The sequence below is a fragment of the Triticum urartu genome, chromosome 7A (genome assembly GCF_056163025.1).
Source record: "Triticum urartu cultivar PI428250 chromosome 7A, HENAU_Tu73, whole genome shotgun sequence".
Taxonomy (NCBI): Eukaryota; Viridiplantae; Streptophyta; class Magnoliopsida; order Poales; family Poaceae; genus Triticum; species Triticum urartu.
Window position 1 is genome coordinate 718,043,533 of NC_141879.1, and position 65,048 is coordinate 718,108,580.

Below are 65,048 nucleotides of genomic sequence, written 5' to 3' on the forward strand. Positions count from 1 at the left end.
TGGAAGGCACTAAGTAAACCACACCTACATATGCAAACTAAGAGTTATTTTGAGCTCAAGTTGCATATAAATCAAATAAACTACCACATATAATTCCTCCCAAATTACTAAAACCCACAAATTAATGACTATATAAAGCATTGCAAGAGCTAATCTAGCAATGAGAGATGAAAGGACAAAGTTGCTTACCTTTGTGATCACTTGAATGGATGGGGGCCTTCAAATCTTGACAAAATTTGGGCAAAATGTGTGATGAGCTTGAGGGTAGAGGGGAAGAACAGAGAGGAGAGGAGAAAGGGAAAAAACAGAGCGAGCTCGGGTGGACGAAGGGTTTATATAGGACGACCTTCAGTACCGGTTCGTGGCACGAACCGGTACTAAAGGTGCTGGAGGGGCCCCAATCTGACAACATCCTGCCACCACTCTCTTTAGTACCGGTTCGTGGCACGGACCGGGTACTAATGAGAGCGGCCCGCCTAGCCGTTGGAACCGGCACTAATGGTCACATTAGTGCCGGCATGGTCACATTAGTGCCGGCTCAAATACAAACCGAGACTAATGAGCTGAACATTTGACCTTTTTTTACTAGTGTACATCAACCGCGTTGTGAAACGCTTCCGCTTACGGTCTACGAGGGTACGTAGACACGTTCTCTCCCTCGTTGCTATGCATCTCCATGGATAGATCATTGCGTGAGCGTAGAATTTTTTTGTTTTCGTTGCTATGTCTCCCAACAGCTCGGGCGTTGGTGGTGCGGCTGCTCCGGTGCCCCCTAGGTGACAAAATTTTGTCAAGAAGATGCGCGTGGACAAGAGAAAGCGATTGACAATGAAAAAGGGCGCCGTGGTGGCTTACGGGCGTCGGAAAGCTCCGACGAGGTTGGCTCGGCCGGTGAGATCCAAGCGGCAATGGCGGGCGGTAGGAGCGGCGAGAGGTCGAGTGGAGAGGTGGAATCGGTAGAGGGCTCTCGGGGCTTTATATAGGCGCGGCGAGGGAGTGCGGGTGCCGCGGATAAGCTCTATCGGTGTGAGCTTCGGACGACAGGTTCGGGAGCGCATGCGCGTGCTTATCCCGAGCGGTGCGAGAGGTTAGGGACGGCCTGGGGAGGGGGCCCCACCTGGCAGCGGCAGCGGGAGAGAAAGGCGAAGGAGGAGAAGCGGGCGGTCGACCGGTGTCGAGGGATTTCAGGCGCGGGGCCGTGGTGTGGGCCAAAACTGGTTGTGGGCCAGTGGATCGCCTGGGCCTGCTGGTGTGTGCGTGTGTGTGTGATTTTTTTTAACAGAAACACTTAGTGGCCCAAAATAAATTCAAATGAATTTATAAAAATACCACACAAATTCCTAAATTCATTTATGAATATCTATAGCACAGTGAACATTAATTTAAGCATAGGAAATTTTGAAGATATTTTCCTAATGCAATTATTGCACTGTTGGCAAATAAATAAATACCAAATAAACTCCAAAATCCCTAAATAATACTCCCTTCATTCCTTTATATAAGGTGTATTTGTTTTTTGATAAAATTCCACAATGTAAGGTGCATTTGTTCTAATTCCTTGTAATCCCGATCTTGGCCCTCCAGAAAAAGTAACGTATCTCTCCCCTGATTGCATGTATCTCAAAGAAAAATAAACTATCTCTCTCCTGATTGCGTGTATCTTTTTCTTTCCTTGCCTAAATGATTCACTTGCCGCTAATCTATGAATTAGACAAGGGTATTTTCGTTCTAAATAGTCCATGATTATGTGCCTTGGTCACCGTGCTGAAAATAATACACCTTAGATAAAAGAATGGAGGGAGTATTCTAATGAATTTTCCAACTCTTTTACAATTGAGGAAGTCATTTTATCTCCTCTCCTTTATTTTTCTTGAGTGGAAAATTAATATTTGAATATTTCAAAAACTCTAAAATGCAATAAAATATAATATGCATTGATGATTATATTAACATCCAAATTTAGAAAAATTGGGATGTTACATCCTCTCGCCTCCTCCTCTCTCCTCTCTCCTTCCTCCTCCCTCCACCCTCATCCCGCTACCCTCCTCCTCTCTCCTCCTTCCTCCCTCCTCCTTTCTCCTACCTAATTCATGAGCATATTTACTGCATAAACAGAAAAGACTTGCAATACAATAGAAAATTTTCAGTAAAAAAAATTAGTAATAGAATATAAATTTTCAGTAAAAATAGTAATAGAATAGAAAAAATTAGGTATCGAATAGGTTTTTTGAATATAATAATGTTTTAAGTATCGAATAGGTTTTTTGAATATAATAAGGTTTTAGGTATCGAATAAAATATAAAAATGTTGTTGCCTACAAATTATTTTTTATATCATTATCACTTTGTCATCAAAGAATGCTATATGAGATTTGATTATCTAAATTTTTCACTCGGTGGAATATGTGGGCTTTCTGGTGTCGCGTCTCCCTGGAGTGATCGTCGTCGGAGTTGTTGGTCCCTGGTCATCACTCCACTGTTTGACTACTTCTCTACAGCTGAGTTGGTGGGCTAAAAGTCCACCTCCTCCTCCGCTCTTTGTTTCAGGTCACTAAAAAATTCTGCCGAGAGTGGTAGGGTTTGCTCTGCAGCCAAATATATCTGGGAAGTAATTTGTAAAAGGGGTTGGGGCACATTTATCCACCAGAAGTAGAAATGTGCAGATAGTAGGAATTGCTACTATGTGTTGGGCTATGTGGAAACTCAGAAACAGAGCTTGTATCGATGGCAAACCTGAAAAATGCCATGCTGAATTTATTTATTATGCCTGTTCCTTTCTACGTTACTGGGCAGGTCTACAAAAAGAGGTTGATAAGGAGATGTTGGAGCAAGATGCGGAGCTGTTAAAAAGAACTGCCCTGGAGGCTCATGATGGCAGTCCAAGACATGATGGCAAGGGGGGCTCTCAGGCTGGAGAATGATGAGGATCGTCGAGAAGAAGAGGTAGCCAAGGAGGATGCGATGGATGAAGATGCCGATGATTAGACCTGTGTAGAAGAGAAGATGGTGCTGAATCTGCATCGTATGTGCTGGGGAGGGAGGAACTTTTGTATGCATTGTAGCGTGCATTATCTTTGGATGATGTTTCATCTTTGTTAGCTTCTGCTCTAGTCCTCTGCTAGCCGTGCATGTGGTAGTTTGGCCTTTGTACGAGAGAACCAGTGATGTTTGGGTGGTTTTGCTACTCGTTTTTTGCGCTATGGACGTGATGGTCCATGTTTGTTCTGTTATCTGCGTGATGATAGTGGAACCCGATCCAGTTTGATTCGTATGAAAAAAAAGATCTTATCATTGCTTGGTCATGGATGCATCCACGCAATGAACAGTCGTAGAGAGTCACATAGACGACTAAATGTACACCCTGCCTGTTTAGCTGTGTATGTGAAGCGGCAAGTAGTTGCAGATAGCAGCAGTCTAAAGCGACATAGTACTTGCCCATAGAGCTAGCTGCTGTTGAGCTGGCTTACTGCTGTGGTGATTGGAACAGATGCACAATGTGTGTGCCACGACAGAAAACTACAAGGGCAATGCGTGTGCCACGACAGAGAACTTCAAGGGCAATGCATGTGCCACGGCAGAGAGGTGAATCATGGTCAATCGCGCGAAGCGTTTTTCATCTGAATGAGTTGGGAGCGATTGGTTTTTCCAGTGAGAAGTCGGTTGATAGGGAAGGTATTTTTTTCCAACTTAAAACACAAACACCCCCACGCATGCACTGGCCGACTGCCAGGAACTCAGTAGACACTCTCTAAACTTGGCCGCTTGCATCCTTTTTCCGAGAGACGTGAACTTCTTCTTTCATGGCCGCATTCGGGCTGGCACATTTCCCTTTCTTGAACAGACCCCAGAAACTGTTGAGTCCCTTGAAATATCTTGTGGGAGATTTGCCTCTGCGAGATCCCCTGCCGTCGACAGAAAAGCATCCTAAATGTTTCTTCTTTGCCAGCCCCAGCCCTTCGCCGTTGTTCTCGGTGTTGACGGCCATGCTGCCTTCAGCAGGTTCAACAGGTTGACCGCCAACACCAGATGCTTGGTCACCGACATGGGAGGCAGGAACTTCCACTATGTCATTGCCTACATAGGCAGGAGCTTGCACTTGTGGAGCAGCCTGGTTCAAATTGAACTGGACCAATATCACTGACACGTTGAGTTTTGATCCCTTGCTAAGGCATGAATCCAGAAGCTCTTCACAGATGGCTTTAAGGTCTTTTCCCTGCATTGATGAAAAATCCCAAAGCAATTGAATTTTCTTCATCAAGTAAGTAGTTTATCTTAAACATAATATTACTGTTATTGACAAGCAGAATATTTTTTGAACAAACAAGACTCACGGATTGCAAGCCTCCGCGTACTTTTTCAACCACCATCTTACTGGTCATGACAGACCTGGAGAAGAAGAAAAAAACAATAGATGTAATCTTGTTACGACAATGTATAAAGGATTTTTTTCTGGGATAATATATAGAGGAAATTATAGCTATGAAACATGACATCAAATTGTGTCCCTATGTGTATGGCTGGATCTATCGACTGGTGACCAGTAACGCCATCTCTTATTAGTTTTAGCATTCTTGCAGTGAACAGAAAACTTTTGACACAACTCCTATTGTTGTTATTACGGAAAACAAACAAACATACTGAACTGCCATTTCCATATAGCAAATCAACATGATATGGAACCATCAAATTTGATTATTTATCAACACAATACAAGGCACTAGCTAACCTAAATACTGACACATATTGCTCTTTTCAGCAACTTGAACTCAGAAAATAGTTTACTGTCCTCCGGTTTGAGAAAACAGAAACTGAATTGCACATGTGGATGAAGTAGCTCAAACTCAGACCCTTGTAGTGCATGCTGGGTCAAATTTAACTTGAACCAAAATGTGCAAACTTCAGGTTCCAAATATCACTGTCCTAGGATGGAACAAGCATGAAAGATAAATAATAATTTAGAGTAACTTTACTGGCTTGGATCAACAGTTATTTTTTCTTCATACTTACCAGATGCCAGAACTTGCTACCACAATAAATTCCATGGTATCAGAAATCACCTCCTAGAAAAATAGACAGTCGTTTCCATCAGACCGCACGCATCAAGAAACTTACACTGAGCCCATGCAACATAGTGACAAACTTACTTCATATATGTCCGGAACACATATCACCATTTGTTCTTCACGAGGCAAATGTTTATTCTGCTTGAATTGGTAATCACCTGAGATGTAAATAGTCAAAATGCCCATCAACAATGAATAGATTGCGTCCAATAAAAATATAGAAAAGCAGATAAGGACTAACCGAAAGATCTGGAGGTGGGTAATGTTCCCTCGGCGCCATGGATGCCCAACTTTGACCCACCATCATCATCCTCACTTACCTTCCCTCCTGCCTTTAAAATCCTTTGTTTTTCATGTTTGGCATCAGGTTTGTGTTGGGTGGATAGATCAAGAGCCTTGCCATAAAAATAGATACAAGAAAAAAATGTTATGCACCACTTCAACGCATGCAAACAAAATAGGATGCCCCAAACAGAAATTTGATTTGAAATTGTCATTATACCTGAACATTCCTTGGTGGTTCACAATTCCATGAGAGTACACAACGGGAATCACCAATGTTTGCTACAGTGATCCGGTTGCCTCTGATGAGAGCAATGCATGTGGTGCATCCTTCCTGTAGTGGCCCAAGATAAGGTTCCTGCAAAATAAATTCCAAACTGAGGTATAATGCAGAAAAAAATGAAAATCATATGGAAAAATAGGTTATTAAAGAATAAATTTGCTGATGTGCCCTTCATTAAGAGAAGCAAACAATGACACCCACTGATCAACTCAACCTCAATTCAGTAAACCAAGCACTCGATGGAACACAAGTTGGGATTATGAGTTAAATATATCAGTGGCAACTCCAAAGCACATCTCAGAAAAATACTGTAGATACCTCTTATCACACCCACTGATCCTTCCAATTCCCTTTTACACATAATAATATGCAGAATTAATCAAGAGATAAAATAATGACTAATTCTTCGACAACTAAATGTTTAAAGAATATTCTGTATCACCTTCAACAACCACCGCTTAACAGTACAACCACCAATCCTGAGACGCCTTATCAGATTTCTAATCCCGGGAGGATTACTTATCATCCTCCAATCATCTGACTGTTCCAACTTTGCATCAATACTGCAACAATTAATTAAGCATAAAACAATTAGATATTGCATATCTATGTGTTGGCCTTTTCACCTTTCAATATTAAAATGAAAATGCATAAATATGAGTGCAGATTATGTGAACATGTATAGAGGCACATAATGCTTGTCTTTTGTGTGGGCCACAGTTACTCATATTGTTTAATGAAATTTGACGGATTTGCATATCATAGCTAAAACTTCACAATTTTTGGAAACTATTCTGAGGCAGGCGGTAGTGGTGTCCATGTTTTTTATGGATATCAATCCCAGAGGAGTTATACTGGAATATTTGTGGTCCGAATAGCCCAGCAAAGAGAGCAGTGAGGGAGTTTATTGACTCGTTGCATGTTAATTTGGTGTGTTTGCAAGAAACTAAACTCGCTGTAATCGATCAATACATTGTAATGCACCACTTGGCGGCTTTGCTTACCTGCTGTGGAGACGTGAGGGGCATACTGTTGGCTTGGGATTCGGCCTTATTACAGGTGGACCAGATCACTCTTGACACTAATTTTCCCATGGGCCTGGTGCATCTAAAAGACACCAATTCTTCGTGGATGACTATTGTGTATGGGCCTCAGGGAGACGAACTCAAAACACAATTTCTACCTGATCTGGTGGCTCGGCGTTTACTTTGTCCTAGGCCTAGAGCATCAGAGAAGAGCAACTATAATCTGAATTGCAATATAATGTCCACGTTCAGGTGCTATGTGGAGGACCATGAATTGAGATAAGTATATATGCACGGACATCGTTTTACATGGAGTAACGAGAGAGAAATCCCCACTCCTACCAAAATTGATAGAGCTCTGGTTTCTAGGGATTGGGAGCTTAACAACCCAAACAGTCTGCTGCAGCCTGCAGGCCCTTTCTCTTCTTTTTTTTGATAAAGGGGGTTTCCTCTCCGATTCCCATCTACTAGGACCGAAGGTAAAGAAAGCAACCAACAATGCATGATCTAAAGAAGCAGACTAGGAGCACTACCTATCCGTAACACAAAGACAACATGGGGGGAGTGTGCACCAGGAAGCACACCCCCATCTTGCCAGAAGGCAGACTCCGGACACCCTCCCCTGGGAATTCTACAAGCCAAACCTCCAGGGTAGGGAATGAATAACGCTGATAGACTAGTGAATAGTGATCAACCATCCACATAACCAGACATAAAGAAAGTCTGCACTAGGGGAGAATAGAACCCAAAAGTAAACAACAGCAAGAGGGTCTTCAAGCAGCAACCAGGTAATGTAGGAATGGAGATCTTCAAAAGACTATCAACGCTGCATTCAATCAGAAGAAACGACTCAGATTTGATCTGTTTTGGACTAAACTGGAGGGCTTTGAATATGCAATCAAGGAGGCATGGGTTTCTGATGATTCGATTCTGGATATGCTTTATTTCAGAACACAGTGTCTTATCTTCAGACTTGGGGGCAGAGAATAGTGGGCAATGTCAAGCTCAATATTACAATTGCTAGCTTGGTGTTTTTCAGATTGAAGGTGGCTCAGGAGTCCCGATTGGTATCTCACGATGCGCTTTAGCTTTCCTACATATTGAAATTGGCTGTTCTCAGGCTGTCCTCTCTCAAACGAATAATTTCAAGGCAACATTTCAAGAATTAGATGGTTCCGGAGGGGGGTGCCAATCCAAGCTGTTGCAAATGCCCATAGAGCAAAAGAAAATCATCCCTTTGATCAAAGTCCAGGGGAAGCTCCTCACTGACGAGGAGGCTAAAGAGGAGGCTTTCTCGGTGCATTTGAAAGCTTGCTGGGATACCATGGCTGCTCTCCTGAAATTATTAGTCATTGATGGTCGCGGATTTGCGTTACTTAACAAGGCTCTTGTCTGCCTAATTCCCAAAAAAACTGACACAGAGGACACTACTCACTATTGCCCCATCAGCTTAGTGCATAGTTTTCAGAAAAAAATTGCGAAAATGTAGAGTACATGATTTAGTCATATGGAAAATACCCGGAGAACACATTAGTCATTGCCTTCTGCAGATTGCTCTCATAGTCGTCATCCTTAACCGGCTGGAGGATTCACAGTCCTCAAGTGTAATAAGTCTTCAGATCACACAGACAAGAAGACTTCAGTGATGCCTAACACTCTTTGGCTTTGGATGTTTAGGGCTTTGTCCTCGCAAGGAATTCTCTCTCAAAGGCTTCGAGGTGGGTTGCTCTCAAACGACACAAGCCGTATATTAACTCTGAGCAGCCAACCGTTTATGGTTGTAGGGGGTGGGCTATTTATAGCCACTAGGAAACCCAACCTGATTTGTCCTAAATGACCCTGGGTCATTGAGGAACTGACACGTGTCCCAACGGTCAGATTTCAAACACACACGACAACTTTACTTGAGCTACAAGCAAAGCTGACTTATCCAGCTCTGGATAAGATTTGCTCTCATTGTCTTCGCTCGAAGACATAGGATTTTGGTTAAGCATCACTTTAGTCATTCTGACTGGTTCTCTTGGACCCCACTTAACAGTACGGTGGTTCCTATGACTCAACAAAGAAGAAAAAGAACGACGAAACAACTAAGTCTTCGCGCTCCATAGTCTTCACGCGATGTCTTTTCTTGTTATAGTCTTCAATGTGAATGTCTTCACGTACCACCTTTGACTTCAATGTCTTCATACATTTTTAGGGGTCATCTCTGGTAGGAAAACCGAATCAATGAGGGACTTCTACCTGTGTTATCCTGCAATTCTCACAAACACATTAGTCCCTCAACCAGGTTTGTCGTCAATACTCTAAAACCAACTAGGGGTGGCACTAGATGCACTTACAGAGCACAATAGATCAGGAGTTCCGCCGCCAGAAGCCTCCGTAGCCACCGAAAACCAATCTAGACCCGTTCCGGCACCCTGCCGGAGGGGGAATCCCTCTCCGGTGGCCATCTTCATCATTCCGGCACTCTCCATGACGAGGAGGGAGTAGTTCTCCCTCGGGGATGAGGGTATGTACCAGTAGCTATGTGTTTGATCTCTCTCTCTCTCATGTTCTTGAGGTGATACGATCTTGATGTATCGCGAGCTTTCCTATTATAGTTGGATCCTATGATGTTTCTCCCCCTCTACTCTCTTGTAATGGATTGAGTTTTTCCTTTTAAGTTATCTTATAGGATTGAGTCTTTAATGATTTGAGAACACTTGATGTATGTCTTGCCGTGCATATCTGTGGTGACAATGGGATATCACGTGACTCACTTGATGTATGTTTTGGTGATCAACTTGCGGGTTCCGCCCATGAACCTATGCATAGGGGTTGGCACATGTTTTTGTCTTGACTCTCCGGTAAAAACTTTGGGGCACTCTTTGAGGTTCTATGTGTTGGTTGAATAGATGAATCTGAGATTGTGTGATGCATATCGTATAATCATACCCACGGATACTTGAGGTGACATTGGAGTATCTTTGTGACATTAGGTTTTTGGTTGATTTGTGTCTTAAGGTGTTATTCTAGTACGAACTCTAGTGTTGTTTGTGACACCTATAGGAATGGCCCAACAGATTGATTGGAAAAAATAACTTTGAGGTGGTTTCGTACCCTACCATAATCTCTTCGTTTATTCTCTGCTATTAGTGATTTTGGAGTGACTCTTTGTTGCATGTTGAGGGATAGTTATGTGATCCAATTATGTTATTATTGTTGAGAGGACTTGCACTAGTGAAAGTATGAACCCTATGCCTTGTTTCCTAGCATTGCAATACCGTTTATGCTCATTTTTATCATTAGTTACCTTACTGTTTTTATAATTTCACATTACAAAAACCTTTATCTACTATCCATATTGCACTTGTATCACCATCTCTTCGCCGAACTAGTGCACCTATACAATTTACCATTGTATTGTGTGTGTTGGGGACACAAGAGACTCTTTGTTATTTGGTTGCAGGGTTGCTTGAGAGAGACCATCTTCATCCTACGCCTCCCACGAATTGATAAATCTTAGGTCATTCACTTGAGGGAAATTTGCTACTGTCCTACAAACCTCTGCACTTGGAGGCCCAACAACGTCCACAAGAAGAATGTTGTGCAGTAGACATCAGAGTCCTATATGGAAGAACTTGCAAGCCAGAGTAATTGTTCTTTTAAAGAAAGCAATATGTAATATAAAAGTATACTAGATGGATTTCACCTGATACGTCAAGTCAGTAATTATCCACCATGGAGTTGATGATCACCTTTGGTGAAGCTGGAATCAATCACGGCCGAGTCGGCCACGGGAGCAGGCAGATGAGCCGGCCGCGGCGTTGTAAGCCGGTGCGGATGGGGAGAGTCGTCAGCGGCGTTGTAAGCCGGTGCGGGCGAGAGAGTCGGCCGCGACATTGGAAATGACACGGACATGGGTAAATCGGCCGTAGGTACGGACGACGACTCGATTGCATATGTTGATGTAGACGTAGAAGTCAGCCGCAATGTTTGAAGACGGCGCGGTCGCGAGAGACGGCCGCGGCGTCGTAAGCCGGTGCGGTCGCGAGAGACGGCCGCAACGTTTTAAACCGGTGTGAGCCTCATGTCCATGGCATGACGTCACCTTTGTAGTGGATTTTGTCCTGCGTAAAATATATTAAAAAACAGAGTAATTGTTCTCGAAAATATTAATATGTGCTAAAAAATACTGAGAACAGATAGCACCTGATTTATTTTCCGGATGAGCGCGGATACTAATACTGGATAAGGTTGGATGTATTCTGGTGCAGCCTTTTAGTATGTAAACAGGACCAACAGACAGCCTCCGTATCAGCATGCTGATGATTTCCTGTTCTGATGTGACTAGACCACTTGAAGAAGCTTTACGTGAGATGAATTCTTTTGTCATCATCGACCTAGAAGCTTCACGTGATATTAAAAAACTGTTTGATCTTTCTTCATGCATCCGACCGCTAGCTGAAGTCTTCGGTCTTCTCGCGTGAGGCCTAAATAACATAGCATTAGATGTTGGCTTCGATCTTCTTATGGAAATAAATCACAGGCGAAGGAGCAGTAACAGCCAGGCGGTCAGGCACCCGCATGACACTGCGTACACCCACAGCCACTGCAGGAAAAAAGGACAGGCCAGCTTGGAAAAAACCCGTGACGAGGCGGAGCAATGCGAGAGGCGGGCGGCGGCTCACAGCGGACGGCGGCTCGGAGTGACTCGGAGTGCGGTGGCGACTTGCAAAGACAGAGACCGCCGGAGGCAGCCTAGCAGTCGAGGCGCGGTTGGCGAGGCTCCGGTTCGGGTGAGGCGGCTTGGAACGAGGTCAAAGCAGAGTGGTGACATTAGCAACCGGGGATTGGGCGGCTCGAACGCGGCTAGTGCGGCGGCAGAGCCGGATCATGGCCAGATCGAGGCCAGCTTGGAGTAGAGGGCCATGGCGGCTGGGACGCAGGGGGCGACGTCGACTTTCCATGCAGACGAGGCAGCGGTTTTGTACAGGCAGATCCGGCCGGGCGGCTCGCGACTGTGGTGGCGACTCAAGGTGGCTTTGTGAGCTCGTGGTACGGCAATAGCAGGTGACCCGCCGGTCAGGTCACGGCCGTATCCGTTCCTGAGTCGTCGTCGTCGTCTCCACGTATCCATCAAATCTCTGTGAGCATGTATGTACTAATATTCTGGTCGGCCTTGAGTAGATCTCACGATGTGGCGTCGCCGGCGGCGCACAGAACATTAAATTTAATTATTTTCATCTCAATCGGATAAACTTGCACTTGATGCAGATCCTTCCAAACCGACTTATCTTCATCCAGTAAATTGCAAACTTCTTGATCCCTAAAAAAAATCCCTCTAAAAACTCAACACCACCGTGCGCAGGCCGCACGATGAGCGCCAACTGTCGTGGAATTATCACAGTAGATGTCCTAGTGTGAGGATTTAGTCGTGAGCCCAACGCATCTTTGTAGTAGCTTGAGAGGGGTTGAGCGAAATCGAGAGACGCAACACAAGACAAGGATTTAGACAGCTTCGGGCCCCGGGAAACATCGTCCGGAAATAGCCCTATATGTTGTTTGTGGCTAGATCTCATTATGCTCATGAAAGAGTGGCCGCATAAGCCGGCTCCCCTTTGTGTCTAGCCCTAGAGATTGTTTCTTGTTGCTTGTCCCCCTTTAGGGAGTCTTGCCCCTCCTTATATAAGTTGAAGGGGCGGGTTACATGACTAGTCCTGGTAGGATTAGGATTACTCTATTATAAGTGGAGTCCTAGTCTTACTTCCTTTGTAGGAGAATATTCCTTATGTCTTTCCTCGTAAGCCGGCCCACGAACCGGCATACTGGGCCTTGGGCCTTGTCGTCCGTCTGAAGCACCCGCCGGGTCATCAATGAGTCTTCAGACTCGTGAGTCGTCACACCAATGAGCCGTCAGACACATGAGTCCCCAATCCTCTGACGCTTAACAATGAAACATCAAGTTCGGTCGGGTCATATATCTGGCCAGGTTATACCGCGGGATATACCCCCAACAGTTTGGAAATGTCACGAGCAGAGGCAGGGGAAGCCCTCGCAATGCTGGCAATTGATTGCACTGACAACTATTTTGCTATGCTGGACAAAGGGAATAACGAGTATGTCACATGCCAAATTCAGTGCGGTCACTATCTATACCCAACGGCAAGTCTATTTCAAAGTCTCTGCAAAAATTCTAGCCAATTAGTGTTGAGCTATCAAGGTTCAAACGATTGCCTGTCGTCTAGCTTGACAATGGTGAGTGATTTTTGTGTACATGTCTTGCCTCTTAGTTTTGTTAAGTTTTTTCATTTTGGCATGTCATTCCGAATTTCTTATGATCATCATTTCTTACAAATAAGGAGTTCCAATTTAATAGCCAGTAAGCCTCTGGATGGTTAGACGAGAGTGATGGGCCGCTAGTTAAGCAAACTGTTCTTACCATTTTTGCAATTTAATTTTCTCGTCTTACCATTTTCCCAAAACTGGCCGTCCCGATTAGGTTTTTTCTGTTTTTTTTCTTATTCTTTTTATTTTCTATTTGTTTTTCCTTTTGTCCCTTCGGAGATTATCTTTACTTTTCCATTTTCTTCATAAGTTCAAATTTCTAAAAAAATGTTCAGAATTTTAATTTTGTTAATTTTTTGGAAGATGTTCAGAATTCCAAATTGTGTTCTCATTAAAAAAAATTGAACATTAAAGTTTTGTTCTCATTCCAAAAGCAATTCAGAATTCAAAAAATGTTCCACTTTTCAAAAAATATTTTTGATTTTCAAAAAATGCATTTTAAAAAATATTCCAGATTCGAAATAAATTCATGTTTTAGTGAAATATTCATAAATTCAAAATAGTGTTCGCATTTCAACAAAAACACATTTTCTAAAATTGTTCTGGTTCAAAACATGTTCCCGTTTTCAATAATTGTTCAAAAATTCAAAAACAATCGTGCTTTTATAAAAGGTTCATGTTTTCAAAAAAAATGTTGTTTTAAATTTTGTTCTTGTTTTACCAAAAAATGTACAGAATTTTTAAAAACTATTTCATAATTTAAAAAATTGTTCACGTTTGCAAGAATATTTGGCAATTCATAATCATAATAATTATTTGACAAGTTCAAAAAAATGATTCGAATCTGACATTGTACTATGTTCTTAATTATTCGCGCGAGTTGCTAGGGACACTCGAACATGAAAAAGCAAAAGTAATTGCTTTGTCGCCCAGGTTGTAGTAGGCATCAGCCGCACTCCCTTACCGGGCCTGCCCTGCATCCAACCCATCAATCCTCACCATCACCTCAAAAAAAAAAAAACAATCCTCACCAAGGGAGGCAAAAATAGTTTGTGGCTGTGTAAGGAATCAACTTTGCCACGTCTCATCCATTTCCTCACGAGGATGCCAACTGATCTTGATCGGCTTTATTACATAAAAACGGCTTGTTCTCCTATTAAATATACGTAAAGATTTTGTTTCGTTAGTTTTGCATGTAGTTTTCGGAAAAAAAATCATTTGTCCCCCGGCTGGGCCGAACTTGGCCTACCACATATTTCTTTTTCTGTCGGACGGACGGGAAGCAAAAATATATCCCTAGGTTTCTTGGAAATAAGGCTGTTGTTTGGAAATAAGGAAGTTATCTCGAGAATCATGAGCAGAATGAGGGACTCCATAAATTTTTGCTGGTGGTAGCTTGCACGTACCAATAAAAGAGAATGTGGTGGTTGGCTATAATTGAAAGAAATTGTTAACACATGCCAATAAAAGAAAATATGCTGGTTTGGCTCTAACTAAGAAAAACTATGGGCACGTGAGCTCTAAAATAAAGAACATAAATCAGATGAAGAAGGGACATTCATGTCTGGTTACGCGCTGATTATGCTAATGAAATAGGATTTATCCACCGCAAATTGTAATCCGCCCGATTACGCCGTCGTAGGAGGGAGTGGTCGAAACAATCATGCCCCGAAGGTTGTCGCGCAGCCACCAAATGCGGAGGCAGCTACAACCCAAAGACGGAGGTAGGCCCGGAGGAAAAAAGGGCACGAGTTGGGTAGTCGCTGCCACATTGACCAATCCCACCACTCTCAAAATCTCACGGGCCAAACATGACCCTTGAGAAGACCGCAGCTCTTCGCTATGTCGCCTACCACTATGGAGGCTATTTTTGGTGGACACATAAATTATCTCTCTTGTTGCTTCTCATAAAAATATATGTCCCATTGCAACGCACGGACATATGTGCTAATACCTATACTAATAAAGGGAGGTGCACTTTTTTATTGTTTTGACCCGTTCACGGATATTATTTATATTCTTAAAAAACTTATCCGAGGAGATACTATTTTTTTCTGCTACAAAAGCAAAAAAGATTTCGAGGGAGGCATCTAGGCTGAGTTGGGCCTCTTGTGCACATTGCCGAGGCACAAAAAATTATGTGAAAGAAAAAGGACGGAAATCCTATTTGACACTCTCTGCATCAAATGATCCACCAATCGCACAGACGCGTGATCAACTGGGCCGGCCCAGCTCCGTTGTACCTATACTGGGCAGTTCGGTTCCCAGCCAGTTTTAAGAACCTTCTAGAAAGTCCATAAACATGTTTTTTAATTTACTTATTTTCCTGTTTCAGTTTTTACTTTTTCCTTTTTTGTCTATATGTTTCTATTTTACTTTATTTTATATTTTATGTTTTATGTTATATGTTTCTATTTTATATGTTTCTATTTTATTTTATATTTTTTGTTTTATATGTTTCTATTCTATTTTATTTTATTTTATGCTTGTCAATCGCAAATATTATTTTAAATCCAATAAAATTCCTGTTTTTTAAAACTATTTACACTTTCCAAAAGTTGTTCGTGTTTTCAGTTTCTTTTCATAATATCAAAAATCATATATTTGCATACCTTATTCACAAATTCAAAATCTTTCACATTTAGAGAATGTTATCGAGAATTTAAAAAATGTTCCTGTTAAAAAACATATATTTTAAAATATTTCGGCTTTTAAAAATTGTTTACCAAATTTAAAAATATTCTCGTTTTCCTGGAATTCGTTTGTTTTTAAAAAGAAATCATATAATCGAAAATGTTTCTATTGTGAAATTTTGTTCACATATTCAATAATTTCTCATGATTTTAATGAAAAATCATAGTTTGGAAAAACTTTCGCCTTTTCAATATGGTTCACAATTTCTAAAATTATTCCCATTTTTAAAAAATTGTTCACAAATTCAAAAAATGTTCCAATTTCTAAAAAAATCGAAAATGATAAATTTCTTCCATAAAATATTAACTTCTCCCAAAAAAGTCCTGTTTGAATTTTCAAAAAATGTATGATTGAATACTTCTGATAGTTATTAAAACCCTGCGCTACATATTAATCTGCAAATCTGTTTAGCTCTGCTGGTTAGCCCACTTGTTTTATGTGTGCCTGTGGGCGAATCCAAGAGAGCACATGATTTTTTTGAAATTTTGAACTGTGTGTTGTCGCTGTTGGGCCAGCCCAATTCGCTGCCTCTGTGTGCATCGTGCGGCTACTTTGTGTGCAAAATTGCACTTGATCCTCCGATTAAATAATAGCACCTCGCCCTTTTCCAACCCCTAAAAAAACTCGCCCTTTTCTGGCCAACCCCACCAATTTATATACGTCTTCTGTTACTTGGGTACCGTACTTGGAACACAATGAACACAGGCTAACAAAGGAAAAGAATGTGTCAAATAAGGACACATAATTGTGGGCGTGCCCGCGGGTGTTTGAGGGGTCGGATTTGCCAAGTCCGACCGTAGATGCTCTTAGATAGATATAGAGCGATCCATAGCCGGTGGTTTGCACTTTAACACCCCGATCCACCAAATGCATAGCTTTTCCCTTTGTGTTGGTGTCCATCTGTCATTGGCGCCAAGTAGACGAATGGGACTACAAATTAATAGGGCCCGAGGTGAGCACACACCACAACCAACTACACAAGCAAAAATATATCCATACACTAAACTAAAGAGTTCGACCGACTAGCCAATCATGTCATGCACAAAGATGTGCATTGCTACCATCATGGCACCGGCGATGTTGTTGGCGCTTCAAGGAATTGTTGACATCGGCCAAGTGGCGGAGCTAGCGGTTACGCACAGTGGATTGTTGCCCAACCAGAATGTTGAGATTTTTTACTATGTACTAATTAGCAATTTGGCGCAAAAGGATTGTTCAAGGCCTACCGGCTCAGTCGAGTAGGTCTCTTCCTCCCAGTCTGTGTCGCGTGAGAATCAGAAAAGAGAGCGAGCGGCCCACGCGCGGTTGTGCCACTGTGCTGCCACGCCGCCTCTCCCCTCTAGCGACTAGTTCTGGCCCTCCCACACCATCGGTACAAAGCTAGAATAACTTATTCACTTATATGCTTGAGGTTTCTTTTGAGCCAAGGATTGACATTTCGTGGACATGACGAGAGTGAACAATCTAGAAATAGGGGAAACTTTCTTGAACTTCTAAAATGGCTTTGAGAAAATGATGAAGAAGTTAATAATGTTGTTTTGAACAATTCTCCTAAAAATTGCATCTTGACTAATCCAACAATACAAAATTATTGAATGTTGTGCGATGCAAACTACAAAACAAATTATTGAAGATCTTGGTAATGACCACTGCAATCCTAGCTGATGAGTCTAGTGACGTATCTCACAGAGAGCAACTTGCTTTTTGCATATGTTATGTTGATAAAGTTGGAAAGAGATGTGAGAGGTTCCTTGGAGTTGTTCATGTTGCCAACACAACTTTATTGTCACTTATGGCTGCAATTGAATCTTTGATAATCGTTCATCATTTGACTCTTACTCAAATTCGTGGACAAGGATATGACGGGGCTAGCAAAGATGTATAGGGAGATTAAAGGGTTGAAAACATTGATCATGAAAGATTAGGCCCCAACTTATTACATTTAATGTTTTGCACATGAACTTTGGTTGGTTCTTGTCATTATGGCAAACAGAAATGAACCGCGTGGGTATTTTTTTAATCATGTTTCTTACTTTCTCCATATTATTGGAGTTTCTTGTTAGCAACATGACATGCTTCGAGATGTTAGAGCTCAAAAGTTTTGGGAAGCACTTGAAATGGGTGAAATTGAAAGTTGAAGTTCATTAAATCAAGATATGGGATCAGCTAGACTCAGTGATACTCGATGGGGTTCTCATATTAGGACCATTTTGTGCTTTATTAGCATGTATACCACAATCCTTGAAGTACTCGATACTATTGAGAAAGATCTTTCACAAAAAAGTCAGTGGGCAATAATACATGGATGGCTTTTGCCTTGGAGCCATTTGACTTTGTTTTCATTCTTCACTTGATGCTTGTTATTCTTGGCTACACAATTGAGTTGTCTCAATCACATCAAAAGTGAGATCAAGATATTATTAATGCAATATGACTTGTTAGGTTAGCAAAGAGTAGAATGCGACACATGCGGTCTCATGGATGGGAAGAATTTCTTGCAAAGGTGACATTGCTTTGCAATAAACATGGCATTCAAGTTCCTCCATCAGAGGATATGTGCCTCATGGAAGATCATGTTGATATATTATGAAGTACAAACAAATGATGATAGTTATAGAAGAGAAGTATGTATTGGTATCATTGATCAAATCATTCAAAAGCTTCACAGTAGGTTTGATTAAGGTAATATGGAGTTGCATATTTGCATGTGTGCTTTGAATCCCATCAATTCATTTACTTAAGATGCACTCAAGGTAATGAAACTTATTCAATTCTACCCCAAGGACATATTAAGCATCGATTTGGTAAAGCTTGAATTCCAACTTGCTACTTTTATTGATGATATGAGACAAGATTATAGGTTCAAATCCATGTGTAGTATTGGCGATCTCTCTATTATGCTTGATTGAAGAAAAAAAACATGTTCTATATAATTTGGTCCACTTGCTTATGAAATTGGTATTGATCTTACCGGTGGTCACCACAAGTGTTAAAAGAGTCTTTTCGGCAATGAATTTAGTGAAAAACAAGTTGAGAAATAGTATGGGTGATGATTTTGTGAGCTATTGCTTACTGGCACTCATTGAGTGATATGTGTTGAGGATGACGTAGTTGAAGCTTTCATGGCAAAGGAACATTGTAGAGTTACTTAGAGTTGCATTTTCTATGTTGTAAATTTGAAATATTTTGTGAACTATAATGTTGTGTGATTTGATTCAGCTATTTGTGTTTTTCCCCAAATATTGTATGACACTTGGACTAGGTAGAATTTTTTTTATGTGTGCACACCCTCGGCTTATTTCCGGGCTCCACCACCAATTTCGATTCTTATATATCCGTAGTTGGGAAGAACAACGGCCGCCTCTTCCCCATCACCTAGTGGGACGGTTGTGAAGATGACTATTCAACCAAATGCATTTTTTTGGGCATGCACACACTCGCAACTTTGCGAGCCTCCTGGCACGTACATTCTGGCACGTACATTCTTCTACAAACGATTATATATAAAAGTAGAGGTATAAATGATGCAACCACTTCCTCATCTGAAAACATATTTAAATGGAGAAAAATATTCTTCATCATCTGATGTCATATGCAGTCTCTAGGTAGAGCACTCGTACATTCTCCTACAAACATTTGTTCATGATAACAACTACATAATATGTAGCCATAATTGGTGTTTTTATTATTATATGATGGCATGGCGTCTTTATAAGTGTTGTTTGAGATAACAAAAGAGAGACATTTCTACGAAGGTGAAGATAGCGAGCTAGCACATATCTTGATGCAAATTAGACGGCCCACATAGGCAGGGCTTGCATGGGAGCTCAGAAAATCTACTATTTATTCCCCTTGTACAAAACTACGCAAACAATTACAAATAAGATATGTCGGGGCAGCTCATATAACAGTTGGAGCAAAGTTCCAATTTCAGTGCACATCAGAATCACAACACTGTATTTGCAGCTCCTAGCATTGGCCATTCATATCCCACTGAGAGTAATCACAATTGTGCGAGGAGTAGCATAATCACGATGTTCACAGAGCCATATACCCTGGAAATAAAAAATAGAATGATCAAGATTAGGTATCAAATATAATGCCGAGGTTGGGCCCCGAGTACTAGCAGGTGTTACCCAAACTTTCCACATGAGAGGCGGGTGTTGGAAATAGAATTAGATCAGATAACTGATTTGGTAAAATAAAATCATGGCAAATGTCACTCGGATATGGACATAGGTGTCATAGTACGACTTGGGTTCAGGTGTTCGACTCGATGATAAAATTAAGAACGCAGACGCCTGAATAACATTTGGTTGCTGCTAATATTGATAGTATGTCTTGGCTCGTTGACACCCAAAAGAAAACATACTGCACATACTTAAGAGTGAACTGCAAACTTATATATGGCATAGATGGGACATTGGGTCTTATGCACTAAACAGACCCAGGTGTTAGTAACAAAATTGGATTCAGGTCATGATTTGGCAAAAAAAAACATGGCAAATGTTACTCGGATATGAACATAGGAGACGTAGTACGACTCGGGTTCAAGTGTTCGACTCAGACGATAAAATTTAGAACACAGATGCCTGAATAACATCTGGTTGCTGCTAATACTGACATTATGTCTTGGGTGGTTGACACCCAAATGAAACATGCTGCACAGACTTAAGAGTCAAGTTTAAACTCATATATGGAATAGATGGATACTGTTCTTATGCACTGAATAGACCACTTCCTATAGTTCTGTTACAAATATATCATTTATCGAAAAACCAAGTATTCTACTGTATGTTCAGTCGAGCCTATAAAGAAAATCTAACCTTAAATACTGAGAGTAGATGCATCTAAGATGATTATACTACAGTATCAGTAACCGTGTACCAAAAGAGGGCCCATTTTTGTGAGTAAAATGTCTTTACGCACCTGCCAAGTTCCCATGTTGAGACGCCCGTCAGTGATAGGAATTCTGAAGACAAAGGAAAAATGTCACTAATTTGTTTTGGACGAAGTCACTCATATTTTGTAAAAGAGAAACATTAGGGAGGGAGGGCATACGTCAAGGCACAGCCAAACATTGATGATTTGATATGTGCTGGCATGTCATCAGATCCTGCAATCAGAATCTGAGTATTAGTGGGTGATTTAATCATGTAAATTTTGGTTTCTGCTTATCAAGTCAAGAAACAGCTCAGGCAGTCTTGTAATTCATTTGCAAGATCTGAATAATTTTGAAAATACAGAATGGAGAGTAAAGACTAGACTTCAGTCTTAGAGAACTAATGGAGCATTGCTGAAGGTGCAGCAGTATACATGACGATATAATTTAAATAAGAACACTGTAACAAGGAAGATCAACGGCCAGCCATATCAGGGTTCAGAACCTAACCTTCAATGGTGTGCCTCCATGGAGCAGATGGACCCTAATTACAATCAGACAGAGATCAGGAGACCAATCTAATGAGATATCGTTGAACAGAAAAAGAAAGGGAAATATCACATCGTTCACCTCTGGGACAATTCGACTAAGGAATGTTTCAGTGTCAGTTTGGACATCGGGGTCGTAGTTCTCATTAAGAGTGAGTGAAGCGCTCGTGTGGTGCACTGCAGAGCATATATAAACCTTTCACTATTCTGAAAAACAATGGAAACTGCATTCTGAATTTCTGATAACATACCATCATCAGATACTCACTTCACTCAAAACTAAACCAGTGACACCATAAGTTCTGCGGATACATTCTAACATCAGGAATTTCAAGTTCTGCTGTCAATTAACTGTACATTTTGTGCACTCAATTTTTTTTTTCATTCCTGCAGTTCAGAAACCACTTGAAACCTTCAGTATCTAGCTGCTAATTTGACCTACGCACAGACAAGAACCCTTACAGCGGAGCAAATTGCTTTATACAGTCGCAAATTGGTCCAAGTGTCACTACTCCCTAACATGTGGTCTGAGGTCCACTTGTAAACCCAAATGTGATGATTTCCCAATTCTAATTGGAGCAATTCTTATAGTTCCAAGATAATTTACTCATTGTTAAAAGCTTTGAAATCTGGTTTCAGAACAGAGCTTCCAATGCAAAACAACATTTACCCAGCCGGACGGCTCTGACACTGAGTGAGCAGCGCCATAAAACTTACTGATAATTTTAAGAAACGACACAGGATTGTGCCTCCCTGATTGTCTACAACAACAACAACAACAAAAAGAACATAAAACTGCATCACGTACAGAAGAGATGCGCCAGGCCGCACTTGAACTCGGAGAGGTCGCTCCTGATCGCGTGCATGATCTGCAAAACAGCCAAGAAGCAATCCACCGTCACCAATTTACTACCCATACCAAAGACACAGAGGCATGGCAGTGGCAAAGCTGTAGGAACGAGAGGGGAGGGCGGGCGCACCTTGTGAGTGATGATGTGGCAGCCGCGGCGCTGCGGCGGGATGACGACCGTCCTCTGGGCCCAGCGGGGGGCGGCCACGGGCGCCGCGGAGGGGGAGGCGGAGGCGGCGGCGAGCTCGCACCGAACGGCGGCCCGCGCGGCGCGGCGCGGCCGGGCGGAGGAGCCGGCGCCGGTGGGCAGGCAGAGGGGGAGGAGGACGGGCGGCGCCAGCGCCGGGGCGGTCGCTGCCGCGTGCATGGTCGGACCTGGCGGCGGCGGCCAGGGAATCGGGAGGCGGGGAGTGGCGCGAGAGAGCGTGTGGCGGCCTGCAGCGCAGCGGTTGATTTTCTTTTCTTGTCTTGTCCCTTGGTTTGTGTGGGTCTGAATTTTATGTCTCGAATTTTATTGCTGGGTGAATTTGTTCCTATTTCTTTCATGAAAAGCATCCACTGTAAAATCTATTTTGCCCACTCAAAAAAAAAATCTATTTTGCAATGTCCAGTGGAAAATGATACTTGCAGTGGTGGTGCGCGAAAAATGCGTCCGGTTTTTGTATCATGATGTATTTTCATCAATCGTCATCTCATTTCTTTTGCTGAGTAAATCAGCCAGCCTATTTGTAAATGTCAAAAGAATATTTTATTTTTCTTTTATTTTCTGTTATAATATCTCATATTATGAGACGGAGAGAGTATAATATGTGCTTATATCTAAAAACTTCTCCGAGAACCAAAGAATACCTTGAATATAAAAGCCACACGACAATTAAAAAAAAGGCGCAGTCAAAAGCATCACTTCAGATAGAGTGCAGTCTAATTCCCCATAGCAGCACAACTCGACCACCACCTCGCCGGGATAATTCACCAGTCTATTTCTAATCATGGACACATCGAAAATCATGCTCACAAACACAATTAAGGTTAAAATGGCTAGGATCAAGATATCTCTAACCAAACTCAAAAGATTTCCTTTCAAATTCCTCTGCAAACCTTAACTCCTCACATATGAGGAGTTAAAAATGTGTGAAGCTAACGAACTCTCGAGTTTAACTCCTCAAATCTAGATTGTGGACGAACACCTCATTCAAAACTCAAATTTGAAAGTATACTTTTAATAATTATATACTTTTAGTTATGAACTGTGATGATGTAGTGATGCCCGACGCTCGGCAGCGAGTCGCACCTCGGTGGTGCGGTCCTCTACCACCGCCAGCGGGTCAGTGAGGAGGGTGTCAACGTGCACGATAGTGAGCTGCACCTCGGTGGCTTGGTGCTCCTCCTCCCACGTTGGAGGGGCACCACGACATCGTGTTGTGCACCTTTGTGTTGGTATGGGATTGCTTCCCCTCACCTTCCTCCTCTTCCCTTCATCCTTCTTCTCCGGCGGTTTGACACCGGAGTGGGGCTCCTCCTCCTCCGACTCCTTCATTGCGTCGTCGGCACCTCTCACGACCACCAGTGGGTGGTGTTGGCATGAGTAGGCATAGCGGTGGGTGGGGAGCAGCCTCACCATGGCGAAAACAGGCGACGACAACGGCAGATCGAGCGGTGGCGGTGATTCGAGCGACATTGGTGCCAAATCAAGCGGCTGCACTTTTGGGCAACGGTGATTTTGGTCTGGATTGTGACAACTTTTGGGGGAAATGGGTGGCAATGAGGAAGACCTAGGGTTTGGGTGAGCAGCTGGTAAGAATTTATTGCGGCGGGATGTCAATCGGTCGCCGCGGCAGCGATTCTGTCGTTTTATGCAACAAGAAGAGCTAGCTTGGGATTTGAGGAGAAAGTGGCGCTCCTCTCTCAAATTTGATCCAAAAGGAACCTTTTGAGACTTAAATCCTCAAATTTCTGAGAAGTTATAGGTTTGAGGCTTCGCTTAGGTTTGATTAACTCCTCAAAATATGCCAATTTGGGGAGTTAAATGGAATTTGAGAGTTTGGTTAGAGATACTCTTAGAGAGCTTAATTAAATGACATTTCGTGGCATGTGATGAAATGGGCCATTATTAGTAAGTTGGGTTGTAAATAATTAAGATCATTCCATATAAATTGGGTTGACTCCTGGTTGAAACAAGACAAATCATCTCCACTCGCACAGCTGAGACAACTTCCATTCCACAAAGCACACGTACACCACATCACTCTTTTCACGGCGCATCCATAAGCTCCATGACCTTCTTCACGCTCGGCCGATCCATCATGCCATCAACCCACGCCTTCACACGCGGATACGCATCGAGCACCGACGAGCAGGGGCTGGCCAGCAGGTAGTGAGCCATGGGGCAATGGCTGAGGTCCGCCAGGCTGATGAAATCTCCGGCCAAGTATTTGAACCTGGACAGACGCTCCTCGTAGACTCCGAGGGTCACCTTCAGCTTCTCCAGGTTCTCCTTGACGACCCTCTCGTCGGCTGTCCCGCCCATGAACATGGGCACGACGAAGCACTGGAAGGTGATCGCCGACATGGCCCTGTCGAAGTTGTGGGACTCTGCTTCCAGCCACGCGTCCACCATCGTCGATTTGGAGAGGCTATTTTCTCGGAGTAGATCGGATGCGCCTTTGCGGAGTACGTACCTCGAAATCGCACGCGACTCTGGGATGACAACATATGTACAAAATATAAATCATCTGAATAATGTTTGTGCAGAGCAATTTGCTCAGTCTATAGCTAGCACAAAGACGTTGTTTCCTTCAGGCTTTTCCTTGTGTTTGTGTGTCGATACGAGATATAAATAAATCTGAATGAATATTTGTTCTCTCACCGAAAAGGATGAGATCGCCGTCCTGGAAAGCCGGGACCTGACCAAAGGGCTGCAAGGTAAATACAAATATGAGCAGTTGATTATGATCCACCGTTCTTGTTAGGGGTATAAATATAATCAGACGTCTTAATCATGGTTAGCTAGACTTTCTGAATCTGAACCTGTACGCGGCCTAGCAACCATCACCCAAGATCTCAGCAAGGCAAGGTGTTATTCTTACTTGCTACCTTGTTTGTTAATCTGAGGGTGCTCGTTGTCGAAAGAGAAATCTCAATCGGCTGCTAGAATAACTGAAGAAGAAGAAGAAGAAGAAGAAGAAGAAGAAGAAGAAGAAGAAGAAGAAGAAGAAGAAGAAGAAGAAGAAGAAGAAGAAGAAGAAGAAGAAGAAGAAGAAGAAGAGGTGAGCGGCACGTACAGTGCGGGCGAGATGCGCGGGGCCCTTGTGGTCGCCGGCGGGGAGGTGGACGTGCACCAGCTCGTACTCGGCGCCGACCTCCTCCAGGCACACCAGCACCCGTGCCACGCAGGTGGACCTCGCCGGCCCGAACACCTTCACCTTCACCTCCGTCCCCATGGATCTCCCCTCCCCTCCCCTCCCGTGATTGCACAAGTCAAAGGTGGCGGCTGGACAGACAGCTGCATTTCTATACAGCTGCTTCGCAGAAAGTTCAAGCAGTAGACCGGCGATCTGAGAAGTCCAACATATGGGTGGTGCGTTGAGCAGCAGACCGGGTCGTTTTTCTATAGTTTTTTTTTAACTTGGTGAAATAAAAAAATGTTTTTGGTTTAAAAAATCATGAATTAGAAAATCAGTTCACGAACTAGAAAAAAATCAAGAATTGAAAAAAAACTTCATGAATTCAAAAATGTTCGCACATATGAGAAAAGTAAACATATATGAATTTTTTTCATGAATTTCAAAAAGTTCAAGAACTTGAATAAAAAGTTCACGCATTTGAAAAACATTCATGGATTTTTAAAAAGTCCCCACATTTCAAAAATGTTCACAATTCAAAAAAGGTTCACGAACTTGAATAAAAGTTCATGCATCTGAAAAACATCCATGGATTTGAGAAAACTTCACGGATTAAAAAAAATTCTGTGCATTTGAAAATCATTCACAATTCAAGAAAATTTCAAGAACTTAGATAAAAAGTCCGTGCATTTGAAAAATGTTCATGGATATTAAAAAGAACACATATTTGAAAAAAAAACTAGTGCACTTGAAATAAGTTCCTGAACTTATGTAGAATGTTCAGGAATTTTATAAAACATTCACGAATTCAAAACAAGTTCGCGAATTTGGGAAAAAGTGTCCGAATTCCAATTTAATAGCCAGTAGGCCTCTGGATGGTTAGACGAGAGTGATGGGTCGCTAGTTAAGCAAATTGTTCTTGCCATTTTTGCAATTTAATTTTGTGCTACTCTTAATGGGCAATTAATGTGCACAAAACTTGAATTTGGAATTGCTAGCAGCCTATACACATGCATGGCATCTGTACACTAATTAAAGTGCTTCACTGTTGTGGAATCAATAACTATGAGTGACCATCAAGTAAATCCTGCATCACCTGAAATTTTAGTTCGCCATATATGCAGGTCTTGGGAAGAATAATGGATGCGGAGGGCAAGCAGATGGAGACCCTAACAGGCCTTGCTTCACAAATCTGCATTATCATGTCTGAAGGCATTCCTCATGTTCTCGACTCATTTCCAGATGACGGAGCATTTGTTAACAAAATGGTGGGTGAACTCAACTCCCACAAAAAACCGAGTCTAGATGAATTTCCAGCTATGAGAAGGTTGCTGGTTGAGCGAGTAAATTGCATAAAACCATCACTTTGAGGACTAGGTTTGCGAAAAACACTAGGATACAGAATCGCCGCAGAAAGCACCACGTCTAGCGTAATTCTTTTGGAAAACCACTGATCGGCAGATCGGGCTGAGTTAAGTGAGTTTATGACAACTGGGGCCCGTTTTTCGTCTACGTGGCACTCCAGGCCGTCCCGACAGCCGGCAGACGGCGTTAGACGGCGCCGTTCGGTCCTAGCAGTCAAAAGCGCCAACCGTTACTCCTTCTCCACTCTGCTCGCTCGCTCTCTTCTCGCTCTCGCTCTCTTCTCGCTCTCGCTCTGTTCTTGGTCGCCGCACCCGTCGCCGCCGCGCCGCGCCGCCGCCGCAGCGCCATGGTGTCGTGGAGTGATGGGTCGGATAGCAGCAAGCACACCAAGCAGTACATGAGCTCAGATTCCGACGACGGCACCATTAAGGTCAGTTCTCAGAGTTAGGGTTAGGGTTTGATATTTGGGGATTTCTGGAATGAGCTTCTTTTCAATCATTGGACCAAATCTCTGTCATTCCTTTGCACTCCAGGTTCCTGCTAGCACCGAAGACTCAGATTTCGAGGGCCCTGAGACAGATATGTATGTTTTGTGCCATGGACACGGGAAGGAAGCAGAAAGGCGTGTTGCTTTCGAAGGGATTCACACTGGCAGGAGGTTTCTTTGTTGTGCAGAGAAGGTATGGTTCCAGCTGAACTAATTGGAAGTTGTGGATTTACCAAACAGATATGTCATTTGTTTACCATGGATATGTACTGTGGAAGCAGTCATTGTATTATATTGTGAGGTTAGGACAGTGGATGCAGTCATTGTTTACTGTGGAAGCAGGCATTGTATTATACTGTGAAGTTTGGACAGTGGATTCATTAATTGTTTACTCTGCCAGCATTGTTTAGTCTGGTTCTGGCAACATTGTTTAGTTAGGTCATTTTGTTAACTCTGTCAGGTTAGCATATTTTAAGAGAGTAGATGCATGGGTTGGCATACCAGCATTTTTTAGTTTGGATCTACCATGTTAGCTTATTTTAGGACAGAATATTCATGGGTTAGCACACCCGCATTGTTTACTTAGTAGTTATTTACTTTAGAGCATGATCTGAATTTTAGTATAAAGTAATCTAGCCTATCATTGTAAGCAAGTCACTGTTATGTAATTCATTTTGTTAATACTCTTTTTCCAGGAGGGTAAAAACTGTGGACTAGTAGAATGGATTGATCCATCTTGGCCCACTACCCTTGAGAATGCACTGTCCAAGTTGTGGTCTATGTATGAACAGAGTAAGATGGACAGGAATGAGGAATGTCTGATGCATTCATTTACTGTTCATGACCCGACACAAGAGAAGAAGAAACTCCAGGCCAGCTATGAGAAGTTGGTTGAAGATGTCAATGCACTTATGGATGCCCAGGAGCAGAAGGCAATGATAGAAAGGAAAGATGCTGAAACAACCAAGTTGCAGGAGAAGTATGACACTTTGAAGAACATAGCAGGTGCTCAAGGTACTGTCATTAGGAACATGAAGTTGAAGCTAGCTGAAGAGAAGAAAAATTTGCAGATCCACATTGATGAGCTCAAGAAGACAGTTGAAGAGAGCAATGTGAAGCTGGAGGGGATCAAGGCCATCATAAATGGATAAGCAGTGCAAGAGAAGAATGGGCAATATCATTTGGCATTTGCTGACCTTTTGCAGGGTGTGGTTTGGCATTTGTTGTAATGATAGTAGTTTAAATTCTATTAACTATGAGTACTCCTGAACTATGGATATGTAATCTTAAGTAAGATGTTTGCATTTGAACTAGTGGTGAATGTGGTGCTATTTGAACTAGTGCTGAATGTCAAACTATGATTATGTATGGATTTGAACTAGTGCTGAATTTGGTGGTATTTAGAGCTGGTTAATGTTATCTTAAGTAATCTGTTTGCAAATGATGATTTTTGCTTTAGTATGTTCCTGTTCAACTGATGATTCTGAGTTAAGTAGGGTCAATTAGGTTTGTTTTTGGCTTTTTATCGACGCCGAGGCATCAAGTAGGCCAAGTTAGGGTTTTTGGCTTTTTATCGACGCCGAGGCATCAAGTAGGCCAAGTTAGGGTTTTTGGCTTTTTATCAACGCCGAGGCATCAAGTAGGACAAATTAGGGTTTTTGGCTTTTTATCAACGCCAAGGCATCAAGTAGGCCAAGTTAGGGTTTTTGGCTCTTTATCGACGCTGAGGCATCAAGTAGGCCAAGTTAGGGTTTTTGGCTCCTTACCGACGCCGAGGCATCAAGTAGGCCAAGTTAGGGTTTTTGGCTCTTTATCGACGCCGAGGCATCAAGTAGGCCAAGTTAGGGTTTTTGGCTCTTTATCGACGCCGAGGCAGTTTTCGGCTTTTTATCGACGCCGAGGCATCAAGTAGGCCAAGTTAGGGTTTTTGGCCTTTTATCGACACTGAGGCATCAAGTAGGCCAAGTTAGGTTTTTTGGCTCTTTATCGACGCCGAGGCATCAAGTAGGGTCAAGTGATGGGTTTTTGGCTTTTTGTCGACGTCGAGGCATCAAGTAGGCCAAGTGATGGGTTTTTGGCTTTTTATCGACGTCGAGGCATCAAGTAGGCATCAAGACTATCACAGCATCAAGATTATCACAACATCAGCAGTACTACTAGAATGCCATAGTTTGACACAAATTGATCATAACAGTTGAGCATCACAAGACTACTAGAATTCCAAAGTTTGATACAACATCAACACAACCAAATCACCATCAACACTGGAGTAGCATAACTGGAGTAGCAGAACAACACAACATAGTTTCACAACACAACCAAAATGCCATAGTTTGATAAGACATCAACACAACCAAATCATCACCATTTTGCACCAGAGGCAGTCAAGTAATCCTTCATTCTGTTGCTGGGCTTCCTGACTCTCTAGGAACCATCACTTGGTCTTGGAGGCATGAAAGCTAACCTTGGTCCCTTTGCAGCAGCTGATGAAGATCTGGTTGCGGGTGCCTTACCCTTGGGAGCAGCTGGTGCCTTACTCTTGGGAGCAGATGATGAAGATTTACTAGCTGCTGCCTTACCCTTGGGAGCAGCTAGAGCAGTAGCAGATGTTGCCCTCCTTGCTGGAGCTGGACTGGCAGCAAATGTTGCCCTCCTTGATGATCCACCAGCAGTGGCAGTAGCAGAGGCTGCAGTCCTTGCTGGAGCTGGACTGGCAGTAGCAGAGGTTGCAGTCCTTGCTGGTGCTGGTGTGATTCTACTATCAGGTGGGTAAGAGCTGGTGCTTGGCTGCAAGGAAACAAGTAGTTTAATATTAGTAAGCAACAAAGTAACAACAAATTTAGTCTTTCTCATAGCAGAGTGGTTACCTGATGTTTGTTCTTTCTCATAGCAAGTGCAGGCTTTAGAGCATCATGGCAATTGGTGTACCTATGGCCCACCTTTTACAATTGGAGCAGGTAATTGAGGCCATTCTTGAAGTGTCTTTGGGAGCTGGCTTCTCAAATTGGCCCTTTCTCCTCTTAGTCTGTGCTCTGCCCTTGTGTTCTTTGAAAATAGGAGCCTCAGTGTCCAAACTATCTGTCCTTGGCCACATGTCAGGGCCAGGTACATGATATATTATAGGACTGTAAGCTGCCAGGTACATAGGTTTTTTGAAGAAATCATGAACAAAGTCCTCTGGCTGAAGCTTAGCCTTGTGTATAGCAAAAACAGCATGATTGCAAGGAACTGCTGTCATATCCCACTTCTTACAACCACAAGTCCTTTGTGCTAGGTTGACAGCATATGTTCTCTCCTCACTAGTAACTTGGAAAAGGTTGGGGCCAGCCATCAATGATGGGCAGTTTCTAGACCACTTCTTTGCTTCCTCCAATTTCTCTGCATATGTTGGACAAATCTCCCATCTGACAGTCTGAGTCTTGGTTCTATTTGTATTAAACTTGACCATTAATTTTGTTCTAATTCCATCAACCATGGTCCTTATTGGCTTAGCCCTGACATCTAGAACCCACTTGTTGAAAACCTCACTTAAGTTGTTAACTACTAAGTCTGTTTTGCAATTTGTGTCCATGGCATGTCTGGCCCAAGTGTGCTTTGGGATTTTACTAAGCCAAGCCCATGCTGCCTCACACTCTCTCTTCAACTCATCCATTGCAACGTTATAACCATGTTCAGTGTATGAGTAACTTGCTTCATCCACGTATTTCTTTAATTCTGGCCCTCTAAACCCAACATTTTGAAAGTTCTGGTAAATGTGTCTGAGGAAAAACCTTTGTGGACAATTGGGAAAGACTCTGTTTATGGCTTTAAGCAGGCCCTGTGTGAATTTAAGTAAAGCTAACTTAGTGACTACACTTAAATGATTGTGTAACTACTAGAAAGAACTAAATGATTGTGTATAGAAAGTAGCTACACCTAAATGCAAGTAACTACTAGAAAGAACTAAATGAAAGCTAGCACAAGTGGATTTCATTACCTTCTACCTATCAGAAATTATTGTGTAGTTGCCAAACTTCCCAGATTGGCCACCTAGTGCTACCTTCAGCTGATACAAAAACCAAGTCCAGGAATCTGTGTCCTCCTTATCAACAATTCCAAAAGCAATGGAAAATATATTATTGTTCCCATATCTTCCAGTAGCAGCAAGGATCTGTTGACTAGTAGTGAGCTTTATGAAGCATCCATCCAGACCTATAACAAGTTAACACATTAGGCAAACTATTTGAAAACACACATTATTCAAACACACATTAGATACCAAGGAATTACCTATGAATGGTCTGCAGCCACTCAGAAACCCTTCTTTGCATCCATTTAGGCAATAGAATAATCCATGAAACCTAGGGTTTGTGCTTGGATGCTCCCTCAAATATCTTGTTGTCACTATACACCTTGAACCTGGATTAGTATCTAGCACAGCCTGCAAATAATCCCTAATCCTGGTGTACTGGGCCTTCTGATCTCCTAACACAACATTCTTTGCTGCCTTCTTAGCCCTGTATGCCATGTGGGTTGATATTTCCACTCCATACTTGCTCTTTGCAGTGTTAATTATAGTAGTGATTGTTCTGCATGGGTCATTTCTGATTGCTTCCTCACAAAACTTTGCAACCCACTTAGCAGTAACTTTTGTGTTCTCTGACACAGAAGGACAAGTGTGCACCACATACTACTTCCTTATGGTAAAAGTCTTCTCATTTGCAATTTGAGAAGCTGCTATATAAAAAGGGCATGTCTCATCTATGCATTATGCTATAACCTTGTCACTGCAATTTCTATGGTACTCATAGTTCATGTTCTATGCAATGTGCATTGTTTGAAGTGCATTCCTGCTACCTCTTGAGCTTGCGTTGGTTTTCCCCGAAGAGGAAGGGATGATGCAGCAAAGTATCGTAAGTATTTCCCTCAGTTTTTGAGAACGAAGGTATCAATCCAGTAGGAGGCCACACTCAAGTCCCTCGTACCTGCACAAAACGATAGCTACTCACAACCGACGCGATTAGGGGTTGTCAATCCCTTCACGGTCACTTACGAGAGTGAGATCTGATAGCTATAATATTTTTGGTATTTTTGGTATAAAGATGCAAAGTGAAAAGTAAAGGCAAAGTAAAAAAGAAAAGCAAGATTAAAGTGATGGAGATTGATATGATGAGAATAGACCCGGGGGCCATAGGTTTCACTAGTGGCTTCTCTCAAGAGCATAAGTATTCGACGGTGGGTGAACAAATTACTGTTGAGCAATTGACAGAATTGAGCATAGTTATGAGAATATCTAGGCATGATCATGTATATAGGCATCACGTCTGTGACAAGTAGATCGAAACAATTCTGCATCTACTACTATTACTCCACTCATCGACCGCTATCCAGCATGCATCTAGAGTATTAAGTTAAAAAGAGAGTAACGCCTTAAGCAAGATGACATGATGTAGAGAGAGAAATTCATGCAATATGAAATAAACCCCATCTTGTTATCCTCCATGGCAACGATGCAATACGTGCCTTGCTGTCCCTTCTGTCACTGGGAAAGGACACCGCAAGATCGAACCCAAAGCTAAGCACTTCTCCCATGACAAGAACTACCAATCTAGTTGGCCAAACCAAACGGATAATTCGAAGAGACTTGCAAAGATAACCAATCATACATAAAAGAATTTAGAGAAGATTCAAATATTATTCATAGATAGACTTGATCATAAACCCACAATTCATCATCTCAACAAACACACCGCAAAAAGAAGATTACATCGAATAGATCTCCATAAGAGAGGGGGAGAACTTTGTATTGAGATCCAAAAAGAGAGAAGAAGCCATCTAGCTACTAACTATGGACCCGAAGGTCTGAGGTAAACTACTCACACTTCATCGGAGAGGCTATGATGATGTAGAAGCCCTCTGTGATGACTACTACGTCTCAAGCTAGCATTGGTTTTCCCCGAAGAGGAGGGGGTGATGCAGCAGTGGCGTAAGTATTTCCCTCAGTTTTTGAGAACCAAGGTATCAATCCAGTAGGAGGTCACGCGCAAGTCCCTCGTACCTGCACAAAACGGTAGCAACTCGCAACCAACGCTTAGGGGTTGTCAATCCCTTCACGGTCACTTACGAGAGTGAGATCCGATAGAGATAATATTTTTGGTATTTTTGGTATAAAGATGCAAAGTGAAAAGTAAAAGCAAAATAAGTAAAATAAAGTAATGGAGATTGATATGATGAGAATAGACCCGGGGGCCATAGGTTTCACTAGTGGCTTCTCTCAAGAGCATAGATATTCTACGGTGGGTGAACAAATTACTGTTGAGCAAGTATATAGGCATCACGTCCGTGACAAGTAGACCGACTCCTGCCTGCATCTACTACTATTACTCCACTCATCGACCGCTATCCAGCATGCATCTAGAGTATTAAGTTAAAAACAGAGTAATGCCTTAAGCAAGATGACATGATGTAGAGGAATAAATTCATGCAATATGATAAATACCCCATCTTGTTATCCTCGATGGCAACAATACAATACGTGCCTTGCAACTCTTTCTGTCACTGAGTAAGGACACCGCAAGATTGAACCCAAAGCTAAGCACTTCTCCCATTGCAAGAACTACCAATCTAGTTGGCCAAACCAAACGGATAATTTGAAGAGACTTGCAAAGATAACTCAATCATACATAAAAGAATTCAGAGAAGATTCAAATATTATTCATAGATAAGTTGGATCATAAACCCACAATTCATCGGTCTCAACAAACACACCGCAAAAAGAAGATTACATCGAATAGATCTCCACGAGAGAGGGGAGAACATTGTATTGAGATCCAAAAAGAGAGAAGAAGCCATCTAGCTACTAGCTATGGACCCGAAGGTCTGAAGTAAACTACTCACACTTCATCGGAAGGGCTATGGTGTTCATGTAGAAGCCCTCCGTGATGGATGCCCTCTCCGGCGGAGCTCCAGAACAGCCCCCAAGATGGGATCTCGTGGATACAGGAAGTTGCGGCGATGGAATTAGGTTTTTGGCTCCCTCCTTGGTCTAATGGGGGTACGTAGGTATATATAGGAGGAAGGAGCACGTCGGTGGAGCTTCGAGGGGCCCACGAGGCAGGGGGGCATGCCCAGGGGGGCGCCCTCCACCCTCGTGACCTCCCCGGAAACTTCTTGGAGTAGGGTCCAAGTCTCCTGGATCACGTTCGGTGAGAATATCACGTTCCCGAAGGTTTCATTCCGTTTGGACTCCGTTTGATATTCTGTTTCCTCGAAATACTGAAATAGGCAAAAAAACAGCAATTCTGGGCTGGGCCTCCGGTTAATAGGTTAGTCCCAAAAATAATATAAAAGTGGAAAATAAAGCCCAATATAGTCCAAAACAGTAGATAAAGTAGCATGGAGCAATCAAAAATTATAGATACGTTGGAGACGTATCAGGCATCCCCAAGCTTAATTCCTGCTCGTCCTCGAGTAGGTAAATGATAAAAAGAGAATTTTTGATGCGGAGTGATACTTTGGCATAATTTCAATGTAAATCTACTTTATCATGGTATGAATATTCAGATCCGAAAGGTTCAAGACAAAAGTTCATATTGACATAAAAAATTATAATACTTCAAGCATACTAATCAAACAATTATGTCATCTCAAAATAACATGGCCAAAGGAAGTTCATCCCTACAAAATCATATAGTTAGGCTATGCTTCATTTTCGTCACACAAAGATGTTCCCAACTTCTATACCCCCGATGACAAGCCAAGCAATTGTTTCATACTCAAATAATCTCAAACTTTTTCAACCTTCACGCAATACATGAGCGCGATCCATGGACATAGCACTATGGGTGGTATAGAATATGATGATGGGGATTGTGTGGAGAAGACAAAAAAGGAGAAAGTCTCACATCAACGAGGCTAATCAATGAGCTATGGAGATGCCCGTCAATTGATGTTAATGCAAGGATTAGGGATTGCCATGCAACGGATGCACTAGAGCTAAGAATGCTCAACAAAAGAAAACTAGTGGGTGTGCATCCAACTTGCTTGCTCATGAAGACCTAGGGCATTTTGAGGAAGCCCATCGTTGGAATATACAAGCCAAGTTCTATAATGAAAAATTCCCACTAGTATGAACAAGACAACTTATGAGACTCACTATATGAAAATCATGGTGCTACTTTGAAGCACAATATATGAGACTCACTACATGAAGAACAGGGTGCTACTTTGAAGCACAAGTGTGGAAAAAGAGATAGTAGCATTGCCCTTTTTATTTTCTCTTTTTTTGGGCCTTTCTTTTTTTCTTTTTGGCCTTTCTCTCTCTTTTTTTGATTGGGTAATGCTCTAATAATGATGATCATCACACTTCTATTGATTACAACATAATGATTACAACTCGATACTAGAACAAGATATGACTCTATATGAATGCCTCCGGCGGTGTATCGGGATGGTGCAATGAATCAAGAGTGACATGTATGAAAAATAATGCATGGTGGCTTTGCCACAAATACGATGTCAACTACAAGATCATGCAATGGCAATATGACAAAAGTAAAGCATGTCATGATGATGATGATGGTGGTGGAAGTTGCATGGCAATATATCTCGGAATGGCTATGGAAATGCCATGATAGGTAGGTATGGTGGTTGTTTTGAGGAAGATATAGAGAGGTTTATGTGTGAAAGAGTGTATCATATCACGGGGTTTGGATGCACCGGCGAAATTTGCACCAACTCTCAATGTGAGAAAGGGCAATGCACGGTACCGAAGAGGCTACCAAATGGCGGAAAGGTAAAAGTGCGTATAATCCATGGACTCAACATTAGTCAAAATAACTCATATACTTATTGCAAAAATTTAGAAGTCATCAAAAATCAAGTACTACGCGCATGCTCCTAGGGGGGTAGATTGGTAGGAAAAGACCATCGCTCGTCCCCGACCCCCACTCATAAGGATGCACAAGCCAGGTACACTTCATGCTTCAAATTTGTTACACAACTTTAACCATACGTGCATGCTACGGGACTTGCTAACTTCAACACAAGTATTTCTCAAATTCACAACTACTCAACTAGCACGACTATGATATTATCACCTCCATATCTCAAAACAATTATCAAGCATCAAACTTATCTTAGTATTCAACCCACTAAAAAGAAAGTTTCACATATCTTGAATACCAAGTATATTAACATTAAGCAAATTACCATGCTATTAACGACTCTCAAAATAATCTAAGTGAAGCATGAGAGATCAAGTTTCTTTAAAACAAACCACCACCTTGCTCTAAAAGATCTAAGTGAAGCACTAGAGCAAAAATTATCACGCTCAAAACGATATAAGTGAAGCACATAGAGTAAACTATCAAGCTCAAAAGATATAAGTGAAGCACATAGAGTATTCTAACAAATTTCAATTCATACATGGCTCTCTCAAAAGGTGTGTACAACAAGGATGATTGTGGTAGACTAACAAGCAAAGACACAAATAATACAAGACGCTCCAAGCAAAACACATATCATGTGGTGAATAAAAATATAGCTCCAAGTAAATTACCGATGGAAGTGGACGAAAGAGGGGATGCCTTCCGGGGCATCCCCAAGCTTTGACTTTTTGGTGTCCTTGGATTATCTTGGGGGTGCCATGGGCATACCCAAGCTTAGGCTCTTGCCACTCCTTGTTCCATAGTCCATCAAAAGAATTCACCCAAAACTTGAAAACTTCACAACACAAAACTCAATAGAAATCTCGTGAGCTCCGTTAGAGAAAGAAAACAAAAGACTACTTTAAGGTACTGTAGTGAACTTGTTCTTTATTTGTATTGGTGTTAAACCTACTGTATTCCAACTTCTCTATGGTTTATAAACTATTTTACTAGCCATAGATTCATCAAAATAAGCAAACAACACACGCAAAACAGAATCTGTCAAAAACAGAACAGTCTGTAGTAATCTGTTACTAACGCAAACTTCTGGAACCCAAAAAATTCTACCAAAATTAGACGACCTGGGAAATTTGTTTATTGATCATCAGCAATTGGAATCACTATTTTATCACGTTCTGGTGTTTTTTGACAATTCGGGCACTGAGCGCAAAGATTCTGGAAATTACAGCAAGATCAAATAACTATCTTCCAAGAAGATCTAATAGGTTTAACTTGGCACAAACACTAATTAAAAGATAAAACCACATCTAAACAGAATCTAGATGGATTATTTATTCCTAAACAAAACCAAAAACAAAAACACAAAATAAAATTGGGTTGCCTCCCAACAAGCGCTATCGTTTAACGCCCCTAGCTAGGCATAAAAGCAAAGATAGATCTAGGTATTGCCATCTTTGGTAGGCAATCCATAAGTGGCTCTCATGATAGATTCATATGGTAATTTTATTTTCTTTCTAGGAAAGTGTTCCATGCCCTTCTTTAAGATAAATTGGAATTTAATATTCCCTTCCTTCATATCAATAATTGCAGTAGTCGTTCTAAGGAAAGGTCTACCAAGAATAATAGGACATGAAGGATTGCAATCTATATCAAGAACGATAAAATCTACGGGCACATAATTCCTATTTGCAACAATAATAACATCATTAATTCTTCCCATAGGCTTTTTAATAGTGGAATCCGCAAGATGCAAGTTTAGAGAGCAATCATCAAAGTCACGGAAATCTAGCAAATCACACAAAGCTTTGGGGATAGTAGAGACACTAGCACCCAAATCACACAAAGCATGAAACTCATAATTTTTAATTTTAATATTAATTGTAGGTTCCCACTCATCATGGAGTTTTCTAGGGATAGAAACTTTCAACTCAAGCTTTTCTTCATAAGATTGCATTAAGGCGTCAACAATGTGTTCGGTAAAGGCCTTATTTCGACTATAAGCATGAGGAGAATTTAACACGGATTGTAACAAGGAAATACAATCAATTAAAGAGCAATTTTCATAGTTGAATTCCTTGAGATCCAAAATAGTGGGTTTAGAAATATCTAGATTTTTATTTCTTTCAATCCCTTTTTTATCAATTTCATCATCAGGATCTAAAAACTAAGAATTCTTAGAACGCCTTCTAGGTAAGGGAATATCATAATCAGATTCATCAAGATTCACATTGCAAAACAACAATTTAATAGGGGACACATCAATAACTTTTAGATCTTCATCTTGATTCTCATAGTTATTCGGTTTAGCGGCCATCTTATTGACTAAGGTGGCTTGCATATCCGAAATTTCAGCGGTCATTTTTTCAAGATGAGCAATTTGGGCTCTTACACCATCAAATTCTTTGGACATATCATCGAGCTCTTTATTCATATAACTCATAAAAATCTTTTGTTCCTTAAGCTCGTTTCTAAAGAAATTATTATGCTCAAATTGCAAGACCATAAACTTCCTGACATCGTTTTTGATATCCTCTAGCCTTTTAAGGTGAAGATCACCAAAATTAGGTAAGGCCATCGTGACGAACAAGCAAGCAAACTAACACATGAGCAAACAAAAGGCAAAGGGAAAAAGAGGAGGAGATTGGGAAAGAGAGGGCGAATAAAATGGCAAGGGTGAAGTGGGGGAGAGGAAAACGAGAGGCAAATGGCAAATAATGTAATGCGAGAGATAGAGATTGTGATGGGTACTTGGTATGTTGAATTTTGTGTAGGCTTCCCCGGCAACGGCGCCAGAAATGGCTCGTTGACGAGAGAGTAAATCTTGACTTCACTTGGCGTAGGCCTCCCCGGCAACGGCGCCAGAAATGGCTCGTTGACGGGAGAGTAAATCTTGACTTGACTTGGTGTAGGCCTCCCCGGCAACGGCGCTAGAAATCCTTGTTGCTACGTCTCGAGCTAGCGTTGGTTTTCCCCGAAGAGGAGGGGGTGATGCAGCACAGTAGCGTAAGTATTTCCCTCAGTTTTTGAGAACCAAGGTATCAATCCAGTAGGAGGTCACGCGCAAGTCCCTCGTACCTGCACAAAATGGTAGCAACTCGCAACCAACGCTTAGGGGTTGTCAATCCCTTCACGGTCACTTACGAGAGTGAGATCTGATAGAGATAATATTTTTGGTATTTTTGGTATAAAGATGCAAAGTGAAAAGTAAAAGCAAAACAAGTAAAATAAAGTAATGGAGATTGATATGATGAGAATAGACCCGGGGGCCATAGGTTTCACTAGTGGCTTCTCTCAAGAGCATAGATATTCTACGGTGGGTGAAAAAATTACTGTTGAGCAATTAATAGAATTGAGCATAGTTATGAGGTTATCTAGGTATGATCATGTATATAGGCATCACGTCCGTGACAAGTAGACCGACTCCTGCCTGCATCTACTACTATTACTCCACTCATCGACCGCTATCCAGCATGCATCTAGAGTATTAAGTGAAAAACAGAGTAATGCCTTAAGCAAGATGACATGATGTAGAGGAATAAATTCATGCAATATGATAAACACCTCATCTTGTTATCCTCGATGGCAACAATACAATACGTGCCTTGCAACTCTTTCTGTCACTGAGTAAGGACACCGCAAGATTGAACCCAAGCTAAGCACTTCTCCCATTGCAAGAACTACCAATCTAGTTGGCCAAACCAAACGGATAATTCGATGAGACTTGCAAAGATAACTCAATCATACATAAAAGAATTCAGAGAAGATTCAAATATTATTCATAGATAAGTTTTCATCGGTCTCAACAAACACACCGCAAAAAGAAGATTACATCGAATAGATCTCCACGAGAGAGGGGGAGAACATTGTATTGAGATCCAAAAAGAGAGAGGAAGCCATCTAGCTACTAGCTATGGACCCGAAGGTCTGAAGTAAACTACTCACACTTCATCGGAAGGGCTATGGTGTTCATGTAGAAGCCCTCCGTGATGGATGCCCTCTCCGGCGGAGCTCCGGAACAGGCCCCAAGATGGGATCTCGTGGATACAGGAAGTTGCGGCGGTGGAATTAGGTTTTTGGCTCCCTCCTTGGTCTAATGGGGGTACGTAGGTATATATAGGAGGAAGGAGCACGTCGGTGGAGCTCCGAGGGGCCCACAAGGCAGGGGGGCGCGCCCAGGGGGGCGCCCTCCACCCTCGTGACCTCCTCGGAAACTTCTTGGAGTAGGGTCCAAGTCTCCTGGATCACGTTCGGTGAGAAGATCACGTTCCCGAAGGTTTCATTACGTTTGGACTCCGTTTGATATTCTGTTTCCTCGAAATACTGAAATAGGCAAAAAAACAGCAATTCTGGGCTGGGCCTCCGGTTAATAGGTTAGTCCCAAAAATAATATAAAAGTGGAAAATAAAGCCCAATATAGTCCAAAACAGTAGATAAAGTATCATGGAGCAATCAAAAATTATAGATACGTTGGAGACGTATCAATGACGGCCCTCTCCGGCGGAGCTACGGAACAGGCCCCAAGATGGGATCTCGTGGATACAGAAAGTTGCGGCGGTGGAATTAGGTTTTTGGCTCCGTATTTGGTCGTTTGGGGGTACGTATGTATATATAGGAGGAAGAAGTACGTCGGTGGAGCTCCGAGGGGCCCACGAGGCAGGGGGCGCGCCCTAGGGGGGCGCCCCCCCACCCTCGTGACCGCCTCTCTGATGCCTTGGCGTAGGGTCCAAGTCTCCTGGATCACGTTCGGTGAGAAAATCACGTTCCCGAAGGTTTCATTCTGTTTGGACTCCGTTTGATATTCTGTTTCTTCGAAACACTGAAATAGGCAAAAAAACAGCAATTCTGGGCCGGGCCTCCGGTTAATAGGTTAGTCCCAAAAATAATATAAAAGTGGAAAATAAATCCCAATATAGTCCAAAATAGTAGATAATATAGCATGGAGCAATCAAAAATTATAGATACGTTGGAGACGTATCAATTCCTGAACTGGTACACATCAATGAAGCAAAGATGCTTCACAAATTGCTCAGCTCGGTGAGCTCTATTCTCATCATACCATAACTTTTTCTTCATCTTCTTAGCTCTGCTTTTCCTGCCATTGGGCAAAACATATGCCAATGCCTCTGCACCATCATCATCTTCCACACCCAAGTCCATTGGTTTCTTGTCTTGATCAGAAGATGGTATCCAGTCCTCCTCAAACAACTCCTCTACACTTGCATGTGATCTGCTTGTTGGGCCTTTTCTATGTTTCTTCTCCTTTTTCTTCTTCTGTCCATCTTGCCCTACCTGCTCCAGATTACTCTCTTCCTCCAGAGTACTCTCTTCATCCTCTTCCCCCTCTTCTTCACTTTCAGGCTCATATAGTGCATCCTCCTCCTCTATCTCATACATTTCCTCAACATCTGTGTCCCCTTCAAAATGAAGGAGTGGATCTTCCCTCTGTGTTTTCATCTCCTCAAGCCTAGCAAGGATATCACCATATTCTTCCAAATCATCATCATCACTGTCCTCCTCATTATCCATCACTGCAGCTTTTCTCTTCAAGGAAGTGTCCTTCTCTTTATTTTTCTTATTCTTCCTAAACATTTGAATTTCCTTCCTCCTTGTCTCCTCCATAACCTTTTCAATTTCCATTTGCTCCTCTGAATTGTTTACAGGATTTTCTTCCACTTGTACATAACCTAAAGCAAGTTGCTCCTCCAAATTGTTTGTGCTATGCTGTGTTTGAAACTGTATGGGCATTGGCTCCAGTTCTGCTGCTTCTGAACTTGCTGCTGCTACATGCACATTTCCCGCACTGAACAACACTCCTCCTTCATCTATCTGATATAGTTTGGGCTCTCCAATTTCTTCTAGAGGGATTTGCTGCTCAATAACATTGGAGCTGGTGTTTATAGTTGCAGCATTGGGAGAACTGGCCCTAACAACTGTCACATTCAATATCTTTTGATTTTGCAATGCTATGTTGTCTAGAATTTCCTCAAGCTTGTCATCATCATCTATTTCTTCCATTCCTTCTATACCTAGCCCAGGATCCCTGACATAGTACATGTAATCTTTAAATCCATAACCTTCTTTTTCTATCAATGCTACTAGGTTGTAAAATGTTATGTCTGACATCATCATAGATCTCTCAATATTGTATCTGTCATGGAAATGCATCCTCAATTCCCAAACCTCATCATCCAGACTGCAAATAATATAAAATACATAGCAGTATAAGTGCTTAATTATAACTGAATAACACTAATGAAACAACTCATGTCAGTGCACTAATAAAATCCTTTGTCACTTATAAAGCAGATAATAAGATAACTCATTTAACAGTGAAGCTAACCAAATGTCTAACTTCACTCCAATTAACAGTGTACCTAAAATAAACTGAATAACAAAGCACAAACATGCACTTTTCTAAGTTGATAATATCATAATCATATACTATACCAGGATAACTTTGCTGCTCCACTACAAGAAATATGTCAACTAGTGACCTTCTGTCAGTGACCCTGGAAGAATTGGTCATAAATTTGTGACCATATTAGACCAATTGGTCAAAAGCTGTTCAGGGGGCTCTAAACCCTAACCCATAACAACCATTCTGGTCAGAAAGGTCGTAATTTCATTAGAGGAAATGGTCGTAAAGAAGACAACCCTGGTTCGTGCCTCATTTCTAGCAAATTACGACCAATATGAATGGTCGTTACACTTGAGTTTTAATGCAGTTGTATGATTAGGCGGCCACCTCAGCAGTCTCGCCTATGTGGAGTGCTTAGTTGTCATTTTCGCTTACATGTGTATATTCAACGAGAGCTCGTTTACAGGAGGGACCCACTTGACAGGCGGGATTGAGCCCTAAATTTGTTAGTAAAAAAGATGCGAGGGGGGACTCGAACCCACGACCTCGCGCTATTTAACTTGTTCGCTACCACTGGGCTAGAGAGGGATTGCTGCCCATCTAGCGGAATGGCTCTGTATATTATATAAAACAGCGGTTGTCTCTTGCCAAATCTAATTCATTGACAAGTGGGACCTATTCCAAGGATCGGACAGAGCCAACACTTAGCCAATAATTTCTAGGTCTTCCGACCAGGTGGTGGCGGGCACGGGCAGGGGCGTGGTCGACGGACGAGGGAGGGGCCGGCGGCCGAAGCGGCCAGCAGGGGCGGGGGCGACCGGCGGTAGGGGCAAGAACGGCCTCGCCGCAGTTGACCTTGCCCATGGCATCGCCGCTCACCTTGTCCACGACAGTAAATCGGCGGGGGCGGGGGCGGGGCCGCCAGCGGAAGCAACCGGCGGGGGTGGAGGCAGGGCTGGCTGCCAAGCGACCAGCAGGGGCGTGAGCGACCTGCGGTGGTGGGGGTGGGCGTAGGAATGACGCCCACGCAAGGAGAGGCTCGCCGAGCATGGGGGACTCGCCGCCGCCGCAAGCAGACCTCGCCCACGTATGCACTCCTCTCCTCCCCCCTCTCCTCTCCCCCTCTCCTCTCTGTTGATGTCATTGATTTGATGTAGATCTGTTAGGAGAATATCCACACACACACACACACTGATTTTATGTAGGTTTGTTGTAAGCTTGGAAAAATCTCTTGGAAATGCATTGATGAATTTGCTAGAAATTGTGAAGAGAATTTTTGTTGATGAAATTGTTAGGAGAATTGATGTTGATGAAATTGTTAAGAATTCTTTTGGAATTTAGTCAATTCATAGTGGTGAATTATGTTGTCAGCTATCAATAGAACAGAGCTCTCTGTTCTATTTTGTCCAAGAGTAAATTGTGTTGATGAAATTGATGTTGTTCTTTCCCTGAAACATGATCCTGAAATTGCTGTTGCTCTCCATTCTAAATTCCTGATTTATTTTGTCCATGAGTAAATAATGAATGCTGAGTAAATAGGATCCTGATCCATTTGACTAATTCATGCCATGAGTAAATATTGAATGCTGATTTATTTTGTCCACCAAGTTGGACTAAAGTAGTGAGAAATTGGAAATAGCTGGATGTTGTGGTTAGGGAGTTAGCATATAAAGTTGAGTGCCATTACTTCCATTCATTTTCATTAATTAATGTTGATGCACTTAAATTGATTTGCTAAGTTGCAACAATTTGTTGTCTTTGGCAGATGGACAGAAGCTAGATTAGAAAAGGAGTTAGAAAGTTTTCGAAAGAACATATGAAAGGAGTTGATGATTTCATGGAATTTGTTCGGGAAAATTTTTCCAACGATGCTCACATTCTTTGCCCATGCTGCGAATGCCTCAACCGTCCAAGAATGGCTCAAGGAAGAGTGGAAGATCATCTGCTTCTTAATGGGATGTCCAGCACATATGATAGATGGATATATCATGGAGAACCTTTAGACAGTCAACCTCAACATTTTGAAGCTGATACAAAGGCCCCTCATATGATGGGTGGTGGTGATGCTAGCATTGATTTCATGGAAAAGGTTTTGCGAGATAATGTTGTTTTGGAGGAAGAGGATGGGCATGAAGATGATAGGATTCCTGGCCTATTGAAGGATTTGTACGATGCTGAAGATCATGCTGATGGACAGAAGTCGTTGTTTGCTGAGGTGTTAGAGGAGGCGAAGCGCGCAGCTCATGAAGGGGGTAAATTTTCAAGATTTACCTTCACCGTGAAGTTACTCCACATCAAGTCTTTCTATTGGATTAGCAATGCCGCATTCAACGCAATACTCCGTCTTTTGATCTTGCAATTCCCTGATAGTTGTGTTCCCAGATCTTATGATGAAGCATTGAGCATAATCCGCAGGCTGGGGTTAGGTTATGTGTCAATACATGTGTGCCCAAATAACTGTGTCTTGTTTCGGAAGGATTTAGCAAAGCATGACAACTGTCCAAAATGCAATGCATCTAGGTGGAAAGATGCTGATGGGAAGAAGTCAATACCGGAGAAGATATTGAGCCACTTTCCCTTGATACCAAGGCTGCAGCAGATGTTCATCTCGAAGAAATCATCGCGTGAGGTACAGTGGCACAAGATGAAGCGGTAACTTGTGGACAATGAGCTGAGCCATCCAGCGGACGGAGAGGCATGGAAAGAGTTTGACCGTATACATTTAGATTTTGCTGCAGATCCAAGGAACATAAAGCTTGGCATTGCCACAGATGAGTTTAATCCGTTTGGGAACATGAGCACGTCTTATAGCATGTGGCCAGTTTTTGTGGTGCCGTACAACCTGCCACCATGGGCATGCATGGATCAGTCCAACTTCATGATGTCATTGCTTATCCCGGGTCCAGAGTCTCCAGGAAAGGATTTTGATGTCTTTATGGAGCCCCTCGTAGAAGAACTGCTCCAGCTCTGGACTGGTGTACCTACATACGATGCCTTGAGTCTGGAAGAAAAGTTCAATCTACGTGCTGCAATCATATGGTCCATCCATGATTTACCGGCTCTGCACACTCTGTCTGGGAGGATCACGGCGGGTTATCAGGCTTGTGTCCATTGTGACAAAGACCCTTGCTCAAAGAGAATAAGGAGCAAGATCTGCTATATTGGGCACCACCCTTTCTTCCCCGAAACCATCGCTGGCGAAGAAGCAAAGATTTTAATGGTGAGAATGAAACCCATGACAAGCCAGCTGAATTCACTACATAAGAGCTGGAGCAGCAACTTGAAAAGGTGAAAGATGTGAGACCAGGAAAGCTGGCAAAGAAAAGAAAGCATGAGGAAGGTCAATGTTGGGACCGGAGGTCTTGTTTGTGGGACCTGCCATACTAGGCTGATCTGAAATTAAGGCATAATCTCGATGTAATGCACATTGGGAAAAACATATGCGAGAATCTGCTAGGGACGTTTCTGAACATTGAAGGGAAGACAAAGGACACGGTTAGTTCTAGGCTTGATTTGGAGGACATGGGCATAAGGGAAGATTTGCATCTACAGCACAATGAAGATGAAGATTCATTTGAAATGCCACGAGCATGGTATACAATGAGTAAAGAACAAAAGCTTGCATTATGTGAATTCCTAAGAGCGGTGAAATTTCCAGATGGTTATGCTGCTAACCTAGCAAAGTGTGTTACTTCTGATGGATTCAAGCTTTCAGTACTGAAAACCCATGATTGTCACATCCTCCTCCAAAGGATTTTACCGGCGGGCCTCTGAGGAATCATGGACAAGGATATATATGAAGCGGTTGCTGAGCTGGAAAATTTCTTTAGAGAACTGTGCTGCAAAACACTCAAGTTAACGGTCCTGGAAAGACTTGAAAAAGAAATCCCAATTATTCTTTGCAAGCTCGAGAAGATTTTCCCTCCAGCTTTCTTCACCGTGATGGTCCATTTGGCGGTGCACTTACCAAAAGAGGCAATGCTTAGAGGCCCTGTGCAATACGGTTGGATGTACCCAATCGAAAGAAGGCTTCTTACTTGTAAGCGTTATGTGCGAAACACGGCAAGACCTGAAGGTTCTATTGCTGAAGCATATGTTGTTGACAAGTGCTTGACTTTTTGCTCTAGATACTTTGGCGATGTGGAAACAAGATGGAACCGGCTGGGCAGAAAAAGAGAGCGGTCTGATTCGCAAAGTGGTGATGTCTCTGTTTTCAACCATGGTGTGAACTTTCTTGGAGCCTCACAATACTTGGGGGCTGGTGATGAGTATGACAAGATGGTTTGGTTTGTGCCTCAAGAATTGCGCCGAGGTTCTACCATATATCGAGTACGTTATATCTTGTGCACTCATTATATTTTTTTTTGCTTGGGTTGGCACCAGCCTAATGTTTTAATTCACATGTTTTGTTGGCATTGCGGGAAATGCAAGGAAGAGTTAAATCAGGAAGAAAGCAATATCCATGTTGATAAAAGGGTTGCCAAGGGGTTTGCTAAGTGGTTTAAGAATCATGTGGGATCTTTAGCCACATGTTTTATGTTTTCTGTGTTATTCGCCAATTGTTAAATACCATTGTTTGCTAAATGGTTTATTTGTGCAGATTGGAAAGTTGCATGAGGAGAACAAGGTCAGTGATGATCTATTTGCTTTAGCATGCTTACCAGATAAGCGAGTGAGAGTGTATTCAACATGCATTGCTGACGGTGTCCGGTACCGCACCGTTGACCGCGAGGAAAAAAGGAAGACACAGAATAGTGGAATCGTCACTGAGGGGTCACATGATCGTTAGATCATTGACTTCTATGGTCAGTTGAGAAGCATCATAGAGTTGCAGTACAACTCTAGTGGAGGCATCCATCGCTCGGTTGTCTTATTTCGTTGTGACTGGTTTGAGCTTGGTAGCAAGAAGAAGAGAGACTCTTCTGTCAAATATGATGGCCACTTCAAAAGCATCAACACTGCAAGGTGCTGGTATAAGAGTGATCCCTTTATTCTAACAACACAAGCAACAATGGTGTTTTATCTGCCAGACACTCTTTTGCACGGAAAATGGCGAGTTGTGCAAAACTTTGAGCACAGACACATGTGGAGTGTGACTGAAACAGAAGTGGAAAAGGGCCCCGGTGATGGTGGACTAACATACCAAGATGATGACTCTACGGAAGTTCCGTTGCAAGCTGATGATGACTCTATGGAAGTTCCGGTGCAAAGCAGAGTGCGAAGGGACCGGGAACGTGTGATTGTTGGTGCTGCAACAGTTGAAGGAATCAAGAAAAGAAGAAAGGTGGTAGCGGATGGACATGAGAGCGAGGATGAGGAAAACCGGACTAATCATACTATGCTGCAATATTGTAGTGATGATGAGGAAAACAGGAGTGGGCATAGAGTCCCTTGTTTTCGTATCGACGACGATGAGTAGCGAATGGACCGGCAAAGGTCAATACTATTACTTAATGTTCTTTGTTTTGGTATCTATGGGACTGGTGACCTGATGTGATCAATCTTCTCTCCAGGTAGAAAAATCCTTGAAGATTCTAGGAGCAAAATGATGATCCTGATGGTTGTAGCAAGATGATGATCCTGATGGTTGTAGCAAAATGATGATCCTGATGGCTGTAGCAATAGTGATGTAGTTATTCTGATTCACAATGCTTTAAGATTCCAGCAGCAAAATTGAGATGTTATGCTTGCTGTTTTGAACTGAATTGAGATGTTATTGTAGCTGTTATGCTTGCTGTCAAAATGTTGTCTTGTAATGCAAAAGATTGCAAAATGATCATACAGAAGATTTTTTGAACATCTTTAGTTCAAGTTTTGGTCAGAATGTTGTCTTGTAGTTGTTGTGATCATTTAGTAGTTGTTGTGATCATCTTGTAGTTGTTTTGGTTAGAATGTTGTCTTATAGATGCTATTTTAACTGAATTTTGGTCAGAACTGAAGATGCTATTTTAACTGAATTTTGCTTCAACTGAACCCATTTCATTGTGAGCAAAAAAATATGCGCCAGCAGGGACTCGAACCCATGACCGTGCACTTGTTTCACTATGTTTCTACCACTAGGCTAGGACGAGGCTATTAGTCTTCCACTCTATGCCAACCTTTTTGAATATATCAAACTAGTCAAGTATCAAGCACACACCTCACTGACAAGTGGGCCACTCGACCCACTCGCTGACAAGTGGGCCATTTTGCTATTGTACCCAAGCTACCAAAAATATGCGCATGGCCAAAAAATATGCGCGTGCGGGGGCTCGAACCCACGACCGTGCGCTTATTTCACTGTGTTTCGACCACTGGGCTAGGAAGAGGCTGTTGGTTTTGTAATATATGCCCACCCTTTTTAATATATCAAACCAGTCATGTAGCAAACACCGAACTCGCTGATAAGTGGACCCGCTCCCTCTCTTTTCCCCACTTCTCTTCACCACTCGACCCGCTCCTCCTCTCCATCGACGGCGCCGCCCACCGCTGCTGGCTCCTTCCTCTCCCACCGTCGGCCTCCCCACCGCCGCCGGCTCCTTCCTCTCCCACCGCTGCCGGCTCCTTCCTCTCCCACCGCCGGCCTCCCCACCGTCGCCGGCTCCTTCCTCTCCCATCGCTGCCGACTCCTTCCTCTCCCACCGCCGCCGACTCCTTCCTCTCTCTCTCCTTCCTGGTTGGATTAGTTTTCTGCTACTGGTTAGATTAGGGTTCTTGCCGTCGCCTAGATTGGATTAGATTAGATAGGGCTTGGATTATATTAGGGTTTGATTTGGTTAGGGTTTGATTGGGACTGCATTAGATTAGATTAGGGTTTGATTATATTAGGGTTTGATTAGTGGGAATTGATTCAGTTAAGGATTATGCTGTCAAGTATGCTTTGTGCCTTTTGATAAGAGTGGGAAGTATGCTGTCAAGGATTATTCAGTTAAGGATTTTTCAATTAAGGGCTCTTGTCAAGTATTCAGTTAAGGATTCAGTTAAGGAATTAGATAAGTACAGATGTATGAGACACTTGGTATGAGCTGTAGAATGTTCTGTGCCATTTGATATGCAGCAAGTATGAGCATTATGAGGCAGTGAGACACTAGTGTGTTCTAATTTGTTTTTCTTTTTGTAATGTTTTACCCGAGTGGCTAAGCACTGCTATGTAGGTGTACAAATACAATGTGATCATGCTAAGCACTGCTATGTTGGTGCTTATGTTCTGATGTGTACAAATACAATTTTATCTAGGTGTTTGCACTGCTAAGATTTTCTTGGTCTCTTGTTTTTTCTGTTTTGATGTTATATTCATAGAAGTTTGCATATGTGTGCATCATGTAATGTGATCATGCTAGCTCAAATGATCATAATCTATTGATGATGCATGAAGTATTTCCTGCTATAATTTTCTTCAGTCACACTGTTGTTTTGCTGTGCTTGATAAACCTGAGACTTCTTTCTACTGTAATATTGAAACTGTTGTTTTGCTATACACTATTGGTCCATTTATAATAGATATGGTTCTGGTCAATTTATAGTAGATATGGTTCTGGTCAATTTATATTGCTGTGTTCTGGTCAATTTATAGTAGATTTTAGTGTTGTTGCTGTTGGTGGTCACCTGATGATGTTGTTGTTGCTATTGATGTTGATGTGCTTGTTTTAGTGTTAGTTTACTATGCTATTGATGTTGATGTGCTTGTTTAATTTACAGTGCTGCTTTTCAGATAAGTGAGATGGCTGGCTTGGAAGGTTTTGAGTTCTTCGAGATCGTAATTGAGGAATCTTGTAGTAGGCAGGTATGTTTATCATCACTCTGCTGTCTAGTGCTTGATTGCCACAATTAACCATTGCTTGACCCTCGCTGCAGAGGCTGCCTGACAAGTTTGCGAAGAAGCTCGTCGGCCGTGAGCCCCACAAAGTGAAGCTGCGGGAGGCCGGCAGCGGGCTTCACAGGCTGTGGGACGTGTTGGTGGTGTTCGATGGTGAAGGCCACATGTACCTAGGGCCCGGCTGGGAGCATTTCGCCCGCGCCCATGAGCTACAGCTCGGGTACTTCCTTGTCTTCCGCTACGACGGCGACGCCATGTTCACCGTGAAGATGTTCGACAACACCATGTGCCGCATGTACTACCAGCACGACGACAATGCCAGTAAGCTCTCTGCCTCTCTTCTTCATGTCCTTTTGGCTTCCTCTACCAGCACAACGACAACACCATGTTCACACTTTGTTGCATTTGGCCAGGCAATGGGAGCAGCAGCGGGGATGACGAGGAGCGGAGCGGGGATGACGAGGAGCAGAGTGGGCAAGAAGAGGAGCAGAGTGGGGATGACGACCTTGCTATGGTGGTGGCTGACGACGACCTTGCTATGGTGGTGGCTGACGACGACCCTGCTATGGTGGTGGCTGACGACGACCTCACGATTGTGATGTCTGACGCTGACCTCGCGATGGTGGTGCCTAACGATGACCTCGCGATGGTAGTGGCGCCGGAGATTCCACAGCTGGGCGACAGGACCATGCCAATTGTGGTAGAGGAGTACATCCGCATTGGGATTCGCCACTCTGAGCGCATCAGGTTGATGAAGGAGAAGAAGGAGGAGTGAATATGTTAAGAAAATGAAGTGGCAATGTTAAGCATGTTAGGTTCAAGCTTGTTAGTGTCATCTGAACATGTCAATGTTAAGTATGTCAGGTTTAATTTTGTGCATGCTCATGGATGCTGTATGACAGTGTCATCTAAACATGTCAATTTCTTAACAATGAATATTTAGTTTGGTAATTGATGGGAATTGAAATTTTTTATGCATGCTCATGGATGAAAGATAAAATTATGGGTTTTTGTGCATGCTCATGTATGAAACAATATAAGTTTCATTTTTTGAATGCTAAAAACATGGCTCAAACCCTAGCCACGGACGACTGCCGTGACGAAATCCGCCGGTTTTTGAAAACACTGTAAAAAAATCAAAAACCGTTTTTCATTTTTTGAATGCTAAATACATGCGTTTTTTCGTGAAGCGGCTACAAGGTAGGCATTTCATCAAAGAATTGACAACAGATTTGCATGGCTCAAACCCTAGCCACGGACGGCCGCCGCGACGAAATCGGCCGGTTTTTGAAAACACCGTAAAAATTTCAAAAAAAAAATCAAAAAATGGGAGACCTCCGCGTCACATCATCAAATGTGGCCTACCAACTAGCAAAAATACTAAACTTGCAATACGGATGTTTTCTTGAAAAAGTGTTCTAAAAAATGACCTACCATGAACGAAGATTCATGGCTTCCAAGCCAAACTAGCAATGATATGGCCGCATCTAATGAATAGTTTCTGATAATATGCCCAAATTTGGCGCATGCCTCCGTCTTGTGATGGAAAACAATGTTGCCAAAGCGAGGTTCCAACTTGTTTAACAAGAAAAACCATTTTTCATGTTTTGAATGCTAAAGACATGCGTTTTTCGTGAAGCGGCTACTAGGAGGGTCACCCCAAACGGCGCCATTCCATGTCTATCTCAAAGTAGACCCTATTTTACGGACGGTCGCCAAAAAGCATGCATTCCCGACCCTCGTAGCTACTCCCGGCAATTCAGACCACCTTCGGCCGATTTAGCTGGAACCGGCTGGAATTTGCACTGCGGGTCCTCCATAGCTTGCCCGTTATTTTTGCCAAAAATGCTTTTTAGCTTCACAGGTAGGCATTTCATTACAGAATCGACAACAGATTGACAGGGCTCAACCCCTAGCCACGGACGGCCGCCGCGACGAAATCGGCCGGTTTTTTAAAACACCGTAAAAAATTAAAAAAATCAAAAAAATGGGAGACCTCCGCGTCACATCATCAAATGTGGCCTACCAACTAGCAAAAATACTAAACTTGCAATACAGATGTTTTCTTGAGCTACTCGGTATGATTTTAACCATGATTTCTACAAAGTTTACAAAAAAACCTATTTTTTCTGCCTCAAAACCTCTAAAAACGGGTGAAAATTTCCCTCCCACCCCACCAAAATTTCCCTTCTAGCACCAAATTTTCCCTCCCACCCCACCAAAATTTCCCACCACTTCTCTCCCACTACCATGCGGGACCCACCACCCCTCTCCCACTAAACACGCGGGATCCATCCCCACTCCCACTCCCCAAAATTTCCCCATTCCATTCCCCTCCCCTCTCCCCGACGAACCCTGGCTCCCTCCCCTGCCGCCCCACCGCGCCGCGCCGCCCCACTCCCTCCCCTGCTCCGCGCCACCCCGCCGCCCACTCCCTCCCCTGCTCCGCGCCGCCCCACCCCCACTCCCTCCCTTGCTCCGTGCCGCCACGCCGCTGCACCGCCCGCCGCGCCGCGTCGCGCTGTCCTCCCTAACGACGAATCCCCTTCCCTCGATGGCTACATAGCCCGCATCATCGACGGTGATGGCGGCTACATCGACTACATCGACGAAGACGAATCCCCCCTCCCCTCTCCCCTCCGTGACGGCGGCTTCATCGACGACATCTACGGCTACATCGACCGCCCCGGCTATGACTACGTCGACGACGGTGACTACATCATCTACATCATCGACGATCAACGACGACAGGTACGTTCCCCTCTCCCCTCGATGTTTAGATCTTCTAGGGTTCGGTAGATCTCCCTCATGGGTTCTCCTAGGGTTCATGGGGATGGATCGACGGGGGTTAGGGTTAGGATTCATGGGGTTAGGGTTTGGGTATACGTTGCTCTCTGTTTCATGGGGTAGGATCGATGGGGATTCATGAGGATGATCTCCCTCTAGTTCATGGGGTTAGGGTTCATGGGGGTTTGAGTGCATAATTTCAATAGTATCAGAATGTGCTGATCGTTCACCGTTGTCGTTTCTGTGGCATCTGTGATGTGTTCCTTCTGCCCATGGTTGTCAGTGTCTACTACTGAAATGTTCATGGTTCACCGTTGTCGTTTCTGTGGCATCTGTGATCTAAATTTCCTCCCTATGCATGATTTCAATTGTTGTTAAGAGTATGTGCATGTTCTCAAGGGTTTTCATGAAGAATGCATAGTTTTGACTGTGCAACATGGGTTAGCCTACATAAAGCCACTTACTTGCAATTGTTGTTGGTCTATATGGGTTGATATACCAAATCATGCATGCTTATGAGAATGTCCATAATTCTTTTTTCTGTTCCATTCTTATGAGAATGTGCTACTGCACATTGATTATGATGAGTAATCTGATTTTGTATGGGGTTTGATTCACGGGGTTAGGGTTTTGTGGGGAGGTGGTTCTTTATTCTAGATTTTGTATGCTCTATTTTGATTGTGCATCCCTGTCAATGACTCTGACATGGCCTGTGGCTTGATATTATTCTAGATTGTTGCTTGCTGTTTTGCGTTGTCATGTGGATGCCATGTGGCAGCTCATGCATGGCCTTGTTTGTCCTGCAGGTCATTGAGCAGCATCAGGAGGAGGAGCTCAAGCACGGCTACCACGACGCACCACCACAAAAGCAGGTTATTGTCCATCTCCATCTCCCTCTCCCTCTGCTGCCAATCCTGTTATTTGTTCTTGATTATGGTCACCACTAAATCTAAAGCTCTGTAGTTGTTGTTCCCATGCTATCTACGGTTTGTAGGTTCCCATTCATGTTTTGTTTCTATCATGTGAGCTCCTGCCATGCTTTGGTTTACATATGGATGATCTAGTTCCATAGCTATGTTCCTGGGTTTGCTAAATTGGTCAGTGGCAGTGCTAATCTCTCATTGCTTCCTATGGGACTCTGTTGTTCATATAGAAAGCTTCCTGCTCACTGTACTACTAGAGTAGTTCATGTAGGTGTGATATATGCTCTCTGGGTTGGTCTAGTTAATTCATGGTGTTCATTACTAAATGATTTAGTCCATCTGCCATTTCTGTGAGCTTTATTCTATTGATTGGCTAGTTGTGTTAGTTTGTTACTTTGTGCTACTTTTATGTAATGACACCAATTAACTTAGTTGAGTTATGTACATTGCTACCCCCTGCTTTATGTAGTCAAGATTTTAAGGGATGCTTCATATCTTTCATATGTACATGCATGCTTGTTTAGTGCAATTACATGGTTGCTTAATTAATTTAACTACATCACTATATTGTTGATCCAGCAAGTTTGCCTCACATGTATTATTACTAATGCATTGCTACACCTGTGTGTGCATGCTGGTTCAAGTGCTTTCCTTTATTGATACAAGTGCATCATTCTACTTTGTCTCTGTTATATCACATTCTTGTTTATTCTATTTTGCAAGCTATTATAGAAACGTACCAACCACCTCAAGATCATCCATGGCAAGGATGACAAGGTCAAACATGAGGCCAACCGTTGGTATGCAACTTGCTCCTTGTGGTTATACTGTTAGTTTCATAAAATCTGTGTCTTAATATGCTAAGTGAAATATATTGCTGCAATCTGAATAAGCTGGCTTAATTGTGCCTGTGTGCTGTTAGTCTTCCTTACCTGAATAACTAGGATTAAATGATAATAACATTTCATAAGATATGTTTGGCTGTCTGTCCATGCATTCCAAACATTCACCTAATAGTTATGTTTCCTTTATCATGCAAAGAAGAGCCTCTCACCGAGTACGAGAAGGTTAGGGCTAGAAATATCATGAGGAACAATCGGATGTTCCAGTCCCTTGGCATCGGTGCAATAGCATCTATGATTAGGAAAACAAATGGTGTACAAGAAGGTAGAAGTGATGAGGTTCAAGAAGGTAGTGGAGTTATCAATGATGACCCAGAGTACAATCCTAAGGAGGATGAAGTTATTGATGGAGAGGAAGTGGATGATGTTGTAGTGAACAAGAATGTTAAGGCGCAAACTCTGTCTTGCTTGGAGGTCTGGGGTTATTTTATGCTATGTTATTCCTTGTGCTCACATATTTCTCTTGTGATATAATGCTTTTTTCCGTGCTGTTTATACGAGGCACTGAAGGAATCTAGGACGAAGAGGCCTGGTGTTAAGAACACAGTCAGCAAGAAGAAGAAGAGCTCAGAAACATCTACTGCAATGCCTCCAGGAAGGGTGATGGCCCCAGCTCCAAGACAAAAAAAGAGGATCCTGGAACCTGATGAACATGCCCTTGATAGAGTCACAAGGCAGAAAGCAAAGATGGCGACTGCGACGGACCATCAGGAAAGTCTGCTGCGCATGGACTCTGAGACCTCGGTGCAAATGGGTGATGAGTTGCCGCCCATGGATGAAGGAACCACTCTCAACATGGATGGAAGTGGCACCGTCTGCCTAGATGAAGGAGGAACCATCTGCATTGATGAAGCAGGCACTGTCCACATAGACCTCAGCCCTGTTGCACCTTCTATTGACAGGAATGATGTCATCAATGAAGAAGAACAGCAGCTTGTGCTTCAATCAGGCAAGTTGACCTTTGCAATGCTATCTTTTACTAGTGCATTTTCCAAATGGAATGATCATGTATGCTTTTTTCAATTCCTGCATTTGTCGATTTCTATTCTAATTTATGAGTTCAATTTCATTTTCAGATGCAATGACTACCAAGACTAGACTTAGAAAGGGCAAAGGGCTAGAGAGGATCACCAAGTCGCTTGGTAGCAAGGTGCCTATCCAAATTGCCGAAGGGATGAAGCGTCCAGAGAAGCCTCTCCAGTCAGCAAAGCTTGCTTCTGAGTGTGGACTCATTGCAAGAAGCCATCTTCCGGTTCTTCCTCACTTCAAGCTATACAAAAAAATGCTAGTCTATTGGAGAACTACGTTGGGAAAGTTGCTGTAAGCTACTTGTTGTTGGGGAACGTAGCAGAAATTCAAAATTTTCCTACGTGTCACCAAGATCTATCTATGGAGAGACTAGCAATGAGGGGAAGGAGAGTGCATCTACATACCCTTGTAGATTGCTAAGCGGAAGCGTTCAAGAGAACGGGGTTGATGGAGTCGTACTCGTCGTGATCCAAATCACCGATGATCCTAGCGCCGAACAGACGGCACCTCCGCGTTCAACACACGTATGGAGCAGCGACGTCTCCTCCTTCTTGATCCAGCAAGGGGGGAGGAGAGGTTGATGGAGATCCAGCAGCACGACGGCGTGGTGGTGGAAGTAGCGGGATTCCAACAGGGCTTCGCCAAGCGCTGCGGGAAGAGGGAGATGTGTCACGAGAGGGAGAGGGAGGCGCCAGGCCTTAGATGGTGCTGCCCTCCCTTTCCCCCACTATATATAGGGCCAAGGGAGAGGGGGGGCGCAGCCTTGGCCCCTCCTCCAAGGAAGGGTGCGGCCAAGGGAGGAGTCCCTCCTCCCCAAGGCACCTCGGAGGTGCCTTCCCCCTTTAGGACTCTTCCTTTCCCCTTCTCTTGGCGCATGGGCCTCTTGGGGCTGGTGCCCTTGGCCCATATAGGCCAAGGCGCACCCCCTACAGCCCATGTGGCCCCCGGGGCAGGTGGCCCCACCCGGTGGACCCCCCGGGACCCTTCCGGTGGTCCCGGTACAATACTAGTGACCCCGAAACTTGTCCCGATGGCCGAAATAGCACTTCCTATATATAATTCTTTACCTCCGGACCATTCCGGAACTCCTCGTGATGTCCGGGATCTCATCCGGGACTCCGAACAACATTCGGGTTACTGCATACTAATATCTCTATAACCCTAGCGTCACCGAACCTTAAGTGTGTAGACCCTACGGGTTCGGGAAGCATGCAGACATGACTGAGATGTTCTCCGGTCAATAACCAACAGCGGGATCTGGATACCCATGTTGGTTCCCACATGTTCCACGATGATCTCATCGGATGAACCACGATGTCGAGGATTCGATCAATCCCGTATACAATTTCCTTTGTCTATCGGTACGATACTTGCCCGAGATTCGATCGTCGGTATATCGATACCTTGTTCAATCTCGTTACCGGCAAATATCTTTACTCGTTCCGTAACACATCATCCCGTGATCAACTCCTTGATCACATTGTGCACATTATGATGATGTCCTACCGAGTGGGCCCAGAGATACCTCTCCGTCACACGGAGTGACAAATCCCAGTCTCGATTCGCGCCAACCCAACAGACACTTTCGGAGATACCCATAGTGCACCTTTATAGTCACCCAGTTATGTTGTGATGTTTGGCACACCCAAAGTATTCCTACGGTATCCGGGAGTTTCACAATCTCATGGTCTAAGGAAATGATACTTGACATTAGAAAAGCTTTAGCATACGAACTACACGATCTAGTGTTATGCTTAGGATTGGGTCTTGTCCATCACATCATTCTCCTAATGATGTGATCCCGTTATCAACGACATCCAATGTCCATGGTCAGGAAACCGTAACCATCTATTGATCAACGAGCTAGTCAACTAGAGGCTTACTAGGGACATGGTGTTGTCTATGTATCCACACATGTATCTGAGTTTCCTATCAATACAATTCTAGCATGGATAATAAACGATTATCATGAACAAGGAAATATAATAATAATCAATTTATTATTGCCTCTAGGGCATATTTCCAACAGTCTCCCACTTGCACTAGAGTCAATAATCTAGTTCACATCGATATGTGATTAACACTCAAGGTCACATCCCCATGTGACTAACACCCAAAGTGTTTACTAGAGTCAATAATCTAGTTCACATTTACCATGTGATTAACACTCGATGAGTTCTGGGTTTGATCATGTTATGCTTGTGAGAGAGGTTATAGTCAACGGGTCTGAATCTTTCAGATCCGTATGTACTTTGCAAATTTCTATGTCATCTTGTAGATGCAACTACTACGCTACATTTGGAGCTATTCCAAATAACTATTCTACTTGGAGCTATTCTAAATTGTTGCTCCATTATACGTATCCGGTATCTCTACTCAGAGCTATCCGGATAGGTGTTAAGCTTGCATCGACGTAACCCTTTACGACAAACTCTTTCACCACCTCCATAAGTGAATGCGGTTGTCTCTAATGCCTAACCCATAAACTATTGTGGTAATTCGATAAGAGACATCATGGTATGCATCATATCCAATAGGGTGCAGTTATGATGTTCGGACACACCATCACACTATGGTGTTTCAGGTTGTATTAGTTGTGAAACAATTTCCACAATGTCTTAATTCTGTGCCAAACTCGTAATTCAGATATTCATCTCTATGATCATATCATAAATATTTTATCCTCTTGTCACGACGATCTTTCAACTTCACCCTGAAATTACTTGAACCTTTCAATAATTCAGACTCGTGATTCATCAAGTAAATATACTCAACATCTACTCAAATCATCTGTGAAGTAAGAACATAACGATATCCACTACACGCCTCAGCACTCATTGGACTGCACACATCAGAATGTATTACTTCCAGCAAGTTGCTCTCTGGTTCCATTTTACTGAAACCGAGGCTTTTAGTCATCTTGCCCATGTGGTATGATTTGCATGTCTCAAGTGATTCAAAATCAAGTGAGTCCAAATGTTCCATTTGCATGGAGTTTCTTTATGCATATACACCAATAGACATGGTTCGCATGTCTCAAACTTTTCCAAAATGAGTGAGTCCAAAGATCCATCAACATGGAGCTTCTTCATGCGTTTTATACCGATATGACTTAAGTGGCAGTGCCACAAGTAGGTGGTACTATCATTAATATCTTATATCTTTTGGCATGAACATGTGTATCACTACGATCGAGATTCAATAAACCATTCATTTTAGGTGCAAGACCATTGAAGGTATTATTCAAATAAACAGAGTAACCATTATTCTCCTTAAATGAATAACCGTATTGCGATAGACATAATCCAATCACGTCTATGCTCAACGCAAACACCAAATAACAATTATTTAGGTTTAACACCAATCTCGATGGTAGAGGGAGCGTGCGATGCTTGATCATATCAACATTGGAAACACTTCCAACACATATCGTCAGCTCACCTTTAGCTAGTCTCCGTTTATTCCGTAGGTTTTATTTCGAGTTACTAACACTTAGCAACCGAACCGGTATCTAATACCCTGGTGCTACTAGGAGTACTAGTAAAGTACACATCAACACAATGTATATCCAATATACTTCTATCGACCTTGCCAGCCTTCTAATCTACCAAGTATCTAGGGTAATTCTGCTCTAGTGGCTGTTCCCCTTATTACAGAAGCACTTAGTCTCGGGTTTGGGTTCAACCTTGGGTTTCTTCACTAGAGCAGCAGCTGAATTGCCGTTTCATGAAGCATCCCTTCTTGCCCTTGCCCTTCTTGAAACTAGTGGTTTCACCAACCATCAACAATTGATGCTCCTTCTTGATTTCTACTTTTGTGGTGTCAAACATCGCGAATATCTCAAGGATCAACATATATGTCCCTGATATATTATAGTTCATCACGAAGCTCTAGCAGCTTGGTGGTAATGACTTCGGAGAAACATCACTATCTTATCTGGAAGATCAACTCCCACTTGATTCAAATGATTGTTGTACTCAGACAATCTGAGCACAAGCTCAACAATTGAGCTTTTCTCCCTTAGTTTGCAGGCTAAGAAAATCGTCGGAGGTCTTATACCTCTTGACGTGGGCACGAGCCTGAAATCCCAATTTCAGCCCTCGAAACATCTCATATGTTTCGCGACGTTTCAAAACATCTTAGGTGCCTCAACTCTAAACCGTTTAACTGAACTATCACGTAGTTATCAAGACATGTATGTCAGATGTTCGCAACATCCACAGACAACGTTCGAGGTTTAGCACAATGAGCGGTGCATTAAGGACATAAGCCTTCTATGAAGCAATGAGGACAATCCTCAGTTTATGGACCTAGTCCGTATAATTGCTACTATCAACTTTCAACTAAATTTTCTCTAGGAACATAACTAAACAGTAGAACTGAAGCGCGAGCTATGACATAATTTGCGAAGACCTTTTGACTATGTTCAGGATAATTAAGTTCATCTTATGAACTCCCACTCAGATAGACATCCCTCTAGTCATCTAAGTGATTACATGATCCGAGTCAACTAGGCCGTGTCCGATCATCACGTGAGACGGACTAGTCAACATCGGTGAACATCTTAATGTTGATCGTATCTACCATACGACTCATGCTCGACCTTTCGGTCTCTTGTGTTCCGAGGCCATGTCTGTACATGCTAGGCTCGTCAAGTCAACCTAAGTGTTTCGCGCGTGTAAATCTGGCTTACACCCGTTGTATGTGAACGTAAGAATCTATCACACCCGATCATCACGTGGTGCTTCGAAACGACGAACTTTCGCAACGGTGCACAGTTAGGGAGAACACTTTCTTGAAATTTTAATGAGGGATCATCTTATTTACTACCGTCGTTCTAAGCAAATAAGATGTATAAACATGATAAACATCACATGCAATCAAATAGTGACATGATATGGCCAATATCACTTTGCTCCTTTTGATCTCCATCTTCGGGGCTCCATGATCATCATCGTCACCGGCATGACACCATGATCTCCATCATCGTGTCTTCATGAAGTTGTCTCGCCAACTATTACTTCTACTTCTACAGCTAACGGTTAGCAATAAAGTAAAGTAATTACATGACGTTTATGTTGACACGCAGGTCATAAATAAATTAAGACAACTCCTATGGCTCCTGCCGGTTGTCATACTCATCGACATGCAAGTCGTGATTCCTATTACAAGAACATGATCAATCTCATACATCACATATCATTCATCACATTCTTCTTGGCCATATCACATCACATAGCATACCCTGCAAAAACAAGTTAGACGTCCTCTAATTGTTGTTTGCATGTTTTACGTGGCTGCTATGGGTTTCTAGCAAGAACGTTTCTTACCTATGCAAAAACCACAACGTGATATGCCAATTGCTACTTACCCTTCATAAGGACCCTTTTCATCGAATCCGATCCGACTAAAGTGGGAGAGACAGACACCCGCCAGCCACCTTATGCAACTAGTGCATGTTAGTCGGTGGAACCGGTCTCACGTAAGCGTACGTGTAAGGTTGGTCCGGGCCGCTTCATCCCATAATGCCGCCGAATCAAGATTGGACTAGTAACGGTAAGCATATTGAACAAAATCAATGCCCACAACTACTTTGTGTTCTACTCATGCATAGAATTTACACAATAGACCTAGCTCATGATGCCACTGTTGGGGAACGTAGCAGAAATTCAAAATTTTCCTACGTGTCACCAAGATCTATCTATGGAGAGACTAGCAACGAGGGGAAGGAGAGTGCATCTACAAGATCGCTAAGCGGAAGCGTTCAAGAGAACGGGGTTGATGGAGTCGTACTCGTCGTGATCCAAATCACCGATGATCCTAGCGCCGAACGGACGGCACCTCCGCGTTCAACACACGTACGGAGCAGAGACGTCTCCTCCTTCTTGATCCATCAAGGGGGGAGGAGAGGTTGATGGAGATCCAGCAGCACGACGGCGTGGTGGTGGAAGTAGCGGGATTCCAACAGGGCTTCGCCAAGCGCTGCGGGAAGAGGGAGATGTGTCACGGGAGGGAGAGGGAGGCGCCAGGCCTTAGATGGTGCTGCCCTCCCTTTCCCCCACTATATATAGGGCCAAGGGAGAGGGGGGCGCAGCCTTGGCCCCTCCTCCAAGGAAGGGTGCGGCCAAGGGAGGAGTCCCTCCTCCCCAAGGCACCTCGGAGGTGCCTTCCCCCTTTAGGACTCTTCCTTTCCCCTTCTCTTGGCGCATGGGCCTCTTGGGGCTGGTGCCCTTGGCCCATATAGGCCAAGGCGCACCCCCTACAGCCCATGTGGCCCCCGAGGCAGGTGGCCCCACCCGGTGGACCCCCCGGGACCCTTCCGGTGGTCCCGGTACAATACCGGTGACCCCGAAACTTGTCCCGATGGCCGAAATAGCACTTCCTATATATAATTCTTTACCTCCAGACCATTCCGGAACTCCTCGTGACGTCCAGGATCTCATCCGGGACTCCGAACAATGTTCGGGTTACCGCATACTAATATCTCTATAACCCTAGCGTCACCGAACCTTAAGTGTGTAGACCCTACGGGTTCGGGAAGCATGCAGACATGACCGAGACGTTCTCCGGTCAATAACCAACAGCGGGATCTGGATACCCATGTTGGTTCCCACATGTTCCACGATGATCTCATCGGATGAACCACGATGTCGAGGATTCGATCAATCCCGTATACAATTCCCTTTGTGTATCGGTACGATACTTGCCCGAGATTCGATCGTCGGTATCCCGATACCTTGTTCAATCTCGTTACTGGCAAATCTCTTTACTCGTTCCGTAACACATCATCCCGTGATCAACTCCTTGATCACATTGTGCACATTATGATGATGTCCTACCGAGTGGGCCCAGAGATACCTCTCCGTCACACGGAGTGACAAATCCCAGTCTCGATTCGCGCCAACCCAACAGACACTTTCGGAGATACCCGTAGTGCACCTTTATAGTCACCCAGTTACGTTGTGACGTTTGGCACACCCAAAGTATTCCTACGGTATCCGGGAGTTGCACAATCTCATGGTCTAAGGAAATGATACTTGACATTAGAAAAGCTTTAGCATAGGAACTACACGATCTAGTGTTATGCTTAGGATTGGGTCTTGTCCATCACATCATTCTCCTAATGATGTGATCCCATTATCAACGACATCCAATGTCCATGGTCAGGAAACCGTAACCATCTATTGATCAACGAGCTAGTCAACTAGAGGCTTACTAGGGACATGGTGTTGTCTATGTATCCACACATGTATCTGAGTTTCCTATCAATACAATTCTAGCATGGATAATAAATGATTATCATGAACAAGGAAATATAATAATAATCAATTTATTATTGCCTCTAGGGCATATTTCCAACACTTGTTTCATAGTTAATGTGCTATCTATTTTCTGTTACACCTATGCATGATCACTAATATTGTTCCTACCTTGTTTGCTGTCTTGGTAGGCGAATTTTGAGATGAACACGGACTCGGAGACCATCAAGACCGCGTGCAAAGATATTCTGCATAAAAATTCAAAGAACAGACGCCATCAGATCAAGAAGAAGTATTTTGATTCCGTAGCCGCAAATAAAGTCAGCAGTAAGTCTCCGGTACCTGATCTGACGGATGGTGAATGGCAAGGTCTGGTGGAGATGTGGTCTACCCCAAGACACAAGGTTTGTCTCTTCTTTGTTTGATGCTTTATGTTCTACACATGATATGCTAGTGCTAGATCATGCTGATAGTATGCTTTTTTGTAGGAAACCTGTGTGTCGAACAAGATGAATCGAGAAAAAGTCGTGTACAATCAAAGAACTGGTTCCAGGAACTACACAGCACACATTTTTGCCACTGTGAGAACTTTTCTCTAGAGACCTTACCGTTTGATCCTCGTTGAATAACATTTCTGATTCTTGCTGAATAACATTTTGATTTTTGTTGAAAAACATTTCAGAAAGAAGAGCGTAAGGGTAAGGAGCTGTCTGCGATTGACTTGTTTAAGACCACCCACAACAGCAAGAAGCACGGGTTTTCGGAGCCAGTCAAGACTGCTATAGTAAGTCACTCCATGCTTTGTCCATGCCCTGTTTGATTCACAACCAGCTTTGATGCTGTTTGATGCTTTGATGATTTGATGATGTTTGATTCGGAGCCAGTTCCATGCTTTGATGCATTTTGATAGTTCCATGCTTATAGTTCCATGCTAGGCTTAATGAAGATATCAGAACAGCTTAATGAAGATAGTTCCATGCTGTTTGATTCACACACGCTGTGTTCCATGCTTTGATGTTGTTTGATAGTTCAACAAAGATATCAGAACTTGCTGTAGCTATTTGTTGCATTTTTTATGACATGATGAAATTTGATCTGAATGTTAGTCGGGAAGCCATCTTATATAGAACCACCATTCTAGGCTTAATGTAGCGATCATATTGTTCCAATTGCATGTCTCCAGGTCACTAGTCATCATCTTTTTGTATAGATTTTGTGTGCTGGTTTGGTTACTTCAAATAATCCATTTGTGTGATGGTTTGGTTTCTCCACTAATGCCTATCATTTTCCTCCATATGCTAGCTTGAGATGGAAAAAATGAAGGACACGCCGGTACCAGAAGGTGAAGAGCCAAAGTCTACTATTCAAAATGCCGAAGAAGTGCTGTTGAAATCTGTCAAGCAAAGCACATTCCTCACGAATGTTGGGCTCCAGTCATCTAGGAACAACTCCCGCAAAGCAACTGCTAAAGTGGCTGCTCATGTTCGTGACCTTGAGCAGAAGCTAGAGAGGTCCGAGCTTCAAGCTGAACTGGTGCAAGAAGAATTGGCAGCAATCAAGATGAAGGCGGAAGAATCTGAAGCTGCACGCGACAAGGAACTTGAGCTGCTGCGCAAGAAGTCTCAAGAACAGGAAGAGAAGTTAGCCCACTTGATGGCTCTCTTTGGAGCTAAGGTAGTTTGATGGCTGTGTCGTGAACCTCTTTGTCTTTGAGCTAAGGTAGTTGTTGCATTTTGAACCTGTGAACCTGGGAGCTGAGCTGAGAGCTATTGCATTTTGTTGCATTTTGCTGTTTAAACTAGAGCACATGGATCTTGTGAAGTTATGTGATCACTTGTGCACCTGGGCCTTTCTGTGAAGTTATGTGATCTTGTGAACCTGGATCACTTGTGGATCATTTTGTTTATTTTCTGTGAAGTTATGTGGATCACTTGTGCACCTGGGCTTGTGGATCACTTGTGCACCTGGGCCTTTCTGTTATAGTTATGCAAAATGAGAACCTGGGCTCTAAAAAGGCCAAGGCCCAAACAAGAATTACACC

At 43.0% G+C, this 65,048-nt stretch overlaps 6 protein-coding genes across 6 annotated transcripts; 2 read left to right on the top strand and 4 right to left on the bottom strand.

The window, feature by feature from the left end:
- Positions 1-3,586: 3,586 nt before the first annotated feature.
- Positions 3,587-8,229, bottom strand: LOC147962139 (putative protein phosphatase 2C 21). The gene is made up of 8 exons (XM_087536341.1): positions 8,172-8,229; positions 6,071-6,191; positions 5,566-5,703; positions 5,305-5,458; positions 5,145-5,221; positions 5,008-5,060; positions 4,332-4,386; positions 3,587-4,213 (listed from the first exon to the last, which is right to left on the bottom strand). Exons 1-8 carry the CDS (start codon positions 8,189-8,191, stop codon positions 3,749-3,751), a joined length of 1,083 nt encoding a protein of 360 aa, XP_087392467.1. The 5' UTR covers positions 8,192-8,229; the 3' UTR covers positions 3,587-3,748.
- Positions 8,230-19,376: 11,147 nt separating this feature from the next.
- On the bottom strand, positions 19,377-22,368 carry LOC125522102 (uncharacterized). Its single transcript, XM_048687180.2, has 7 exons — positions 22,025-22,368; positions 21,853-21,913; positions 21,127-21,221; positions 21,007-21,040; positions 20,676-20,730; positions 20,544-20,586; positions 19,377-19,669 (listed from the first exon to the last, which is right to left on the bottom strand). Exons 1-7 carry the CDS (start codon positions 22,259-22,261, stop codon positions 19,598-19,600), a joined length of 597 nt encoding a protein of 198 aa, XP_048543137.1. The 5' UTR covers positions 22,262-22,368; the 3' UTR covers positions 19,377-19,597.
- Positions 22,369-24,063: 1,695 nt separating this feature from the next.
- Positions 24,064-25,377, bottom strand: LOC125521105 (putative glutathione S-transferase GSTF1). The gene is made up of 3 exons (XM_048686154.2): positions 25,176-25,377; positions 24,761-24,809; positions 24,064-24,591 (listed from the first exon to the last, which is right to left on the bottom strand). Exons 1-3 carry the CDS (start codon positions 25,332-25,334, stop codon positions 24,146-24,148), a joined length of 654 nt encoding a protein of 217 aa, XP_048542111.1. The 5' UTR covers positions 25,335-25,377; the 3' UTR covers positions 24,064-24,145.
- A 1,569-nt stretch (positions 25,378-26,946) lies between these two features.
- LOC147962140 (uncharacterized) lies at positions 26,947-28,238 on the top strand. Its single transcript, XM_087537258.1, has 3 exons — positions 26,947-27,030; positions 27,134-27,280; positions 27,783-28,238. Exons 1-3 carry the CDS (start codon positions 26,947-26,949, stop codon positions 28,236-28,238), a joined length of 687 nt encoding a protein of 228 aa, XP_087393384.1.
- A 3,647-nt stretch (positions 28,239-31,885) lies between these two features.
- On the bottom strand, positions 31,886-41,591 carry LOC147962141 (uncharacterized). Its single transcript, XM_087535804.1, has 3 exons — positions 40,942-41,591; positions 37,197-37,199; positions 31,886-31,919 (listed from the first exon to the last, which is right to left on the bottom strand). Exons 1-3 carry the CDS (start codon positions 41,589-41,591, stop codon positions 31,886-31,888), a joined length of 687 nt encoding a protein of 228 aa, XP_087391930.1.
- Positions 41,592-49,981: 8,390 nt separating this feature from the next.
- On the top strand, positions 49,982-50,882 carry LOC147962142 (uncharacterized). The gene is made up of 3 exons (XM_087537233.1): positions 49,982-50,074; positions 50,146-50,428; positions 50,521-50,882. The coding sequence occupies exons 1-3, from the start codon at positions 50,012-50,014 to the stop codon at positions 50,880-50,882; spliced, it is 708 nt and encodes a 235-aa protein (XP_087393359.1). The 5' UTR covers positions 49,982-50,011.
- Positions 50,883-65,048: the final 14,166 nt, after the last annotated feature.

Excerpts from the sequence above, each read along its gene's own strand:
- LOC147962140 (XM_087537258.1), top strand. The coding sequence starts at position 26,947 with ATGGTGTCGTGGAGTGATGGGTCGGATAGCAGCAAGCACACCAAGCAG. Across the intron at positions 27,031-27,133 it reads CCGACGACGGCACCATTAAG|GTTCCTGCTAGCACCGAAGA; the intron begins GTCAGTTCTCAG and ends TTTGCACTCCAG. Across the intron at positions 27,281-27,782 it reads TTCTTTGTTGTGCAGAGAAG|GAGGGTAAAAACTGTGGACT; the intron begins GTATGGTTCCAG and ends CTCTTTTTCCAG.
- LOC147962142 (XM_087537233.1), top strand. The coding sequence starts at position 50,012 with ATGGCTGGCTTGGAAGGTTTTGAGTTCTTCGAGATCGTAATTGAGGAA. Across the intron at positions 50,075-50,145 it reads AGGAATCTTGTAGTAGGCAG|AGGCTGCCTGACAAGTTTGC; the intron begins GTATGTTTATCA and ends CCCTCGCTGCAG. Across the intron at positions 50,429-50,520 it reads CCAGCACGACGACAATGCCA|GCAATGGGAGCAGCAGCGGG; the intron begins GTAAGCTCTCTG and ends GCATTTGGCCAG.
- LOC147962141 (XM_087535804.1), bottom strand. The coding sequence starts at position 41,591 with ATGGAAATTGAAAAGGTTATGGAGGAGACAAGGAGGAAGGAAATTCAA.
- LOC147962139 (XM_087536341.1), bottom strand. The coding sequence starts at position 8,191 with ATGACTAATGTGTTCTCCGG. Across the intron at positions 5,459-5,565 it reads AACCACCAAGGAATGTTCAG|GCTCTTGATCTATCCACCCA; the intron begins GTATAATGACAA and ends TTTTATGGCAAG. Across the intron at positions 5,061-5,144 it reads GTGTTCCGGACATATATGAA|GAGGTGATTTCTGATACCAT; the intron begins GTAAGTTTGTCA and ends CTATTTTTCTAG.
- LOC125522102 (XM_048687180.2), bottom strand. The coding sequence starts at position 22,261 with ATGCACGCGGCAGCGACCGCCCCGGCGCTGGCGCCGCCCGTCCTCCTC. Across the intron at positions 21,914-22,024 it reads GCCACATCATCACTCACAAG|ATCATGCACGCGATCAGGAG; the intron begins GTGCGCCCGCCC and ends GCTGTTTTGCAG. Across the intron at positions 19,670-20,543 it reads TCAACATGGGAACTTGGCAG|GGTATATGGCTCTGTGAACA; the intron begins GTGCGTAAAGAC and ends TTTTATTTCCAG.
- LOC125521105 (XM_048686154.2), bottom strand. The coding sequence starts at position 25,334 with ATGGGGACGGAGGTGAAGGTGAAGGTGTTCGGGCCGGCGAGGTCCACC. Across the intron at positions 24,810-25,175 it reads CCGCGCATCTCGCCCGCACT|CCCTTTGGTCAGGTCCCGGC; the intron begins GTACGTGCCGCT and ends TTTACCTTGCAG. Across the intron at positions 24,592-24,760 it reads CGGCGATCTCATCCTTTTCG|AGTCGCGTGCGATTTCGAGG; the intron begins GTGAGAGAACAA and ends TTGTCATCCCAG.